The 72,089-nt window shown below is 44.4% G+C and overlaps 2 protein-coding genes across 2 annotated transcripts in view; both read right to left on the bottom strand.

The window, feature by feature from the left end:
* LOC140736060 (urokinase plasminogen activator surface receptor-like) overlaps positions 1–18,435 on the bottom strand; it is a 21,367-nt gene extending 2,932 nt beyond the window's left edge. The window contains exons 1-7 of the mRNA XM_073061821.1: positions 18,340–18,435; positions 11,593–11,712; positions 11,092–11,229; positions 10,846–10,989; positions 4,443–4,583; positions 4,218–4,313; positions 2,532–2,669 (exon numbers count right to left, since the gene is read on the bottom strand). Of these exons, the coding sequence (XP_072917922.1) occupies positions 2,532–2,669; positions 4,218–4,313; positions 4,443–4,583; positions 10,846–10,989; positions 11,092–11,229; positions 11,593–11,712; positions 18,340–18,388 (826 nt within the window). The 5' untranslated portion in view covers positions 18,389–18,435. The remainder of the gene's footprint in view (positions 1–2,531; positions 2,670–4,217; positions 4,314–4,442; positions 4,584–10,845; positions 10,990–11,091; positions 11,230–11,592; positions 11,713–18,339) is intronic.
* Positions 18,436–49,471: 31,036 nt separating this feature from the next.
* LOC140735998 (phospholipase A2 inhibitor gamma subunit B-like) lies at positions 49,472–58,194 on the bottom strand. The gene is made up of 5 exons (XM_073061702.1): positions 58,099–58,194; positions 56,649–56,768; positions 54,925–55,062; positions 53,230–53,373; positions 49,472–50,468 (listed from the first exon to the last, which is right to left on the bottom strand). The coding sequence occupies exons 1-5, from the start codon at positions 58,145–58,147 to the stop codon at positions 50,212–50,214; spliced, it is 708 nt and encodes a 235-aa protein (XP_072917803.1). The 5' UTR covers positions 58,148–58,194; the 3' UTR covers positions 49,472–50,211.
* Between the last annotated feature and the right edge of the window lie 13,895 nt (positions 58,195–72,089).

Genomic DNA, 72,089 nt, shown 5'->3' with positions numbered 1-72,089 from the left:
AAATAATGATTTTTGAATCTGGTCCTGGCACGGATGCTACGTGGCCTCCTCCCTTAACCCCTGACTTTCACCACACCTTCCCAGTTGCACCCCAACCTACTTCCACTGGTCCTACTGTTTTCAGTTGCCCTATCCCTACCACTTTCTACATCCACACCCCTTCTGTCCTTCCCATTCTTCCCTTCACCAATACCTCACCTCCACTATCCCCCTCACCACTCTTCCACTCTACTCTCCATCTGCTGCCCTCCACAGTCTCCCCTATAACCCCTCTCAATCTTCCTTCCTCCACTCACTCCCCTTCCACTTCTCACTCCCTGAAATACCTACTCTGCAATCAATCTCTCCCCCTTCTCTCTCTTACTCTATCCTCCCTTCATCACCTTCACATTTTCTCCAAACCTCCTCTCTTCACTCTTCCTGTCCACATTTTTTCTCAGCTGTCTCAGACCCTTCCACATTGCCCCCATCCCCTCAGACGCTTCCACAACCTTCTGAAACAACTCAATCTTCTCCACACTCACCTCAATCTGCTCCACACCACTCTCCTATACTACAACACCCCTCCACAACCTCTCTCCAGATCCCTCCCTCCTTTGTTAAACTCCACCTTGGAAGGAGGGAATTGTCCCATCAAGCAAGACTACAGTGGTTGGCTCTGAACCATGGGTTTCAAAAAAAAAATGAGGCATGACTTTACTGAAACATCTCCACTCTGAAGGACAAGAACCATTAGAATGGAAAATAGCTTCTTCCGAATGCCTACAGGGAATTCACACAGATAAATGAACTCCCTGCCACCCAGTACGAATCTCTCATATGGTTTCCTCATATATGAAGCACCAGTACTGATATTCTTTTTGCATTTTAAATTGTATCCTATATGCACCTTACTATTTTTTTATTTATTTCTGGTAATGTTACTATGTATTTTATGAGAGTTATTTATACTGTGGTCTTTGGTCAGGGGAATATTATTTCATTTGGTGGTGTACATGTGAATGACAACAAACAGAACCTGAACTTGAACTTGAAGTGAAGGAATTAAAGAGGAGGGAGATAAGTGCTCAAATGATCAGAGGATTGTGGGCAATTGGTAACAAGAATAGAAGGGGATCAGGTCTGGGGCAGATGGCACTGAATGGTGGGACAGGATAAAATCGAGAATGGCTGAATGCTAATCCTCTTTTTCTTATGAATGATCAGCTGCTCCTCTCTGTCAATTGCAGCCTCCAACTCTCCCAAACTAACTGAAGATGAACTGATTCTCTTCCATGCCAAGAGTTTAACTTTTGTTTCAGTCAGGATGGTGGAAATCTGCAGATTTTCTACTACTACTGCTGGAGGTTCGGAACTAATGGCAAACTCTCAGAACTGAAATGCTCCCAGTCCCTCTCCTGACGCACACCACTCAACCCACTGAGGTCCTCCAGCAAACTGTCTGTTCCTCCAGGCAGATAAGCGATTCAGCACAGTGCCGATAAAATGAAAATCCATAAGATACAGGAGAAGAATTAGTCCATTCAACCCATTGCATATCGTCCACCGTTCCATCATGGCTGATTTATTAACCCCCTCCACCCCTTTCTCCTTCATTCTCATTTTGACACCCTTACTTAATGAAGAACTTATCAGTCATTGCATTATATATCCCCAGTATAACTTGGCCTCCTGAAACCAAGTCTAGCAATTCACCACCATCTAATTAAAGTAATTTGTCCTCATATCTGTTCTAGTGAGATGTCCTTCTATTCTGAGGTTGTGCCCTCCGGGCATAGACTCCCTCACTATAGGAAATATCCATTTCAGGTCCAATCTCCCCAGGCCTCTCTGCACAGTATAACTCAACTTGGGGACATTTTTTCAGGAGGGAATGTTCTGTAATCCTGAGGCAGCCTGCACGCTCTCACATACACTGCACAAACTTTGATAAATTTTTAATATTTTTCACTAATTTGTCTCCCACTCTCTGGAGAAATTCTGTTCCCTTTACACAGAAAATTGAATGTTAGAGCACAGTACAGAGTTTGTGCCAATCTTTTAACCTATTTCAAGGTCAATCTAATCCTTCCCTCCTGCATATCCCTTCATTTTTCTTTCATTTATGTGTCCCTTTTAGAATCGTAAATGACACTAATAACCTCTACCACCTCCCCAGCCGCATGTTCCAACTATTTACCACTGTCTGTGTAAAATATCCTACCCCTAAACATCTCTACACTTCTCCAACCCCTCTGTATCTGACATTTCCACCCAGGGGAAAAAGTCTCTGTTTCTCCACTCTATCAGTAACTCTTATCATCTCATACACCTCCATCAAGTCACCTTACCCCTTCCTTCATTCCAAAGAGAAAAGTCTTAGTTTGCTTAACCTTGCCTGAAAAGACATGCACCCTGTCTAACACCTCCACATCCTTCCTATGATGAGATACCAAACACAATATTCCAAGTGTGGTCTAACCAGAATGACGACACACTGACGGCTGCAGGATGGGCTGTTTGGAGCTAGATTTCCTTGCATCCAACTGTACCTGGGATGCTCTGGTTGTTACACAGCTTTGTCTGGCAGCAGGTCTCGGAGATGTAGAGTGAGAAAGTTCCAGTGCTGAATGAAAGGCCTTCCTTGCATGATCCACATCCACGGATCTCCAGCTTCTGGGATCTCCCACCTACAGAAGTGCACATGGCAGTTTGATATGGGCTGAACCAGCTGACCTCCTATTGTACTATCCAAAAACATTACCCACCAGGTCTCCCTCCACTCAACACCACCCCAATTGCTCATAATCTAGTGATCCCACTTGCCTTGACTGTGGGTACCCACCAGCACACATCTCAATGGCAATGACTAACTTCTGAGACACGCACACACCATCTGACAGATCCCAACACAAATATATATTCATCCCCTCCATGTCTCGGTGATGCCCTTTTCTCATCCCCGACTCTGCAAATACTTCTGGTGCCTACATTCCTCCCCATTTCTATGACCCTCTTCATTCCCACTCTTCTAACCTCTGTAACCTTTCCTACCCCTACACCCCCTCACCTCTGTGAACCACCCACTAACCCCAAAATCCCTCCTATTTTTTGACCTCCTCCAATCCTGACACCCCAACCATCATTGTGACCCCTCTATCCCAATCACCCCTACCCGTATCTGTGACCCCCTTCAACCCTAAACCCCCTCCACATTTCTGTGACTAACTTCAGCGCCTACACTTGTCCCCATCTCTGTGAACGCCTTCAACCCCTATACACCTCCAGTCCAAACCTTACACTCCTCTTGGTGTTGGTGATACCCCTACAGCGCTCTCTGTCTTTCTGACTTGTTCTGCCCCCAACATCCACCTCAAATTCTGAGACCCCTCTGTCCCTGGCACACTTCCGTTAGCCCCTCTGGGAACACCTCTCCCATCTCTGTTACCCCCTCCTGCCCTTACTCCTTTCATCATCTCTGTGAAATCGGGGGCCAGAATTGCCAGAAGTTTGAGAAATCAATGTTCATTCCATCAGTCTGGAGGCTACCCAGATGGAATACAAGGTGTTGCTCCTATAACCCAAATGTGGTCTCATCATGGCTTTGAGAAATTCATATGCATGCCATCAAGTTGGAGGCTACCCAGATAAAATTAAAGACAATTGCAGGAGCAACATCTTGTACTTTGTCTGGGTAGCCTCCAACCTGATGGCGTGAACATTAATTTTGCGAAATTTCAGTAATTTCTCCCCCCTTCACCATTCCCATTTCCCTCTCTTACCTTACTTCCTTGCATACCCATCATCTCCCTGTGGTGCTCCTCCCATTCCTTGCCTTCCTTGGTTTTCTACCCTCTCCTATCAGATTCCTCCTTTTCCTTGTCTTTCACCAATTAACTTCCCAGCTCCTTACTTCATCCTATCTTCTCTTCGAGATTCACCTATCACCTACCACCTTGTACTTCTATTTCTCCCCTGCCATTTGTTCTGTCCTCTCGTCTGTTTCTCCAATCCTGATGGAAGATCTCGGCCCAAAACATTGACTGTTCACTCTTTTCCATAGATTCTGCCTGATCTACTGATTTCCTCCAGCATTTTGTGTGTGTTGCTCTTTAGGTATTCCCCTCCCACTTGAACCTGAGGGAGATGGGTTCCAAATTTTCACCACTTTCACTCCCCAATAACCCCCCGCCTATCTCAGAAAGGGATTTCGCTGGTCCCACACCACTGGAACTCACCATCAGAAATGGAGACTTGGAGAGTCTTGCAGGCATGCAAGATGCAACGTATAATGATGGGTTGCAATCCTTCAAGCTGGGAGTGGCACTTCAGACCTGGGTGGATGAGAAGGAACTTTTAGACTCAAGTATCAGCAGTGGGTGCTGGATCCAAGGACCCCACCTCCTCCAACCTCCCCCACCACCCTCACCAACCCAGCCACCACCACACCCACTGCTTCATACCTGGCAGATTGCTGTGGTGGTTACAGAGTGGTCCCTTGCAGCAGCTGGTGTCTGAGGTGGTCTGTACTCCATACCTGGAAGACCGTGGCATCCAGCAAATCCGCTGCGATGCACAGCCCTTGGCGACGACCATTGAATCAGCTGTGGAGAAAAGAAGGGTGTTGGTGGTGGGAAGAGGGAGCACAGTGGCATTATATCACATCAGGTCTCTCGGACATCCAACTTCTCTCCATAGAAACTGTCCATACGACCCACCCATTCTGTGCTGACCTTGATGTGAAACTCATCCTATCTTCCTGCATGTCGTGTCCATTCATCCATACTTGTTCAGCTAAGTTTCTCAGAATTAGTCCCATCCCTACATGTGGTAAGTGTGCTTCAATTCCTGCCTGCTCCAATAACCTAAAGCCTGCTAAACTTGGGGATGTCAACAAAGACTGCTGCAAGTTTCTACAGATGTATGACAGAGCATTTCGACTGGTTGCATCATCTGATATGGAGGTTCCAAATCACAAGATTAAAAGACACTACAAAGGACTGTAGACTCAGCCAGCTCCAGCATAGGAACAACCTACCTCACCATCAAGAACATTTTCAAAAGGTTGTCCCTCAAAAAGACAGCGTCTGTCACTAAGGATCATCACCATATGGGACATACCTCTTTCTCATTACAATTGGGAAGGAGGTACAGGATACAAGATAGAACAGGATACAAGATTCAGTTTATTGTCATTTAGAAACCACAAATGCAATGCAGTTAAAAAATGAGACAACGTTCCTTCAGAATGATATCACAAAAGCACACGATAAAGCAGACTACACCAGAAAATCCACATAACATTTGGTAATCCCCAAATCCAGAGTCTGGAGAAGCTGCTGCGTATTAATATTGCACTACCGTCTTAGCGTGTTCACCAGAAAGGAGCTCCAAAGCCACCAGACAAAACAAGACTACCCAGACACACCAAGTCAGGGGACCAACTCTACCACTCAACAAACCAAAAACTAAAGCTACAAGACCAACATAAAACCACATAGTTACAAATAGTTATAGTTAACATATAGTTACAACAGTGAGGACAATACCATAATTGATCAAAAAAAAAGACCATGGGCACAGTAAAGTTAGTCCAAAGATGTTAAAAGACTATAAGTTCAAAAGAAACCACCACACAGTTTCCATAAGTCCTCAGGGTCCCGATAGACTCGTCATCTCACGCAGGTGGCAGAAAGGAATATCCCCACTATGGACTTCCACGGCTCAGCCCTGCAGAAGCAGCACGCAGTGAAAGTACCCCGACCGCAGTGGACTCCGAGTCCGTCGAACCTCCGAATCTCCGATCATCCCCTCTGGCACAGCCTCTCTGAGCACTATCCTCTGCCGAGCACACTATGGCACCCCCGCCAATGGGCACCGGCAAGTAATACCCTCAGTGATTCAGGAATACCTTCTTCCTCTCTGTCATCAGACTTCCAAATGGTCCATGACCCCATCATTGTGGATAGAGTGAAGGAACTGCAAGGGTATAAAGACACTCACGGGAGTTGTATACATACCTCCAAACAGTAATGAAGATGTAGTCTACAAATTACAACAGGAGATAGAAAATGCATGTCAAAAGGGCAATGTTACAATATTCAGGTAGATTTGGAAAATTGGTTGCTAATGGATTCTAAAAGGGGGAATTTTGAGAATGCCTGCAAGATGACTTAACTATCCTGGATTAGTCAATTAACCAGAATTGATTAGAGAGCTTTAGGTAAAAGAACACTTGGGTGAAAGTGATCATGATATGATTGGATTCATCGTGATATTTGAGAAGGAGAAGCTAAAGTCGGTATTACAGTGGAGTAAAAGGAATTGAAGGCATAAGAAAGGAGTTGGCTGGAATTGACTGCAAAAGGACACTAGCAGGAATGATGGCAGAACAGCAATGGCTGAATTTCAGGAAGCAATTCAGAAGGCGTGGGATATATACATCCAAAAGAGCAAGAAATGTTCTAAAGGCAAGTTAACACAACACTGGCTAACAAGAGAAGTCAAAGCCCAAAAGAATGTATATGAAAGAGAATAAAATATTGGGAAGTTAGAGGATTGGGAAGCTTTTAAAACCTACAGAAAGGAACTAAAACAAGTCATTGAGGTAAAGATGGAAAATGAAAATAAGCCAGCCAAAGATATGAAAGAGGATACGAAAAGTTTCTTCGGATATGTATAGTGTAAAAGAGAGGTGAGAGTGGATATCAGACCACTGGAAAACTAAGCTGGAGAGGTAGTAATGGGGACAAGGAAATGGCAGATGAACTGAATAAGTATTTTGCATCAGTCTTCACTGTGGCAGATGTTAAGGTTTGGTGGGATTTCCAGGTGTGTTAAATTACCAGTACTAACGAGTACTAGAGAGAAGATTCTGGTGAAACTTATCTGAAGTTTGTTAAGTTACCTGGACCAGATGGTGTACACACCAGCATTTTGAAAGGGGTAGCTAAAGAGATTGTGAAGGCATTAGTAATGATCTCTCAAAAAATCACTAGATTCTGGAGTGGTTCTGGAAGACTGGAAAATTGCGAACATTAAATCACTCTTCAAGAAGGGAGAGAGGCAGAAGAAAGGAAAATATAGGCCAGTTAATCTGACCTCAGTGATTGGGAAGATTTTGGAGTCAATTATTAAGTACAATGTCTCTGGGCACTTGGAGAAACATGATAAAATAGGCCATAGTCAGGTGGTTTCCTCAAGGGAAAATCTTTCCTGCCAAAACTGTTGGAATTTTTGAAGAAATGACAAGCAGGAAATACAAAACAGAATGGGTTAATGTTGTGTACTTGGATTTTCAGAAGGCCTTTCTCAAAGTGACACACATGAGGCTGCTTAACAAGCCACAAGCTCCTGGTATTACAGGAATGGTTCCAGAATGGGTAGAGCAGTGGCGGATAAGCAGGAGGCAAAGAGTACGAATAAAGAGCACATTTTCTGGTTGGCTGCCCATGATTAGTGGTGTTCCAAATGGGTCAGTGTTAGAACTGAATGTTTTCGTGTTATATGTCAGTGATTTAGATGTGAAATTAATGGCTTTGTTGCAAAACTTCCAGATGATATGAAGATAAGTGGAGAGGCAAGTCATTTTTAGGAAGTAGAGAGGCTTAAGAAGGAATAGGACAGAATAAGGAAATGAGCAAGGAGGTGACAGGTGGAATACAGTGTTGAGAAATATCTGGTCATGCACTGTGGTAGAAGAAATGAAAGGTTTGGGTATTTTCAAAATGGAAAGAAAATTCAAAAATCTGAGGTGCAAAGGAGCTTGGGAGACCTTGTGTAAGACTCCCTAAAGATTAACTTGTAGGATGTGCCTGTGGTGAGGAAGGCAAATCCGATGTTAACATTCATTTCAAGATGACTAGAATATAAAAACAAGGATTTAAAGTTGAGACTTGGAGTATTGTGAGCAGTTTTGGGCATGTTATCCTAGGAGTGATCTGTTGAGACTGGAAAGGACTCAATGGAGCTTCGCAAAAATTATTCCAGTATTGAATGGCTTGTCATATAAGAAATGTTTGATGGCTCTGGGTCTATATTCACTACAATTCAGCAGAATGAGTTGCAACCTGATTGAAACCTATTGAATGGCAAAATGTCTTGATAGAGTGGATGTGGAGAGAATGTTTCGGTGTGGTGGGAGAGTTTAAGACCAGACGGCACAGCATCAGAATAGAGGGGCATCCTTTTAGAACTGAAATAGGGAGAAATTTCTTTAGCCAGAGTGTGGTGAATCTGTGGAATTCGCTACCACAGGCAGCTGTGGCGACGAAGTCTTTATATATAGTTAAGGCAGAGTGAGATTAGTTCTTGATTGGTCAAGGCATGAAGGGTTATTGAGAGAAGGCTGGTAATTGAGGCTGAGGAAAATTGGAACAGTCATGATGAAATGGTGGAGCAAATTCAATGGGCCAAATTGTCTAATTTTCCTCCTATATCACATGGTCTTATGGTTTTCTCAATATTCTTCTTTTACATTGTCTATCTGCCTGTCCATCTATTTTATTGTGACATATATGAATTTTTATGCCTTCCTACTCTACTGCTGCCACACAACAATATAGTTTATGACAGGTCAATAAGAATGAAGCTGATTGTGATTCTGTCTAAATGCAACATACTTAATGCTGCATCCCTGCACGTGGTCTATAGCCCTCCATTCTATGCTCACCCATGTTCCCTTCTCAGAGGTGCTTATACACCTCTACTGCCTCCCTCTCCACCCCAAGTAGTGCACTCCAGGCACCCACCACCCCTTGTTTTAATCAGCTTACCTCACATCTTTTGAAATGTCTCCCTCTGATTTTAAGCTTATGACCTCTAATATTTGACATTTCCAACTTAGGAGTAAAAAAGACTCCAAATGACTAACAAAACAGTATTGCACCGAACAGACCATTCAGCCCACAATTTAATGCTGAACTTAATGGCACTTTATATTTAATGTCCTCCTCCTGTGTATCCTGCATATCCCAACCCATTCCACCCCCAATTCCTTCTTATTTAAAAGCCTTTAACAGTCTAATTAAAAGCCTTTGAAACTGCACCAAAACACTTGATTCCCTAATAACCCACTTGAGACTCCCACCACTTGTCACTCACATTACCTTTAACAAACCCCCCTCACTCTTACCTCAAAAGCATGTCCTCTGGTGTTTGACTTTTCAAACCTAGGGGAAAATTATTTTGCCTGTCTGCTCTCTCTATGTTTCTCCTAACCTTATAAACCTATCAGGTCTCCCTTCAGTGCCTACCAAACAAACCAAGTTTTTTTCCCCCTAATCTATAGCATGTGCCCTCTAATCCAACCAGCATCTTAATGAACTCTTTCTGCACCCTCACGAAAGCCTCCACAGTCCTCCTGTGATGTTATGGCCAAAACTCTAAGTTCAGCCTGACCAAGGGGTTAATACTGCTGCAACATAATTTTCTGTAAAAGGAGAATTACATTTTCTAGAAGAGATATTCCTACTTAGTAAGTGCAGATAGAAAAGTGGTTTCTGAAATGGATTGTTATAGGTGCTGCTCCTAGTTGGATGTTAAGTATCTGGTCAGTCCATACCTCTTAAGTACATATATACAACCAAATGAAACAACGTTCCGCTTGACCAGGGTATATTCACATAACATATCACACACACACAGCATAAAAAAATAAAATATCACCCCAAACAAGTTCTTAAAATACAATTCGAAATTCACATAGTGCGCGACACAAGGAAACAGTAGGGAGGTCGCCTCCTCCCCAGCGCCCACCCCACTCCTCACCCTCTGCTTGCTTAAGAATTGTACAAGCTCCGGGGACAAATTGGCACCCGATAAGAGTGGGAAACGTGTTTGACACCAAAACATGCTGTCTGCATTTATACATAGAGCCGAGGCCGCATGGACATAGAGATAGAGATATAATGAGAAGTACAAGGGAAGGTGTTAGTGTACAAAAGGAGCAGAGAGGACTTTGGCTTTACGCTGGAGTCGCGACCGGATCTAACTGGCAGACTAATGGAGCAAAGGATAGAGAAAGCACGCGTGTGTGTGTTAGCGGTGGGAGGGTGGCGGGCGCGGAAAGGAGTCCGTTGGAAAGAAAAAGAACAACAGATAGATTTTTACTGCTTGGTAAGTATTCATAAACGTTACAGATTCTCCAGATGCTGGAAATCCAGAGCAATACACACAAAATGCTGCGGGAATTCGGCAACTCAGGGATCATCTATGGAGGAGAATAAACTGTCGACGTTTCGGGCAGAAACCCTTCATCGGGACACTTTATTTTGTCAGTAATACTTATATTCTATGATTTTACGGTTCTTGTTTGTTTCCTTTGTTGTCTATATGTATAAAGTTGAAATGAAAATACATAACAGAAAGGTTTACAGCTAAATTTTAACTATTTGGTTAGTTAATTCCTTCTCATTGTCCTAACAAACTGGTGCCTTTGCCGCTTATAGCGGTCGTTTAGCGCCTTCATTGGTTGCGAAGTACCTCGTGCTGAATTAGGAAGAACAAGGGAGTGGATGCTAAAATAATTTGGTTACACTTCCCGACTTCGATTCTCGGACCCCTTTATCGCAGCTTTATCTGTACCCCTTTGATTGTGATACATAACCCTGAACTATTTCTCTTCTTGCCGCTTGTGTAGCGTCACCCCTCCACAATCTCAACCCGCCCCAGGGGAAAACCAGCCCAGCTTGCCGGATCGCTCCCCGTCTCGGAATCCCTCCAACCGCGGCGACGTTCCGGGAAATCTCTGCAACACAAGCACAACGCATGGGGGCGGGAGTGGGGGAGATGGTAAACCCCAACAGCAAATTGATTGCGTCCTGTCGCCGTTAAACAGAAATAGATCTGAACGTGAGGAGGACTTACTGCTAATGACGGTACTATCATCGTGGAAGCAGTAATACTCATTCCCGACACACTGCAGGACTCTAGTATTCTGGATGCAGGTCTCTGCCGAGCTGTTAAAGCAGCTGTAACACTTGAATCCATTGGGCGTCATGTCCTCCGTCACTGGAAAGCGGACACAGACACGTTAGTGTCCAGGCGAGAGCAGTTGGGGTGAAGGTGGAGGGGAGGGATTCGCTATTTCCCTGCCCCATGATCCGACCTTACCGTGAGTGTCCCAGTTGTTGCAGAGGTGCGAGGCGCAGCAGCTGCTGTTCACGACCTGGCGCATGAAGCCGGCGTTGAAGGACGTGGGGTCTCCGCAGACGCCGCAACTCCTCACAAGCGTACGGGCTCTCTTCTCGCCTGGGGAGAGGACAACCGAAGTGGGTGAGGAGTGTCAACAGCGTTAGTGAAGGCAACAGCCCACTCCCGTAACCTTCCCCTCCCCATTAGCCCAAACTCGTGTTTTCCTCACTTCCCCTCGCCATGTGACGCTCTATTCCTCTTCCCTGCCTGTTCCTTCTCATATCCCTTCCCTCTAGGTCTGGGACGCAGCAGCTCTGTACACTGCACCGCGAAGCTGCTTGCGACAATTCTTTCTATCTGCCCAACTATTTATCCATTAAGTTACCTGTCCATTTGTCAGCTGTCTGGTGGATAGAACCTACAAACTGGGGAGCTTTCTCTAGATTTCCACCGGCTACAGCACCCAGATGAGAACCTCACCAACAGTGTGTGCGATCAAGGTTGTGGTGCACGACTGGTCCTTCAGGGCGTCACAGACCGATCCATCCCGGGTACAGTCTCCGTCGGAATCCATGCATTTGAAACACTTCAGGCTCCGTCCTGTTAGAGATAAGCGGATAGGGATCACTGGAAACCTAAGGACTGGGAACCAGACCCCATGGATCTCTGATGTATTCCCAAACTGTGAACTGCCGAAAGGGATAGCCAATCCCACAATAGACAATAGGTGCAGGAGTAGGCCATTTGGCCCTTCGAGCCAGCACCGCCATTCAATGTGATTGTGGCTGATCACCCATAATCAGTACCCCATTCCTGCCCTCTCCCCATATCCCTTGACTCCGCTATTTTTAAGAGCTCTATCTAACTCTTTCTTGAAAGCATCCAGAGAAGGCCTCCACTGCCTTCTGAGGTGGAGCATTCCATAGATCCACAACTCTCTGGGTGAAAAAGTTTTTCCTGAACTCCGTTCTAAATGGCCTACCCCTTATTCTTAAACTGTGGCCTCTGGTTCTGGACTCCCCCAACATCGGGAACATGTTTCCTGCTTCAAGTGTGTCCAATCCCTTAATAATCTTACATGTTTCAATCAGATCCCCTCTCATCCTTCTAAATTCCAGTGTATACAAGCCCAGTCGCTCCAATCTTTCAACATATGACAGTCCCGCCATCCCGGGAATCAACCTCGTGAACCTACGCTGCACTCCCTCAATAGCAAGAATGTCCTTCCTTTAATTTGGGGACCAAAGCTGCACACAATACTCCAGGTGTGGTCTCACCAGGGCCCTGTACAACTGCAGAAGGACCTCTTTGCTCCTAGTCTCAACTCCCCTTGTTATGAAGGCCAACAAGGAAGGACACGGCTGCAAACAACAGGTGATACTGCTCCATGTCTCGGATTGGTGTAGCAACAAAGACAGGCTATTCGGCCCAGCTGGTGAATACTAAATATGATCCTGCTCCAGCTTTAACCAATTATTCCCTTGCTTGTTACCCGCACACATCTACAATAAGATATCGGAGGAGAATTGGGCCACTTAGCCAATTGAGTTTCCCCACCATTGAATCATTGTTGATTTTCTCAAATCCACTTTCCCACCTTCTCCGCAAAATCCTTTGCTCCCTGAAATCTTTCCCTCCTTGCCAATCATTCTCTGCCTTAAATATGCTCAATAATGGTCCCCGCTGATCTCTGTGGCAATGAATTCTGGACATACAATTCTCCAGCTGATTAAAATACTCTTCCTCTCTGTTCTAAAGGGACGTCCCTTTTTTATGAGGTTGTGCCCTCAGATACGAGTCTCTCCACTGCTGGAAGCATGCTTTCCACGTCCACTCTATCCAGTCTGTTCTGGTTTCCATTCGGGAAGAAAGGATGTCTGCTGACATCCACACCGCCAACCCCCCTCCACCATCACAACTATCTTGCATTCCCTGGTGACTCTCACACTAATGACTTCCAGTTCTGCTCTCTCTATGGAAACTAGAAACTTCACCTCTGCATTCTCGCTATCCACACTTTCCCTTGTCTTAAAGACCTCTGCAAAATACAAAATCACAAGTGGATGCACTGGGTTGTATACTCAGCCAGCTCTATCAGAGGTATCATCCTCCCTTCTTCAAAACATGATGCTCAAGAAGATGGCATCCATCAGTAAGGACCCTCACCGTCTGTGATATGCTGCCTTTTCGTTACTTCCTTCAGAGAAGGGGTATGGATGTCAGATGACCCACATTCAATGTTTTAGAAACAGCTTCTGCACCTCTGCCATCTGATTTCTGAATGGCTCATGAAAACATAAACATTATGGTTTTATTCCTCTTTTGCATCTTCTCCTCTTTTATTAATGTAACATTTTTTTTTTGTTTTGCAGAGATACCTGCCAGTTAGAATTAAAGGTAAAGATAACAGGATTGGGGAACCTTGGATTTCAAGAAATGTTGAGGGTCTGGTTAAGAAAAACAAAAGAAGATGCATAAGTAGATAAGATCTAATAAAGTACTTGTAGAGCATAAGAGATGCAAGAGAATATTTAACAAAAATAATTAGGAGGGCTCAAAGAATGCATGAAGTTGCCTGAGCAGTCAAGGTGAAGGAGAACAATAAGGGATTCAAATGATATATTAAGAGCAAATAGATTGCAAGGGACAAAATTGCTCCTCTGGGAGATCAGAATGGTAGTCTATTTGTGGAGCCAAAAGAGATGGGAAAGATCTTAAATGGATTTTTCGTATCTGTATTTATGCAGAAGATGGACATAGGGTATATAGAAGTGAGGCAAAACAACATCAATTTCATGGACCCTATACAGATTAGAGAAGGAGGTGTTTGCTTCTTCAGGAAAATCAGGTGGATAAATCCTCAGGGCCTGTTAAGGTGTTCCCTCAAACCCAGTGGGAGGATAGTGTAGAAACTGCTACAGCCCTAGGAGCAATATTTAAATCATCCTTAGCGACCGATAAAGTATCGGACAGTTAGAGGATAATGTTGTTCCATTGTTTAAGATAGGCTCTAAAAAATAAACTAGGAAATTGTAGGCCAGTGTCAGACATCAGTAGTGGAAAAGCTATTGGAAGGTATTCTAAGGGACTAGATGGATGCATATTTGGATACACATGGATTGATTAGACCACAAGATATAAGATATAGGAGCCAAATTAGTCTATTTGGTGCATCTAGTCCACTCCACTGTTTCATCATGGCTGATCTATTTTTCCTCAGTTGCAGTTTCCTGCCTTCTCCCCATACCACTTAATTCCTGGAGAAATGAAGAATCTATCAAAATCTGCCTTAAATATATGTAAACACTTGGCTGCCACAGCTGTTCTGTAGCAACAAATTCCACAGATTCATCATCCTCTGGCTAAAGATATGTTTCCTCATTTCCATTCTAAAAGGATGCCCCTCTATTCTGAGGCTGTGTCCTCCAGTCGTAGTCTCTCCCATCATTGGAAACATCCTCTCCACATCCACTCTATCAAGGCCTTTCCACATTTGATGCATTTTAATGAGGTCACCCCTCTTTGTCCTGAATTCCAGTGAGTACAGACCCAGGGCCATCAAATGTGACAAACCATTCATGAACCTGCTTTGAACCCTGTCCAGTGCCAATACATCCTTTCTAAGATAAGAGGCCAGAACTGCTTACAATACTCCAAGTTGACCTCACCAGTGTTTCATAATGCCTCAACATTACCTGCTTCTTTTTTATATTCTCATTCTCTTGAAATGAATGCTAACATCATATTTGCCTTGATCACCACAGACTCAACCTGCACAAGAACTTCCAATTCCCTTTTGCCTCAGATTCTTGCATTTTCTCTCCACTTAGAAAATAGAACTTTGACCAAAGTGCATCATCATGCACATTCTGACACAATATTCCATCTGTCTCTCTTTTGCCAATTCTCCTAATCTGTCTAAGGACTTCTGTAATCTCTACTTCTTCAAAACTAACCGCCCCTCCACTTACCTTCATACTGTCCACAAACTTTGCAACAAAGTCAACAATTCTGTCATCAAAGTCACTGACATACGATGTAAGAAGAAGCGGTTCCAACACAGACCCCTGTAGGATACCACTAGTCACCAGCAGCCAGCCAGAAAAGTCTCCCTTTATTTGCACTCTTTGTCTCCTGCCAATAAACCACCGCTTTATCCATGCTACTATCTTTCTTGCAATTCTGTACTATGGGCTCTTAAATTGTTAAGGTGCCACACATGAGGCTGTTTGTCAAAGGCCTTCTGAAATCCAAGAACACAACATCAACCAATTCTACTTTGTCTGTCCTGCTTATTATTTTTTCAAAAAATTCCAACTAATTATGGTCAGTTAGCATGGCTTTGTGAATGATAGGTCATGTCTAACCAATTTAAGGTAGTGACCAGGAAAGGTTGTGGATGTTGTCTATATTAACTTTAGACCATTGCTGCAGGTGGCTGTGGAGGCCAAGTCATTGTGTATATTTAAGGCAGGAAGTTGATAGATTCTTGATTAAACAGGGCATGAATAGATACTGTGAGAAGGCGAGAGATTGGGGTTAAGAGGGAACTGGATTAGACATGATGAGATGGGAGAGCAGACTTGATGGGCCTAATTTTGTTCACATCTCATAATCTTATGCCAAGGAGAGAGTAGGTCCTGCAGAGTGAGCAGCCTGCAAAACCTCTATGCTCCACTTCTATAAGTTTGCATCAAGCCCTCCACCCCCATTACTGGCACTGCTCTTTAGCTCCTTGTACCTGGCTTTCTTATGCTGGAAAGTCTCCTCAATCTAGTCTTCCCAAGGCACTGTCAGTTCTATCATAACCACCTACTTTATGGTTTATGACAGAAGGAACAGAAAGTCAGGGAACTTTAACTGGTTGCCCAAAATGACTTTCAGTTGCCAGTCAGACTCCATTGTCAGCACGCTTGCTGGTGATTTGGGCTGAGGCTGTGGTTCCTTTCCAGCTTTGACTAAAGATATGTGTTTTCTGGGTTGGCAGAAAACTATTGTAAAGAGGCCAGTATATATTTTCAGCCACTGTCTTCAGCACCTGGTCATCGTGGCAGCAGCAGCAACGGGGTTCTCCCAAGGACTTTGGGCAGCTGCAGAGGTTGTGCTCCATGGTCCCTCTGACAAGGCAGAAAGGACATCATGGTGTCTTGCTTTTGCCTCAAGCTGGAGTAAGCAGGACATAACACGCAATTTGGATCATGAATTTTATACAAGAGAATTCTGCCTGTCAGATGTTGAACCAGGACATATCCTGCTCAGCGCTCCCTCCCACCTTATAAAAGCACCCTGCTGCCCCATTTCTACCACTCTGGCAGTATACATTTCCTGACTTGTACACACTGGTGAGTCAGACTTCTAAATCCTTGAGAGACTTCTGGACGGCAGCTGCATCTCTTAGGTTGTAGTCATAGACCATCCAAAGGCTCTTGACTGTTTTTTCAGAGATGGTTGGGACAGCACTAACATCCAAGGAGAAACAGAATGCGTCTGTGTGTCTGCCTTCCATTAACACCAGAGAGCTGGATTTCTCAGCCTCTCCTGGCCCTGGAGGATTCATCTACTCACTGGGACTGCTGTAGTTGTCGATGTGAGGTCATCCATGAAGCTCTGATTGAGGGAAGCTGCATGCCTGTGTCACTGCACTTCGGCTGTCTTAAGCAGCATGTTCATAATCAGGGTGAAGAAAAACATTGAAGGTGTACATTTGGTTACAATACCCTTCTTAAACCAGTGCCAGCTTGATGAGTTCCAGTAGCAGTCCAGGATGAGGTCGTTTGTCTTCCTTGGAATATGACAGAATACTTCAACAAATCTCTACAGATATGCTGACTGACTGCAGTCTCATACAGCGATTCAAATACACAGGAATATAACAAGTTCCAGACAGTAGTTAACTCAGCTCAATACATCATGGGCACATCCCTGCCCATTCCTCAAGAAGGCAGCATCCATCATCAAAGATCACCACCACTGGGGTCATACCACATTCTCACAGTTCCCCTCAGGCAGGAGGTACAGAAGCCTGAGGTCCCACTTCATCAGGTTTTGGAATAACTATTTCCCTTCAATCATTCAGTTTTTGAACTAACTAGTATAACCCTAATCATACCTCAGTATAATAACACTGTGACCATTTTGTACTACAACTCATTTATTGTTGTGCTAATTCCGTGTTCATTTTTGTTTAACTGTGTATAATTATGATTTGCTTGTGTTTCTACATTTCTGCTGTATTTAAGTTGTTCATTGTGTGTCTGACAATAAACCCAACTTTGACTGTTGACAGCTTTGTGACAGTTGATTCTCTCATGGTCATCAGGGGATTAAAAGTGAGAGCGGAGTTTAGGATAACGTCCCTCCCCCAGTGCGCTGATCTGTTAGCTGGGTTACCTGTTTCAGTTTCCAAACGACCTGACCCATAGACAGAGGAAAGAACAGGAATCTCTGCCGCTGGGTCTTCCTGACTCCCGTTAACGCCCTGGGGGACACCACTCTGCAGAAACTCAACCAGACCTGCCGCACAAACACCGTGGCTGCAGGAGCGGGTCAGATGCTGGGGATCCTGCGGAGAGTAACACCCCAAGGTCTTTCCTCTCCTGTCTACAGGTCAGGAGTGTGCTGGGACACTCCACACTACTGGGTGAGTGCAGCTCCAACTCTGGAGTAACTCCACACCGTCCGGTAACTACCCGACTCACACCCTATTGGCACACAGTGGTTGCATCCACGGGTCACACACCGCGGTTACTTGCCAGGGCTACTCCGACAAACCCTACTGAAACCATGCATCTCCCCCCCCCCCCCCAGGGAGTGGAGGACAGCGGGTTCGGGGGGTGGGGCGGGGGACTGTGGTAACACCACAACCCGCAGGTTCTCGCCTCCACCATCCCTTTTTGAAATCCTTTCAGCCGTTCCTTCACCACCGCCTGGTCTAATACTGGGACACGCTTTCCTGGGAGCGCGGCAGATCGAGGAGGCAGCTTCTCAGGGGGCTTCTCATATTGTATGTACTGCTATGTAATGCTGCCGCCAAACAAACATATACATCGGTGATAATAAACCTGAGATAGGTTCTGATTCTGATTCATTCTCCCAATAATCATTTCTGAAAACTTCTACCAGCTCTCAGCGTTAAAAACAGCGTCAGTAGTCCCCAACACCAGCTGACAACATCAATGACACTGCCCGTCAGAATGGCCGGGAGAACCAGTTTGACCCAAAGCTCACCTTTGATAATCAGCGCACAGAGTACGAAGATCCCAGCCAGCCTCTTCATCCTTCCTGACGGAGAGTTATACACCTTCCCCGAGCCTCCTGCAGATTGCGTCTGCTGTTTGTGAGCATTGTACCAAGCGCTACACCCAGACCTAGGGGCGGTTGGATGCGTTCCCACTGAGAAATTACTGACAGCACACTCTGATCAGAGTTAACTCCACCCCGGCCATCGGTTCACACGCAAAGGACACCCTCCGTTGACGCGCATTGTGTAACAAGTTGCAAACGGTGGAGAGTATCTCAGTGGCGGAGGGGGGAGGGGTGGTGGAAGGGCAAAAAGAGAGGGACGGGGGGAGGGGATGGAGGGAGTGGGGTTGTAGGGGGCAGGAAGGGAGAAGGGTTTGGGGAGGGAGAGGGAGAGAGGATGGGAGATGGGGAGTGGGAGGAAGGAAGAGGGAGGGGCAGGGAGCAGAGTGTTAAGGGAAGGGAGGGAGGGGGAATTGCACTTTGGAAGGACAAACCAGTGAGCAGGCTTACACGGTGAGCAGTATGGTACTAAGGAAAGCAGTAGAACAAAGGGATTTTGGTATACAGTTCCATAATTTATTGAAAGTAGTATCATGAATAAATAGGGTCATCATGAAATTTTTTGGCACATTGACCTTCTTAGATTAAAGTACTGACTACTGAAGCTGGGATGATATGTTGAAGTTGTACAAGACTTTGAAGCCTAATTTGGAATAGTGTGTGCAGTTTTGGTCACATCCCTACAGGAAAGATGCAAATGAGACTGAAAAAGTACAGTGAAATTTTACAAGGATGTTGCCAGGACTGAAGGACCTGAGTTGTAAACAAGGATTGAATAGGTTAGAATTTTATTCCCTAGAAAAAAAAGGAGTGGAGATTTGATAGCGGTATACTAAATTATGAAGTGTACAGTTCGGATAAATACATAGAACCTTTTACCACCTGACTTCAGATTTTCCCACATGCCTTCTGGCAAACATTAAGATTTCATGTGAGTTTTTTTCAACATTAGATTTCTCTTTTCCACTCTCCTGTAAAGCACAGTCTCTCCTATCTCAGCCACTGAAATTTGTAACTCCTCCAGAGTTGACATAGGTCACTTGGTAGGCCTCCTTCACTAGTTCTCTTCTTGCACGGCCACTCAGTCTTTGAGGATGGCCTGCTCTAGGCAGATTTATAACTGTGCCATATTCTTTCCATTTCTTGATGATTTACTTAACTGTACACCAAGGGATATTCAGTTACTTGGAAATTTTCTTGGATCCATGTCATGACTTGTACTTTTCAATTACCTTTTCACTGAGTTGCTTGGAGTGTTTTTTTTTGTTTTCATGGTGTAGTTTTTGACAGGATGCTGACTCAACAGCAGCTGGACCTTAAAGATTCAGGTGTATTTTTACTACAATCATTTGAAACACCTTGAATGCACACAAATGATCTCCATTTAACTAATGATATGACTTGTAAAACCAAATGGTTGCACCAGTGATGATTTGATGTGTCATATTAAAGGGGGTGCAAGCTTATATAATCAACTATTTTGTGTTTTATATTTGTAAATATTTTAGATCACTTTGTAGAGATCTATTTTCACTTTGACATGATAGCATGTTTTCCTGTTGATCAGTGTCAAAAAAGCCAAAGTAATCCACAGTGATTCAACAGTGAGAAGCAATAAAACATGAAAACTTCCAAGGGAGTGAATACTTCTTATAGGCACTGCATCTGTAGAATCCCTTGGTATTCTCCATCACCTTGTCTGCTAGAGCAACTTCATGCCTTCGTTTAGTCATCCTGATTTCTTTCTTAAGTGTTATCTTACATTTCTTTCACTCCTCAAGTATCTAATTTTGTTCCTACCTGCTTATACCTACTCTGCATCTTTTTTTCTTAAACATGGCCTGAATATTTGTTGAGAACAAAGCTTCTGTAAACCTGTTATTCTTGTCTTTTATTAGTCAATGTAAGTTAGTAAATCAGGTAAATTAGTTCACTGTCTCATGTACCCTGAGGTACAGTGAGGGGTTTTCTTTTGCATACCATTCCCTTTAGATCACCTGATTACATCAGTACTTTGAGGTACTACAGGGAAAAGGAATAACATAGTATAGAATAAAATGTTACAGCTACACAGAGTATAGTATAGGTAAAAATGAGCAAAATCACAATGAGGTACATTGTAAGGTCAAGAATCCATCTTATTGTAGGAGGGGAATATTCAATTGTATTTTAACAGTGGAGTAGAATCTGTTCTTGAGACTTTTGTATCATCTGCCCAAAAGGATGGGGGGAGAGTATGAGGTGTATCGGCTGCTTTGCTAAGGCAGTGAGAAAGGTGGACAGGTACCATGGAGAGGAACACACAAAAAAATGCTACCTGGCCTGCTGCGTTCCACCAGCATTTTGTGTGTGTTGCTTGAATTTCCAGCATCTGCAGATTTCCTCATGATTACCGTGGAGAGGAGATTGGTTTCTGTGATGAACTGAGCTTATTTTTCTGGTCACGGGCAGAGCAGTAGCCGTAACATGCCATAAGACATAGGAGCAGGATTGGGCTATGTGGCCCATTGAGTCTACTCCATCATTCTAATCTGGCTGATTTATTATTCCTCAAATAAATCAAATGATTTCATCAGTTTGTTCCTGTGAATATAAAGAGATTGCTGTTTCAGATCATGCTCCTGTATTTCTATCTTTAAATCTCCCTGGTCTTCCACAAACAAACAGATTTTGGCCCTTTAATACAACTTTGTTATCTGATAAGAATTTTTAAAATTTCTAGAGAGGCATATTACGTTGGTATTTTGTTTTTTGAAGAGAATAAAAAGGAAGAGACTTCTAATCTTATTGTATGGGACACTTTCAAGGCCCATATTAGAGGACAAGTTATTTATTATACCACGAGTGTTAAGAATAAAGCTAATAAAGAAAGAATTGAATTAGCCAATCAATTGAAACAATTAGATCAAAAATATGCTATAGCTCCAGATCCTGTTTTATATAAATTACGTGTAGAAGTTAATACTAAATATGATCTTCTGTTAACATATCCAATTGAAACTCAATTTTACATTCACAGAAATAAATCAGGCCAAGTATTGGCCAACCAATTAAAAACTTCTGTAGTTAAATGACAAATTAAAGAAATTTGCAAACCTAATTGTGATAGGACAACCGATCACTCTGAAATAAGTGATATGTTTAGAGAATTCTATTCTAAAGTTTATAGTTCTGATTCCCCTAAAGATAATACTGTAATGAATAATTTTCTAGATTAATTAAATATCCCTGCACTTTCTGCAGATAATTGTAAACAGATGTATCAACCCATTTCTGATAAGGAAATTGTCAAGGCTATACGTTCATTACACTTGGGGAAGGCTCCGGGTCCAGATGGATTTTCTGGGGATTTTTTAAGGCTTTTTCTTCATTAATTATACCACAGTTACACTTAGTCTTTTTGGATTCTTTCAAGTTGGGTAGCTTGCATCAATCTTTCCATGAAGCCTCTAATTCGCTTATCCTAAAGAAGAACAAACTGCTCTTCATATAGGCCAATTTCATTACTCAATGTTGATACTAAAATCCTTCCTAAAGTTCTGGCTCGTAGGATTGAAAATATTTTACCTTCTATTATTTCTGATGATCAGACTGTATTTATTAAAAACCAACATTCCCATTTTAATATACACCGTGTATTAAATGTTATTTACTCTCCTTCCCAGGAGATATCAGAATGTGTGATATCCTTAAATGCTGATAAGGCCTTTGATTGGGTTGAATGGAATGATTTATTTAAAACCTTGGAAAATTTTAATTTTGGACCAGATTTTATTCAATGGATTAAATTACTTTATCTATCTCCTTCTGCTCGGGTTCTTAGTAATTTACAAAATTCCAAACCATTCAAACTTCATCACAGAATTAGACAAGGTTGTCCATTGAGCCCTTTGGTCTTTGATCTAGATTTAGAACCTCTTGCCATTGCTTTTCGAGAATCTAATGATATCTGTTGTATTTTAACAGGAGGCATTACTCACAAAATCTCACTTTTTATCTCTGATATTAAGACGTCGTTGCCTTGCATACTTTCTTTTCTCTCCCTTTTTAGTCAGTTTTCAGGATTTAAATTGAACCTACATAAGAGTGAATTATTTCCTTTAAATAATTTAGTGTCAATTAATACTAATCTCCCTTTTAAAGTTGTAAGGAATCAATTTACTTATTTGGGTGTAACAGTCACTAAGAATTACAAACACCTGCTTAAGAAGCCTTTCTTACTTTATTGAATCATGTAAAAAGGATATTATTAAATTGGTCACCTCTTTCAATATCGTTGATTGGATGAATTAATTCTATTAAAATGAATATTCTGCCTAAATTTCTTTTTCAGGATTTACCCGTTTTTATTCCTAAATCCTTTTTTGACTCTCTTGATTCTAATTTATCTTCCTATATATGGAAAAATAAACGTCCTCATTTAACTAAAGTCCACTGTCAAAAATCTAAAAAGTCTGGAGGTTTAGCCTTACCTAATTTTAGGTTTTATTACTGGGCAGTTAATATACAATATCTTATGATTTGGCTATATTATATTAATCATGTAGACTATCCGGCATGGGTCTCTATAGAAGCTAACTCTGTTAATAATTTTTCTATTATTTCTCTTCTTGGATGCTCATTTCCTTTATATGTAAGTAAACTAACTGATAATTTAATAGTTCAACATACCCTGAGGATCTGAATACAATTTCAAAAAAACTTTGGTATATTGAGATTTTCCCTTTCAAGTCCCATTTATTCTAATTTTTTAAAATGCTCCATTACTGATTTAGTTTTTAAAGAATGGCACAGGTCAAAAGGAGAGCGAGTGTGAGAAAATGGAGGAGAGGGAGACTGACTGATAGAAAGAGAAGGTGAAAAATAAAAGGAGATGGAAAATTGAAATACTACAGCATAATACAGGCCTTTCAGCCCACAATGCTGTGCCGAAATTACTGTAGAAATTATCAAGGATTACCGGTAACCCTCTATTTTTCTAAGCTCCATGTACCTGTCCAGGAATCTCTTAAAAGACCAGATCATATCCAACTCCACCACCATCAAAGTTAGCCTATTCCACACATTCACCACTCTCAATGTAAAAGAAACTTACCCCTGACATCTCCTCTGTAGCTACTTCCAAGCAGATTAAAACTGTGCCCTCTTGTGTTAGCCATTTCAGCCCTGGGATAAAAACCTCTGAATATCCACACGATATCATCATCAGCTTCTGCACCTCTATCAAGTCACCTCTCATCTTCCATCACTCCAAGGAGAAAAGGCCAATTTCACTCAACCTATTCTCATAAGGCATGCTCCCCAATCCAAGCAACATCCTTGTAAATCTCCTCTGCACCCTTTCTATAGTTTCCACATCTTTCCTGCAGTGAGGTGACTAAAACTGAGCACAGTATTACAAGTAGGGTCGTACTAGGGTCCTACATAGATGTAATATTACCTTTTGGTTCTTAAACTCAATCCTATGGTTGATGAAGGTCAATGCACTATATGCCTTCTTAATCACAGTCAACCTACGCAGTAGCTTTCAGAGATTCTATGTACTTGGAACCCATGATCCCTCTGTCCTCCACTGCCAAGTATCTTGCCATTAATACTATACTTTGCCATCATGTTTGTCCCACAAAAATGAACCACTTCACACATCTGGGTTGAACTCCACCTGCCACTTCTCAGCCCGGTTTTGCATCCTATCAATGCCCCACTGAAACCTCTGACAACTCTCCACACTATCCACAACATCCACATCCTTTGTGTCATCAGCAAATTTACTAACCCATCCGTCCTCTTCCTCATCCAGGTCACTTATAAAAATCACGAAGAGAAGGGGTCCCAGAACAGATCTCTGAGGCACACCACTGGTCATCAACCTCCATTCAGAATATGACCCATCTACAACCACTCTTTGCCTTCTTGTGGGCAAGCCATTCTGGATCCACCAAAACAAGGTGTCCTTGGACCCCATGCCTCCTTGCTTTCTCAATAAGCCTTGCATGGGGTACCTTATTGAATGCCTTGCTGAAATCCATGTGCACTATGTCTACTGCTCTACCTTCATCAGCGTGTTTAGTCACAGCCTCAAAAAATTCAATTCAGGCTCGTAAGGCACAACCTGCCTTTGACAAAGCCATTCTAATTATTCCTAATTTCTAACCATATTAGCCTCTCCAAATATTCATAAATCCTGCCTCTCAGGATCTTTTCCATTAACTTACGAACCACTGAAGTAAGACTCACAAGAGTATAATTCCCTGGACTATCACTACTCCCTTTCTTGAATAAGGGAACAACATCTACAACCCTCCAATCCTCCAGAACCTCCCCCATCCCCACTGATGATGCAAAGATAATAGCAGAGGCTCAGCAATCTCTTCCCTCAGCTCCCAGAATTGCCTAGGGTACATCTCATCCAGTCCCGAAGACTTATCCAACTTGATGCTTTCCAAGAGCTCCAGCACATCTTAATGTCTATATGCTCAAGCTTTTCAATCAGCTGTAAGTCATCCCTACAATTGCCAAGATGCTTTTCCATAGCAAATACTGAAGCAAAGTATTCATTAAGTACCTCCGCTATCTCCTCCAGTTCCATGCACTTTTCCACTGTCATAATTGATTGGTCCTATTCTCTCACCACTTATCCTCTTGCTCTTCACATACTTGTAGAATGCCTTGGGGTTTTCCTTAATCCTGCTCACCAAGGCCTTCTCATGGCCCCTTCTGGCTCTACTAATTTCATTCTTAAGCACCTTCCTGCTAGCCTTATAATCTTCTAGATCTCTAACATTACCTAGCTTTTTGAACCTTTCATAAGCTTTTCTTTACTTCTTTACTAGATTTTCAACAGCCTTTGTACACCACATCCCTGTACCCTACTATCCTTTCCCTCTCTCATTGGAATGTACCTCTGCAGAATGCCATGCAAATACCCACTGAACATTTGCCACATTTCTGTGTACATTTCCCTGAGCATGTCTGTTCCCAATTTATGCTTCTAAGTCCCTGCCTGATAGCTTCCTATTTCACCCTACTCCAATTAAACACTTTCCTAACTTATCTGTTCTTATCCCTCTCCAAAGTTATTGTAAAGGAGATAGAAATGTGATCACTGTCTCCATAATGCTCTCCCTCTGAGAGACCTGATACTTGACCAGGTTCATTTCCCAATGCCAAATCAAGAACAGCCTCTCCTCTTGTAGGATTTTCTAAATATTGTGTCAGGAAACCTTCCTGAACTCACCTAACAAACTCTCCCCCAAACCCTTGCTCTCGGGAGATGCCAATCAATATTTGGGAAATTAAAATCTCTCACCATGACAACCCTGCTGTTATTGCACCTTACCAGAATCTGCTCCTTGATATTCCTGTTACTATTGGGTGGTCTATAAAAAAATGCACAGTGGAGTTATTGACCCTTTTCTGTTCTTAACTTCCACCCACAGAGACTCAGTAGACAATCCCTCCATGACTTCCTCCTTTTCTGCAGCAGTGACGCTCTCACTGATCAGCAGTGCCACACCCCCACCTCTTTTACCTCCCTCCCTGTCCTTTCTGAAACATCTAAAGCCTGGCACTCTAAGTAACCATTCCTGCCCCTGAACCATTCAATTCTCTGTAATGGCCACAACATCATAGCTCCAAGTATTAATGCAGAGTGCATTAGTACTTGGGGATGCAGAGAGCAGAGGGTTGGGAGACAGGCAGGAAAATAAAAAAGACAAGACTTGTTATTGCACGTCAATGGTCTGTTTTGCAAAGCACATAGTTCCTTGGTTATCTAGCCTGCTCCCACAACACCTCCAGATTAGTCAAGAACACACAGCAGTGTCTACGCTTTGAGGAGATTAAGGTGTGCAAGGCTCCCTGCCTTCTTCTCCCTGATTTGTGACATGCACCAAGAGTGTTGTATCCAAAGGGCCTGAAGCATTATTGAGGATCCTTACCAACATCCTGCAGTCTCCTGGACTCTCTACTATGGGGAGGGAGTTACAGGAGCATCAAGACTAGGACTGCCTGCCTGGGTAACAAGACCCTACCACCTCTGAAGTCTCATCAGTAGGACATCAAGCTGTTTACTGTTTACCTGTGCTATGCACTACATGAACTTCAAATTGTACTTTATTAACTTATTTGTGGTAATGGTCTGTTTAATGTGCTGTTTGTGATATAAGTTTTGTGGGTACACTGCAGTCTGGAGGATCAATATTTTGTTTAGTTGTATATATGTACATTTAGATGACAAAAAGCTCAAACAAAATTGAAGAAAGAGACCATTAAACACTGAAATAGTGTTCTATAGTGCCAGTGGTTTAGTCAGTGAAGAGGCGTCTGTCGATTGAGCATGCATCTGTGTCATGGATGGTGCCAATCCTCTCGAGAATTGTTGAAGCTGGAGTCACCTAAGCAAATAGGAGTGTCCCATCAAAATATTTGACTTGTTCCTTATTAAAGGGTAACTGTATTATCATAATATGCACTGAGGCAGTGAAAAACATTGTTTGCATGCCATCACAAACAGATCATGCCTTATTTAAATATATCAAGGTAGTAAACTTGGAAAATAAATGCAGAATATGGTGTTACAGTTACAGGTACAGGTTAACAACAAAGTACAAGGTGAGATGGATTTCCTGTGTACCACAATGAGGTAGATTGGGAGAGCAAGAATTTATCATTAGCATGCAAGAGATGCATCCAATAGTCAGCCAACCGGTAAGGAGAAGCTGTCCTTGAGCCTTGTTGTATGTATTTTAAGGCTTTTGCATATTCTACCCAATGTGAGAGGGGAAAGGAGAGGATGCCTGGGATACGTCTTTGATTATGCTGGCTGCTTTACTGAGGCAGTGAGAAATGTTCATGGAGTCTATGGAGGGGAGGTTGGTTTCTGTGATGTGCTGAACTGTGTCCACAACTCTGCAAATTCTTGCAGTCACAGGCAGAGCAGTTGCTGTACCAAGCCTTGATGCATCTAGGTATTTTGCATTCTATGTTGCATCATCAAAAATTATTGAGAGTCAAAGGGGACATGTGTGATTTCATCAGCCTTCTGTGGAACTAGGTGGTCTGGTCAGCTTACGTGGCTGAGGGTTCTATGTGGCTGCACCAGGACCAATGTTTGTCAGTACTCTCAACCTCATCATCGCTACAAACAGAGATATATACTCCACTCTCCATCCTGATGTCAATGATGAGCTCATTTGTTTTGTTGACATTGAGGGAAATTTTATTCTCATGACACCGCACCACTAAGCTCTCTATCTCCTTCCTATACTCTGACTTATTGTTTCATGAGCTACGGTCCGCTGCAATGGTATCATCTGCAAATTTGTAGATGGAGTTAGTGCAGAATCCAGCCACACAGCCATGAGTGTTCAGGGAACAGTTTCGGGGGCTGAGGTCAGAGACTCGTCACGCACCAGTGGGAGAATATTTATAGTGAAGGTGTTGCTGCCAACCCTTACTAACTGAGGACAGAACACACAAAATTCCGGAGGAATTCAGTAAGTCAGGCAGCATCAATGGATTGAAATTCATTGGCATGATGAGGCCAAACTCAGGTTGGAGGAGCAACATATCATAGCCTGCAACCTAATGGCATGAACATTATTTTCTCCAAGTTTTGGAAATTTCTTTGCTACCCACTTCTCTCTTTCTCCATTGTCTATTCTGGATCCCCTCTCACCCACTTCTTTTCTCCTCACTTTCCTATCACCTCCCTTTGAATCCCTTACACTTTTCCTTCCTTCCATATTCTTCTCTCCTCTCCTGTCAGATTCCTTCCTCTACAGCCCTTTACCTTTTCCACATATTCTCTCTCAACTTTCTTCGTCATACCTCTCCTCCACCCATACACCTTTCCCCAGTCCTCATCTCCTTTCGTCTGCCAACATACTACACCCCCTCTCCCAACATCTCATTTCAGAATCTTCCCCCTTCCTTTCCAGTCCTGTTGACGAGACCTGACCCAAAACATGGACTGGGTTTTCCTCTCCATAGAAGCTGAGTGAACTGTTGTGTTCCTTGAGCAAATTGTGTACGCTGCTCAAGATTTCAGCACCTGCAGAATCTCATGTGTTCATAACTTTCTGATTATGGCCTGTTGGTCAGGAAGTTGAAGATCCAGTTGCAGATGGAACTGTTGAAGGCCAGATCCGGAAGCCGTAGCGAGTTAGGAGTTGAGAGATTCCGGATAGCAGGAATCCCCCAGGATATCACCCATGGGTAAGTCAGTGATGATGACCAGGACCTCTTTATTAGGGTGCTAATTGGGCACAGGATCCTGATGTTGTTACACATATCCTTCCTGTGAGCTTGGAGCAGTTTAAGGAAGCAGTCATGCTGGTATCTCTCCAAGGCTCTGGGAAACCTGCTGTAAACAGGGGCAGATTGACAATCAGTATGTCAGATGCAGAGAAGGCAGAACAGTCATAGAGAGAAACAGTAAATGAGAAATGAGAAAAAAATATTCCACCATTGAGTTAACGTCAAACATTTTCTGTTGATAGACAACAGCTACATAGTGGTGCAGCATGAAGAGCCCCAAAGACGCAGGTTCAGTTCTGTATCTGTGTGTATAAATGGGGTTTGCGGTATCTGTACATCTGTCTACGAAGAATTTCCATGTTCTCCCCATGACACTGAGGGTTTCCCCCGTAGGGCTCTGGTTCTCTCCCACACTCCAGGCTGGGAAGGAGAACAGGCTTCAGTGAATCCTGTGGGGAGAATAGACTGGGATTTGTGTGAATGTTTGGTTGAAGGCTGGCAGGGTATGTGTGGGATGAAGGGCCTGTTGCTATCAGAGGATGAGCTTCTCACTTTGGTAATGGAAGGTGGTAATCAGCAGTGAGCCGGGCAAGTCAATAATAGGCTGAGTAAGTTTATTTTCAAATTCTTTGTGGGTGTGAGGTTCTCACAGTGAACAGGGCTACCACAAGAGCAGAAGACCTGGGAGCTGATTTAGGAGCAACAAGACCCATACTCAGAATTTTCAGGACAGCTTCTTGTCTTCTGCCTTCAGATTTCTGGAACAGTCCATGGACCGATGAATGCTGCTATGTTATTCCTTTTTGCTCTATTTATTTACTGTATTTTCTAATTGTACCTAGTAGTGCCAAAAAAATCAACAAATTTTCTTAGCACATATAAGCATATCTAGACCATTGACCATTGAGTCTGCTGTGGCATTCAGTCATGGCTAATTTATTTTCCCTCTAAACCCCATTCTCCTGCTTGCTCATCATAACCTTTGACACCCTTACTAATGAAGAAGATATCAATCTCTGTTTTAAATATGCTCAATGACTCAGCCTCCACAGCTGTGTGTTGCCATGAATTCTACACTGCTTCCCCCATCACCCCCCATCTGCATGAAGAAATTCCATCTCCTCATCTCTGTTCTGAAGTGATATCTTTATATTCTGACATTGTGACCTCTGGTCCTAGCCTGCCTCTTCACATCTACTCCATCTCAGGTTGGGTGAGACTTGAACTAGAGATCATGGGTTTCGGGTGAAAGGTGAAATATATAAGAGGAATCTGAGGGCAAACAATAGAGTGTGGTGTGCGCGTGAAAGTGGTGGATACAAGTTCGGCTGTAACATTTAACAGAACTTTTAACAGGTACATGGATGGGAGAAGATTGTTGGGATATGGCCCATGTGTAGTTAGATGGGACTAGGTCGTCTCCAATGAGATGGGCCAAAGGGTTCTGTAGTGTTCTGAGATTTCAAGGACTCTATTTAAGGTCAATGCATACCCCTAGATACAGTGGATGAACCACAGTTTTTTTACCTAGTGAATGCGGTGTTTAAAACCAGAGGACATAGGTTAGAGGAGTGTGTCACCAGAGAAAGTGGTTGAGGCAGGTACATTAACAAGATTTAAAAGATACTTGGACAGGTATATGGCTAGGAAAGATTTAAAGGGATGTAAGCAGGTGAATGGAATTAGCTTAGATGGGCATTATAGTCAATATGGATGAGTTGCCCCAAAGGGCCTGTCTCCAATACCTGCGACTGGGATAGATGTCTGGGGTGTCTGCAAAATTCTACATAACAAGACAACATTGCCCCTCCGCAGGCCTCTTTGAATAGTTCACACTTCAGGAGATGGAGAGGTTGTTCCACATGTGGGACCTATAGTAATGTGGAGCATATTAATGGACACTGGATACCCCCCGCCCCCCCCCCCCAGTTTCCTTATAAGATGGTCATATTATTTTTGTTTTTTGCTTTGGTTTGTTATTTTGTTGATTCACAATTTGATTAATGTTCAGTTACACTAACAATGGTAATATTCTAGTAGATTAATTGATGGTTACGAGGATCAAAGCTTATACAGGCACTTGGGGGCAGCTGAGGGGTCCTGGGGGATGGCAGTGTGCATGTGTAGAGTAGTCGGGAACGACCCCGCAGCATGTATGGTAAGCCGATGCGCTTGTGTTCCGGTATTTCCAGAAAGGTAAATAAAGACGTCATTTTAAACTTCTGCATGCCTGGAAGTCCCTTTTGTGTCCAAGTGTGCAACAAACATTGGAGGCGCCGCTGAGATAATTAACGTTGCGCTTAGTGTGGCAACAACGAGGACACGGATCACCTTTGATTGACAGCGGGAGCGCGTAGCTTCGGGGCGCGGCTATACCACACACAATGGATTTGGAGGAGTTGGCAGAGGCCTTGTCTCAGAGAATATGGCTTTTGCAACTGGATCAGCTCAAAGAGGTGTGTGTGGAAGCTAAGATCCGGTATGAAAATGTTACCACAAGGCAAACGTTAATTAGACTAATTACTGAATCTATGGACAATGTAATAAATGATGAAGGGGAGGAGGTTGTGAAGTATTATCTAAGGACAATGTTGGAATCAGTTGAGCAAATGAGAGGAAATACCGGAAACACTGGTAATGGGGAAAAAAAGCAGACAACACAGCACAAACCAGCCAGAGAACAGCTGAAGAAATGAGCTTGGCAGAAAAATACTTACAGCTCCAGCTAAACAGTCAAGCTCTGCAGGATGAGGTTAGGAGGCTGAATGAAAGAGTGAACAGTGCATCTTCAAGCCAAGCTTCAGCTCCTCAAAATGTGTTGCCTACAGCTGTAAACCGGCTCCCGGAAGAGACAATAAGGAGAGAATTCAAGATCTGGGGTCAGATCGTGGAAAAGGGACAGAAGGACAAACTCTCATACACAACCTGATGCATCAGATTGACAGAGGCCTGAGTAGGGGACACAGTGAGGCTGAGGTCATGGGAGCAGTGATCAAGTCAATCAGTCCAGGTTTGAGTATTCGTGATATGCTCGAGATAAAAAGTGACCTTAGCCTTCCTCGACTGAAGACAATATTAAAGGGATATTTCAACGAGGACAGCTCCATAGATTTATATCACAGACTGGTAAACATAACACAAGACAGTTGTGAGTCTCCCCAAAATTTCCTCTTTAGAGCAATTGAGTTAAAAGAGAGGCTGTTACTTGCTTCAAAAGAAGTAGGGTCAGAAAAACAGTACAGTCCCGAGCTCATCCAGAAGAGATTCTTGAGGTCATTTAGTACTGGGCTGTCAAGTGACCATATCAAGTTTCAGCTTAAGCCTTATCTCGACGATCAGAGAGTGACAGATGAAATACTCATCGACAGGATGAATGAAGCAGCCTGTGTTGAATCAGAAAGACAGTCCAAGCAAAGAAAGAACACAAGCAGCAGAGTCCTAAAAGTAAATGAGTTACAGACAGAAATGCAGAGCAGTCAGCAGAGCTAGGGTGCAGCCGAAGCCAGAGTGAAGGTTCTAGAGCAGTCAGATGAAGTTGTGAAGCCTAAGAGCCGTAAAACACGTGTTGTGGCTAGTTCAAGAGACACAGAGCTTCATGAAGCAGTCAGGCTGCTGAGAGAAGAAATGGCTGAAATAAGGAAAAGCATAGCTAACCCGCAAGGACCCACCGGCTAAGTAAGAATGAGTGTTAGGAGAGGATGTAAAGCATGTCAGGAGCAGGGAACAGGTGACCAGTGTGAACAGTGTTTCAGGTGCGGGCGGACAGGGCAGCTCTCGAGGCTGTAGAGGACAAAGAAGGCTGGCAGGCAAATCTGACGGCAATGTGACAATCCGGCCTGTCACAATCCCAGAATCATCAGCTCCAAGCCCAGCTGGACCAGATGACAAGGTGCATGAGCTTCTGTGCGAGAGAATCAGGCAGCTGGAGGCGGAGTTAGAGAAAATTGGGAAGGCTGAACAACAGATGGTGGGTGCTACCTATGCCAGTCATCTTTCTTTATGTCATCAAGCCAAGCTGACAGCTCTCATTGGGAAGAAGTGCACGGTGGATTGTTTCTTTGAGGGAGTACAACACAAGCACTATGGGATACCGGCTCACAGGTCACTATTATCAATGAAAAGTGGAGAGAGTCCTGTTTTCCACACATCGGGGTACGGAACTTGGATGAGCTCCTGGGTGAGAATGAGAAACTTGTGGGCAAAGCAGCCACAACATTACTCTCACCCCTCGTACAGTGCTGGGACAGCTACAACAATTTAAGGCTATTTACCCAGTGGATGTAAGGCCAGTCAATGCCAGTGTAAACACAGTGAAAACAGCCCACATTAGTGAAAACACTGCCAGCACAGCCAGCGGTCCTGAGAATCACAAAGAGAAACACAAACAGCTGGACACATGCAAACATGAGACATGGGACCCTGTTGATCACCTGGCTCCAGACCAGCAGGAACAGGTGAGACAGATGCTGCGAGAAGAGTGTGCTGCATTTTCAAGAGATGAGAGTGACGTGGGATGCATTCCATCTCTGCAGCTAAAAATCAGACAGAGCGACACAATTCCTGTACAGTGCACCTACACTTCTGTACCTAAACCACTCCTCAAGGAGCTGAAGGAGTATGTGGAGGACCTACTGAATAGAGGATGGATTCAAAAATCCCGGTCCCCATACTCATCACCAATAGTCTGCGTTCGTAAGAAGGATGGGAGTTTACATCTATGCGTGGATTCCCGTGAGCTGAACCGAAAATCCATCCCTCACCATCACCGCATCCCTCGAGTGCAAGATATGTTGAACAGCCTGAGTGGGAGTGTATGGTTCTTGGTACTGGATCAGGGCAAGGCGTACCATCAGGGTCTCCTTGAGAGTAGTAGACCACTTACAGCCTTTATAACACCTTGAGGCTTATGCAAGTGGGTAAGGATCCCCTTCAGCCTGTCCTCGGCCCCAGCAGATTTCCAGCGCAGTATGGAGGAGTGCTTCGTGGGTTTGAGGGATGAAACATGTCAGCCATATTTGGATGACAATCTTGTCCACAGCCAGTCTTTTGAAGACCATCTGCGGGATATGAGAGAGGTGTTACGTCGCTATCAAGCACATGGGGTAAAACTGACAGCTAAAAAGTGTGAAGTGTTTAAAGACAAAGTGAAATTCCTGGGAAAGATTGTATCCAAAGATGGCTATTGCATGGATCCTGCTGAGATAGTACCAGTACAAGCACTCAAAGACTGCAAACCTGAGATTGTGGGAGACCTGAGGAAAACACTGGGGTTTCTCTCGTACTACTGCCCATATATCCCAAACTTCTGACGCATTGCCAAGCCGCTGTACAGTCTGCTATCCACCGAGAAGACCCCAGGAAGTAAGATCCAAGGATCAAGTGTAAGTAGGAGTAGGGGGAAACGCAAGGAGTCAGACCAGCTACCCTCAAGCCAACCGATCACTTGGACCGAAAAACACCAGGAAGTGCTCTGCCAGCTGTTAGAGTACTTGCTGCGCCCACCACTCCCAGGTTACCCCGACTTCGAGAAGCTGTTTGTGTTGCATTGTGATGCCTCTCAGGAGGGGCTGGGTGCAGTACGGTACCAGAGACAACAAGGCAACCTGGTCATCATAGGTTATGGGTCGAGAATACTAACTGCACCAGAAATAAATTACCACCTCCATTCTGGAAAGTTAGAGTTTTTAGCAATGAACTGGGACATTTGTGAAAGATTTCATGGATATATTATGCACTCTGAATCACTGTCTACACCAATAATAATCCCTTAACCTATATTTTGACCACAGCGAAGCTGAACGCCACAATACACCAGTGGATTCTGGAGTTAGCCAACTTTAATTTCTCAATCAAGTATCGGCCTGGGAAAGTTAATGGAGATGCAGGTGGCTTGTCACAGATGATACAGAGCAGTACATCCGCATATGCTCACAGGAAATGGAGCCAGTGACAATAACAAATGTCACACAGGTACTCCAACTGGAATCACATGAACATGAGCCCTGGTTGTGTCCAGCCACCATCACTGCAGCAGGCACTGATGTAGAGCAGGAAAGACTAACTTCCACAGTGGCAGAAATCTCCACCGAGAACCTAAAGAAAGCACAAAAGGATGATCCAGTCATTGGCAAGGTGCGAGAGTATGTCATGACGGGACAGTGGCCTCATCAACGGGGAAGAGACCGGCGTGATGGTGAGGGAGAGAAACAAGTTGTATCTCAATAAAGACGGCATTCTGTACAGAAAGTTAGTGGCTCGAGGTCAACTAGTGTTATCTAAAACATTCCATCAGCTGATATGCAAGGAGCTGCATGAGGAGATGGGATGCCTCGGATTGGAGCGGACACTCAGCCTGATCGATTCTATTGGCCTCATATGCAAAGAGATGCGGACCATTATGTGACCAAGGTGTGTAGCTGCCTGAAGCGGAAGCGTCCGAACAAGCCAACTAGAGCACCACTGGTTAATGTAGTAACCACATATCCTTTTGAGATGGTTTCAATAGATTACCTGCATCTAGAAAGCTGTAAAGAAGTTTATGAATATATCCTGGTTGTCTTCGATCACTTTACATGCTTTGCCCAGGTATACACACGTACCAACAAGTCAGCAAGAACTGCTGCTGAAAACTTCTTTGGAGACTTTGTGCTCAAATTTGGATTTCCGGCCAAGTTGCATCATGATCAGGGCAAGGAGTTTGAGAATGTCATATAATTTTTGTTGCTTTGGTTTGTTATTTTGTTTATTCACAAACTGATTAATGTTCAGTTGCACTAGCAACGGTAATATTTTAGTAGGTTCATTGATGGTTACGACGAGCAATGCTTATACAGGCACTTGGGGGCAACTGAGGGGTCCTGGGGGATGGCAGTGTGCATGTGTAGAGTAGTCGGGAACGACCCCGCAGCATGTATGGTAAGCCGATGTGCTTGTGTTCTGATATTTCCAGAAAGGTAAATAAATACGTTATTTTAAACTTCTGCATGCCTGGAAGTTCCTTTTGTGTTCAAGTGTGCAACACACAGACATGGGCAGGTGAGGAGGAGAGAACAGTAGAGAGAGAGAGACTGAACATTCCCATTCTGATATGTCTGTCTATGACTTCCTCTATTACCAGGAAGAAGTAAATTCCTGCCAATCTCAGGATGGAAGAGTAACACCTCATATTCCTTCTGGGTAGCCACTAACATGATGGCATGAATCTAATCTATTTTTAATATCACTGGTATATGCTGTGAAATATTTTCTTTGTGGCAGTAGTATATTGCAATTCATGATAAAAGCTATAAATTGTGATGTTATATATATATATATATATATATATAATTTGAAAAGTAGTTCAAAAAGAAAGCAAAAACAAAAGATAAAGTAGTGGGGTTGTGGACATGGGTTCATTGTCCATTCAGAAATATGATGACAGAGGGGAAGAATCTGTTCCTGAAATGTTGAGTGTGTGTATATGTGTGTTTGGGCTCCTGTACTCCTTCCTTGATGACAGCAATGAGAAGAGAGCATACTTTGGGTGACAGGAGTACTTAATGATAGATGCCACATTTTTGATTTCTCCAAATTCAGGTAATTACCTCACTCAACACCCTTCACTTTTTTTTTCCATTCTCCTTTCTGGTTAACCTCTTCCTCGCCTGTCTATCAACTCCCTCTGGTGCCACTCTCCATTTTTGTCATGGTCTGCTGTCCTCTCCTACTATATTCATTCTTCTTCAGTCCTTGAAATCTCCCACCTATTACCTTGAATCTTCTTACCTCATGCAACACACACAAACAACTGAACAGGTCAGGCACCATCTATGGAAAAGAGTAAACAGTTGACATTTTTGGCCGGAACCCTTCTTCAGGACTGAGAAGAAAGGGTGAATATGCCAAAATAAAAGGGGGTGGGGGGGAATGAAGCTTTATGGTAGGTGATAGGTGAAGCCAGGTTGGTGGGAAAGTTCAAGGACTGGAGAAGAAAGAATCAGATAGGAGAGGAGAGTTCATATTAGCATCAATAATGTACATAGGAAAGGTGAAGAGGTCCTGAAGAAAGATTTTACAAAGCTAGGTAGAAAGTTGAAATATAGGACCTCCAGGATAGTAATCTCCCAATTGTTGCCTGTGCCATGCACCATTGGGGGTAAGAATAGGATGATTTGGAAGATGAATGTGTGGCTGAGAAACTGGTGTGGGGTCAGGGGTTCCGATACTTGGATCATTGGGATCACCTCTGGGGAAGGTACAATCTGTAAAAAAGAGATGGGCTACCAATATCTTTGTGGGCAGGTTTGCTAGAGCTGGTCAGGAGGGCTTGACCTGATTTGGCAGGGGGTGGAAAGTGAAGTGATAGTGCTGAGGATGAAGTAGCTGGTTTACAACAGATGTAGTGTGCAGTGGGACTGCTAGCAGGGAGAGGCTGATGATAGGGCAAATTTTCAGTCAAAAGGATGAGTTGCAATTTAAAAGGCAGACAAAAACATACAAGGTGAATACAGGACTGAAGGTGTTATATTTGAATGTGTGTGGTATACTGAATAAGGTTGATGAGCTTGTAGCACAGTTACAGATTGGCATGCATGATGTTATGGGCATCACTAAATTGTGGCAGAAAGAAGATTATAGCTGGGACCTTAATATTGAAAGATACGCATTGTTTCAAATGGACAAGTAGGTTGCCAGAGGGTCTCAGCCTGAAATGTCGACTGTTCCATCTTTTCCATCAGTGCTGTCTGACCTGCAGAGTTCCTTCAGCATCTTGTATGTATTGCTTTGGATTTCCAGCATCTGCAGATTTTCACATGGTTGTTGATTAGAGAGCTTAAGGTAAAGGAAACCTTAGAAACAAGTGATGATAATAAGATAGAATTCACATTACAATTTGAGAAGAAGAAAAATTCAGATATATCAGTATTACAGTGGAGTAAAGGATATTATAGAGGCATGAGAGAGGACCTGGTCAAATTGAGATTGGAAAAGAACACTGGTAGGGATGACAGCAGAGCAGCAATGGCTGGAATTTCTGGGAGCAATTTGGAAAGTGCAGGATATATACATCCCACAGAGGAAGAAGTATTCTAAATACAGGATGACACAACCATAACTGACAAGAGTTGTCAAAGCCATCATAAAACCCAAAGAAAGGGCACATAATAGAGCAAAAAAATCACTGAGAAGATGGAGAATTGGGAATCTTTTAAAAACTGACAGAAAGCAAATAAGGAAGTCATAAAGAAGGAAAAGATGAATATGAAGGTAAACTGCTCAATAATATTAAAGAGGATACCAAAAGTTTCTTCAGATACATAAAGTGTAAAAGAGAGGTGAGAGTAGATATTGCAACATTGGAAATATGTTGGAGAGGTAGCAATGGGAGACAAGTAAATGGTGGATCAACTGAATAGTTATTCTTTTCTATCAGTCTTCACTGTGGTAGACATTAGTTTGAAAGTGTCAGGGCAGAAATGTGTGAAGTTGCCATCATTAAGGTGAAGATTCTTGATAAACTGAAAGGTTTGAAGGTAAATAATTCACCTGGACCAAATGGTATACACCACAGGCTTCTGAAAGGGGTGACTGTAGAGATTGTAGAGGCTTTAGTAATGAACTTTCAAGTATCAATTAATTCTGGCATGGCTGTAGAGGTATAGAAAATTTCAAATGTCACTCTACAAGAAATTGGAGACAGGAGAATAAAAATTATAGGCCAATTAGTCTGACCACAGTGGTTGGAATTGATTGTTAAGGATCTGCTTTTGGGGTACTTGGAGGCACATGATAAAATATGCCATAGACAGCATGGTTTCCTTATGGGAACATCTTGCCTGACAAATCCTTGAAGAAATACCAAGCAGGATAGACTACAGCTGGATGTTGTGTACTTCGATTTTCAGAAGGCCTTTGACAAGGTGTCACAAATGAGGCTGCTTAACAAGTTAAGAGGCCATGGTATGACAGGAAAGAAACTAGCATGGTAAAACATGCTCTGGCGGGGTCTGCAAGACATTACTTACTACAATGTGAAGCCCAATGGCATGAAAGGCAGAGATGCTTCGCTACCAGTTGAACTCAACACCCTGTATGCACGCTTTGAAAGGGGGAACACAGCTTCAGCTGTGAAGCTCCTTGCTGCATCTGATGACCCTGTTATCTCCATCTCAGAGGCCAATGTTAGGCTGTCTTTAACGAGAGTGAACCCTCGCGAGGCAGAAAGTCCTAATGGAGTACCTGGTATGGCTCTGAAAACCCTGTGCCCACCAACTAGGGGGAGTATTCAAGGACATTTTCAACCTCTCACTGCTATGGGCAGAAGTTCCCACTTGCTTCAAAAAGGCAACAATTATACCAGTGCCTAAGAAGAATAATGTGGGCTGCTTTAATGACTATCGCCTTGTAGAAAACACATCAACAGTGATGAAATGTTTTGAGAGGTTGGTCATGAGTAGACTAAACTCCTGTCTCAGCAAGGACCTGAACTCATTGAACTTTGCCCATTGCTAAAATAGGTCAATGGCACATGCAATCTCAATGGCTCTGCTCAAAGCTTTAGAGCAGCTGGACTATACAAACACCTATGTCAGGATGCTGTTCATCGACTATAGCTCATCATTTAACACCATCATTCCCACAATCCTGATTCAGAAGTTGCAGAAACTGAGTCTCTGTATCTCCCTCTGCATTTGGATCCTTGACTTCCTAACTTGAAGAACACAATCTGTGTAGATTGCTGATAACATAGCCACCTCACTGACGATCAACACTGGCGCACCTCAGGGATTTCTGCATAGCCCACTGCTCTGATCTGTGTGGCTAGGCATAGCTCAAATACCATCTATAAATTTGCTGACAATTCAACCATTGTTGGTAGAATCGCAGGTGGTGACAAGAGGGCATACAGGAGTGAGATATGCCAACTAGAGGAGAGATGCTGTGGCAACAACCTGGCAGTCAACGTCAGTAAGATGAATGAGCTGATTGTGGAATTCAGGAAGGGTAAGATGAAGGATCACATACCAATCCTCATAGAGAGATCAGAAGTGGAGAGAGTGAGCAGCTTCAAGTTCCTGGGTGTCAAGATCTCTGAGGATCTAACCTGGTCCCTACATATCAATGTAGTTATAAAGATGGAAAGACAGCGGCTATACTTCACTAGGAGTTTGAAGAGATTTGGCATGTCAACAAATACACTCAAAAACTTCTACATATGTACCATGGAGAGCATTCTGACAGACTGTATCACTGCCTGGTATGGGGGCTAATGCACAAGACTGAAAGAAACTGCAGAGGGCCATACATCTAGTCACCTCCATCTTGGTACTAACCTACAAAGAACACAGGACATCTTCATGGAGCGCTGTCTCAGAAAGGCTGTGTCCATTATTAACTACCTCCAGCATCCTGGGAATGCCCTTTTCTCACTGGTACCATCAGACAGGAGGTACAGAAGCCTGAAGACACACACTCAGTGATTCAGGAACAGCTTCTTCCCCTCTGCCATCCAATTCATAAATGGATGTTGAACCTTTGGACACTACTTCACTCTTTTTAATATACAGTATTTCTGTTTTATGTATTGAATTGAACTGGTGCGGCTAAGTTAACAAATTTCACGTCACATGCCAGTAATAATAAACCTGATTCTGATTCTGACATTGGCTGATTGGCAGGAGGCAAAGGGTGGGAATAAAGGGAACCTTTTCTGGTTGGCTGTTGATGCCTAGTGATGGTGCATGGGCTATGGAAGGACTTAGACAGAATAAGAGAATGGGCAAAGAAGTGGCATATGAAATACCATGTTGGGAAGTGTATGGACATGCATTTTGTTTTGATAACATCATTCATTTCAGGAGGTCTAGTATATAAAAGCAAGAATGTAATATTGAGGCATTATAAAGCACTGGTGATGCCTCACTTGGAGTGTTGTGAGCAGCTTTGAGCCCTATATCTAAGAAAGGATGTGCATACATTGAAGAAGGTTCAAATGAGGTTCACAAAAATGATTCCAAGATTGAAAAGCTTGCCATATGAGGAGTGTTTGATGGCTCTGGGCCTGTACTCACTGAAATTCAGAAGAATGTGGGGTGACCTCATTGATACCTATCGAATGTTGAAAGGCCTTGATAGAATGAATGTGGAAATGATGTTTACTATGGTGGGGGTGTCTATGAACAGAAGACACAGCCTCAGGATAGATTAGTGTCCTTTTATAAAGGAGATGAGAAGGAATTTCTTTAGCCAATGAGTGGTGAATCTGTAGAATTCATTGCCACAGGGGACTGTGGAGACCAAATCTTAATGTATATTTAAGGCAAAAGTTGATAGATTCCTTTATTCAGGACATGAAAGGATATGGGGAGAAGGCAGAAGATAGGAGCTGAGGTAAATGGGTCAGCCATCATGAACTGGCAGACTCCATGGGCCAAATAGTCTAACTCTGCTGCTCTATCTTATAGTCTTATAGATTGTGGACAACAGGAGAAAGGGAAGGAGGAAGGGACCCAGGGGAAAGTAATAGGCAGGTGAGAAGCAATCTGAGTCCATAGTGGAGAATGGAGGAAAGGTGGAATTATTTTCACTGAAAGGAGAAATTGATAACCATGCCATCATTTTGGAGGGTTCCCTGATCAATATAAAACATTGCTCCTTAACTGAGAGGGTAGCCTCATCCCCTTTCCCCTATTCACACACATTACCTCTCACCTGGTCATAAATATCACCTGCCATCCTGTACTCTTCCTCCTTCATGTTCCTTCCTAATCTGGCTTCTGTCGTCTTCCCTTGCAGTCCTGATGAAGAGCCTGGGCCTGAAACATTGACTGTGTGAAACATTGGCTGTGTTTCTCAAGCTTTCCAGCATCTGCAGAATCTCTTGTTTTTTTTATGCCTACATGTGTGTGTATGTCCCTAGGAACAGTCCACAGATCAGAGTCATCGGCATCAAATTGCTGAGACTTACTCCAAACCCGAGCACCTGGTGCCCTGGGGCTTGCTATCACTTTGTTAGCAAAGTGAGGACTGCAAATAAATCTGGCGACATTTGTAAGAGTTTCAACTCAAATGCCAGACCTGCCAAACAGATTTTTCCACATTCCATTGACATTGGTAAGTGGGTAAATGACGTCTCTGTCATGTGATTGCCATGGGAGGGAAGGAAGTACCAAGGGGAAGGGTGGGGGAAAAAAAGCTGGGAGAGAGAGTAGAAAGAACACCACCCAGACAAATCGGTTCAAAGTGCAAGTCAAAATAAATTTATTATCTAAGTATGTACACGCCACAATATACTACCACGAGATTTAATTTTCTTGCTGGCATTTAAAGAAATACAATAGCACTTTTTCAGAATCTGAATCAAAATCAGGGTTAATACCATTGGCACATGTCATAAAATTTGTTGTTTTGCAGTAGCAATACATTGCAGTACATAAGGAAAATTATAAATTACAATAAGTATACAAAATAAATAAATAAAAATTAAATAAGTAGTACAGAAAGAAGAGGGAAAATACTGAGGAAGTGCTCAGGGTACCCAGTCCATTCAGAAATCTGTTGGCGGAGGCAAAAGTTATTCCTCGAATGTTGAACGTCTGTCTTCAGGCTCCTAGTATCTCCTTGATGGTAGAAATGAGAAGAGGGCATGTCCTGAGTGATGGGACTCCTGAATGATGGATGCTGCCTTTTTGAGGCCATCACCTTTTGAAGCTGTTCTGGGCACTGAGGAGGCTAATGCCATGATGGGGATGGCTGACTTTATAACTTCCTACATCTTTTTCTAATTCTGTGCAAAAAAAAACAGGAATAAAGACTGACATGTACAAGAAACACAATTTGTGCAAATTAAAAATAAATGAATGAATGAACAATATAGATAGTACTGAGAACATAAAGTTGTAGATTCCCTGAAAGTGAGTCTGTAGGTTGTGGATTCAATTCAGAATTTTACTGATTGAAGTATCCAATGCTGATACTGAACCCTGATGTTTGCAGTGTAATAATTGTTCCTGAGCCTGGTGGTGTGGACCTAAAGCTCCTGTAACTCCTTCCTAATGGCAGATGACAAGAGAGTATGCTCTGTATGGTGGGTGTCCTTGATAATTAATGTTCACCCATGTTAACGCTCCTTGTAAATGTGATCAGTGGTGGTGAGGATTCTGTCTGTGATGGACTGGCCTCTATCCACAACTTTGTATCACCCTCTCCATTCCTGGGCTTTGGTGTTTCCATACGTCATGATGTCACCCAGTGACGATACTTTCCACCATGCAGCTACCAAAGTTTTAGGTGACACATTGAATCTATACAAACTTCTAAGAAAGTAGATGCTGTAGTGCCTTCTGTATAATGACACTTACTGTAAGTGCTGGGTCCGGACAGATCACGTTTAATAGAATGACGGTTCAGGATTTTTTATGAATGTACAAACTCCTGGTGGCACGAACATGAAATTCTCCAGCTCTGGGTCACTTTCTCCCTCTGTCCCCTTCTCTCTCTCTCTCTCCCTGATCTGCCCAGTAACTCGTACCCAGACCCCATTGCCTTGTCTCGTTCCTTTTCTCCAAACACTTCACCTGCCCATTGCCTGTCCCATCAGGCAGAAGATACAAAAGCCTGAAAGTTCAGACCACCAGGAAGAACTGTTATCACTGTTATCAGACTCTTCAATGGACCTATTGTATGAGATGCTGGACTGTTGACTTTACAATCTGCTATGTGATAGTCTTGCCCTTTATTATTTACCAGGACTGCACTTCTTCCGCAGCGATTAGAATTTTTAGTTTTAGATTTAGATTTATTTATCAGATGTACGTACACTATATGAAAAGATACAAGGCAATGTGTTGTTTGCGTTAATAACCACCACACCCAAGAATGTGCTGAGGGCTGGCTACAACTATAAAAACACATTCTGATGTCAATGTAGCACACCCACCATGATCGGCAGAACAACCGAAATGTCCTCCAGGACATCTTCAAAAGGCGATACCTCAGAAAGGCGGCATCCATCATTGAGTATCCCCATCACCCTGGAAATGCCTTCATCTCATCGCTACCATCAACGAGGTGGTACGGGAGTCTGAAGACACAGACTCAATATCTTAGGAACAGCTTCTTCCCCTCTGCCATCAGATTTCAGAATGGATAATGAATCAGTGAATATTTCTGCAGTGTTTTCCCTCTCTTTTTGCACTACTTGCTTAATTTATAATATTTATATATATGTATATTTTATTTTTAATTATAGTCTTTATGACTATGTATTGCAATGTACTGCTGCTGTGAGACAACCTAGACTCTCACACTCACAGACATGGGGGCCTCCATTCTCCAGTCTCTGGTCCGACATACCCTTTACCTCCGGACTCACTGAGCTCTGGATTTCAACCGCCTTCTTTGCCCTCTGGACAGATGAGTATCGGCTGCCATATTGACTGCTGGACTTGCTGGTTGCAGGTTTGATCTTTGGCCCTGAACCTAGGACTTGAAGGTTTTTGGTTTAACCTTTAGACCTGGACTCCAGGAATCACTCATCACAGGTTTGACCTTTGAGTCTTCTCAGACCTGAGATCTACAATTATTGACCTTCAGCCATGGAGTGTCTTGTTATTGTTTTGCCTTGCTCTACCTCAATGCACTGTGCAATGAACAATGAACATGCTCTCTGCTTACTGCTACCAGCATGCAGGCGGTACAGAGCCTGAGACCACACACCACCAGGTTCTGTAACAGTTTTTACTCTACAACCATCAGGCTCCTGAAGCAGCATGGATGACTTCACTCATCACTGTTCTCAATATTATATTCATCTGCACAAGATGTCTCCACTTACACATTGGTTGTTTGTCCATCTTTTCATATGCATCATATGCATTTTTCTTCAAAAAAAAATCAAGGTACCATATGATAACATATAGATACTTTGAACTTTAAAATTCAAGGGGTCTCAGCCCAAAACATCGACTGTTTGTTCCCTCCTCCACCATATAGATGTTGCCTGATTTGCTGTATTCCTCCAGCATTGTGTGTGTTGAGAGGGAAAGGCAGAATGGGTGCAACAGTAGGTCCGAGAGAGATGGTGAGAGTGATCAGAATAGAGCGCTAGAAGCAGAGTGACGGATGAAGGCAGGGTGAGAGAAAAACATAGGTCTGGACAGCATGGAGGGAGATAAGAAGGGATCAAGGAGGGGCAAGGGAGAGTGAGTGAGAAAGAGTAAATGATAAAGGAAGAAAACCAAGGAGAGGGGAGCTGAAGAGAAAGGGAGAGAGAAAGGGAGTCAGAGAGAAAAAGTGGAAAGGGGGCTAAAGAGAAACATAGAGTGTGGCAGAGAAAGGGTGTAGCTTAGAGATGGTCTGAGAGAGAGAGGGTTCAGAGTAGAGAAGAGTAGATAATCAGAAATAGAGGGCAAAAAGAGGCAGATGGAAGAGAGAGGAACAGAAAGTAGGGCACCAAAAAATGGGATACAGGACAGTGAGAGAAGAGGGGTAGAGAGGTGGAGAGTAATGAGTAGATCAGAAATGGAGAGGAAGAGAGTGAGATAGATAGATAGATAGATACTTTATTCATCCCCATGGGGAAATTCAACATTTTTTCCAATGTCCCATACACTTATTGTAGTAAAACTAATTACATACAATACTTAACTCAATAAAAATATGATATGCATCTAAAATCACTCTCTCAAAAAGCATTAATAATAGCTTTTAAAAAGTTCTTACGTAGTTTACTTAAATACATTGAGTCCTAACCCCGGCACTTTAACATATCTTACTCCTGGCGGTGGAATTGTAAAGCCGAATGGCATTGGGGAGTATTGATCTCTTCATCCTGTCTGAGGAGCATTGCATCGATAGCAACCTGTCTCTGAAACTGCTTTTCTGTCTCTGGATGGTGCTATGTAGAGGATGTTCAGGGTTTTCCATAATTGACCGTAGCCTACTCAGCACCCTTCGCTCTGCTACCGCTGTTATACTCTCCAGTACTTTGCCCACGACAGAGCCCGCCTTCCTTACCAGCTTATTAAGACGTGAGGCGTCCCTCTTCTTAATGCTGCCTCCCCAGCACGCCACCACAAAGAAGAGGGCGCTCTCCACAACTGACCTATAGAACATCTTCAGCATCTCACTACAAACATTGAATGACGCCAACCTTCTAAGGAAGTGCAGTCGACTCTGTGCCTTCCTGCACAAGGCATCTGTGTTGGCAGTCCAGTCTAGCTTCTCGTCTAACTGTACTGATAGAGATGGGGCAACAGTTCAGGTGATAAGAGTAGGGACATCCCACATTGCGGTGTGTAAAGTGGATGGAAGGGTGGGGTGTGGTCACCTGAGCCACCCCTTCACCCCCAGGCCTTTCTCCACTGCCCAACATTTGGTGTTGGGGATCTTGTGAAACTCTAGCCACTTATTGGCTCCCTAGGTTGTGTGGAGGTATTCATACATTAATACTCACTAAACCCTAGAGGAACCATTCCAAAGCCTTAGCTGGTGAGAGAAGCTGCTGGGGAAAGGGTGAGAGAGAGACATACAGACAGACAGAGACAGAGGGGAAGTGAGTGTGAATGGGAGAGAAATCATGAAAACAAACTAGGAAAAGAGAATGAGGGAGCGAATCAGTGAGACAGAGAAAGACAGTGGCAGACAAGGAGAAAGATCTAATAGAAACATGCAGACTCAGAGGTGAAGGAGAGGAAACTCACAAAATGAGAGAGATCAGAGAGAGATGTACAAACACAAATGAAAGAGAGAAGCATACATAGACAGATCAGAGAAAGACAACACAGTCAGCGAGGAACACCCAGACTGAAGAATCCAGAAAAGAGCCGGGCAGGGAATCAAGGAGAAAAGGCAGCAAACAGACAGAAAGGAGGGATAGTTGTTGGTCTGCTCTCCCACTAGTCAGACCACGAATCCCACTATCCAACCAGGGAACAATTTTGTAGACTGCCAAACTGTATATCCAGTTCTCTGAGACAAGGTGTGTGCAGCATACTCTGCCCACATTCACTACACTTCAGCCTCCCCCTGCCCCAGCACCGATGTGATGTATGCTGGCAACATCAGAACCTAAGTGCAGGTAATTCCAAAATAATATCAATGGCTCAACCAAACGACACCTCAAGAAGTAGCGTGCTCAAATTTAGAGACCTGCAATTAGCACTACTCAGGTATCTGCTTAAATAACAAGCAAGAGAAAATATACAGATGCTGGAATTCCAAGAAACACACAAAATGCTGGAGGGACTCAGTTGGCCAGGTAGCATCTATGGGAAAAAGTACAGTTGACATTTCAGGCCAAGGCCCATAAGAACATAAGAAATAGGAGTAAGAGTAGTCCATCTGGGTCATTGAGCCTGCTCCACCGTTCAATAAAATCATGGATAATCTGACCATGGATTTATCTCCAACTACCTGCCTTTTCCCCATAACCCTTAACTCCCCTACTATACAGATATCTATCCAACCTTGTTCTAAATATATTTACTGAGGTAGCTTCCACTTCTTCACTGGACAGAGAATTACACAGAATCACCACTCTTTGGGAATAGAAGTTCCTCCTCACCTCCATCCTAAATATACTTCCCCGAATCTTGAGGACATGTCCCCTTGCTCTAGTCTCACCTACCAGTGGAAGCAACTTTCCTGCCTCTATCATATCTATCCCTTTTATAATCTTATATATTTCTATAAGCTCTCCTCTCATTCTTCTAAATTCCAGTGAGTACAGTCCCAGGTGATTCAATATCTAACCCCTTCATCTCTGGAATCAACCTGGTGTACCTCAACTGCATCACCTCCAAAGCCATTCTATCCTTCCTCAATCTTGCTGCTTAAATTGCTGGCATCCGCAGGTTTCCTCATGTTTGCGTTTTTAACATCCTTCCTTAAATAAGGAGACCAAAACTGCATGCAGTACTCCAGATACAGCCTCACCAGTACTCCATACAGTTGCAGCATAACCTCCCTGCTCTTAGATTCAATCTCTCTAGCAATGAAGGCCAGCATTCCATTTGCCTTCTTGATACCCTGCTGCACCTGCAAGCTGACCTGTCCTGATGAAGGGCCTCAGCCTGAAGTGTCGACTGTTCTCTCTTCAATAGATGCTGCTTGGCCTGCTGAGTTCCTCCAGCATTTTGTGTGATCCATGAAAATAATACAAGTAACGGAGATTCCCAAGCTTATCAAAATAATTTTAACAAGCTTAAACAGAAGCCACCAGGAGAATGGATTACAAAGAGATCCACTCAAGAAAACACACAAGAAACTCTAAATGATTTACAACTGTCATTACACAAAACTAAACAATTCAGATGTGCTGAAAATCTCGAAGCCCAATGATCTCCAGCATAGGCCCAAAGAACATAACCACACCACACCCCTTCCCCTCTATGGTTACAAGCAGCTGCCGATTATTGTATGCATTCTCCAAATCACAGATCCATTCATCCTGTGTATCAAGAGGTCTTCAGGTCTTACCAATGCTTCGGGTGTCTCTGGAGTGAGCTACGTCTCCATGAAATGCAGAACGCAGCAACTCCTCATATCACTCTATACAAATATCTTGCCCCGAGGTCCTCAATCTGCATTTCAGTCTGGCTTAGAGTCCACCTGTCCTCCCTCTCTTCTAACCATGGCCCTTAAATGTTCCATACCCACATGCTTGTGTGTTAATTCTAATGAGTCCTTCAGAAGATTATAAAATCACTAGTTTATTGAGGGAGTTCAAACGTAGGTTGCTTGAAGGGAAAATATATGCTGCAGATTGCAAAATAAGTATACTTAGAAGTTTTTTAAACAGATTGCAGCACCTCGCCATGGTTAATTTTGGACACATATATCTATTTGACATATCTAGGCAATGTACTGGCAGACTACAGGTTTTGGGTCGACTGAAGAGGGTCTTCCACCAAGTTGATGATCTGTCAGCAAGACTTGACGTTCGCCTCCATGTGTCCCTGGGAAAAGCCCGTAGATCCGAGTCCTCTGTCACGCAGCTGCTCGGGATGAACCGTGACACAGATGTCCACTAGCAAATCGTTCAGCTCACCACTTCCACCCACAAGTGTCTCAATGTCACTGTACTGTCCCCTCCCACTCACCACCCATCACTACAGCTGTTATACTGTCTGTAACCCACTCACCGCCTGTCCCTAGAGGTAACTTCCCAGGTCACTGTATCACCTGCTCTGTAATGTCCTGTCCATACAGGGATTTCACTGTGTTACTAACCCATCACCCACTCAACATCTGCCCCTACAGGTGTCTCATTGTGTCACTGTCCTATCACCCACCACTCTCTGTCCATACAGATGTTTCAATGTGTAATTTTGCCATCACCCACTCACCACCTGTCACAAATAGGGTCTCACTGTGTCAGTATCCCATCATCCCACTCAGCCTCTCACAGTCTCAGTGCCCTACCGTGTCACGCTGTTGTCACTCAGCTCAACTCCAATCCCTACAGATGTTTCAATAAGTCACTGTCCCATCACCCCACTGCCCCACTCACATCTGTCACACTATGGGCAGTGTTGAATCCCTGCCTAACCACCAATCCCACCACGCACAGTGCGACTGAGGGTTTGGTAGGGGCTGCCTGAGTAGCCTGGCCAAGTAAGAGGGGACACTACAGCCACTGTGTGCCAGTAGTGAAGAGAGTTTAGTGTGCATGGGTGGAGTGCTGATCGAGGCTATTCTCTGTCCTGGATGGTGTTGAGAGTTGTCCAGACGGTACAAAAGGACATAACTATTCACGTTAATGTGAAGAATTCCGGGGCAAGTAAATCTTGGAAAAAACTGACACATAGAGAACAAATCCAGTCCAAAGTTCACACGTTTATTTTCATAAAGTAAAGCAAATAATCTTTCATGTTCATATCACAGTGAGATGAAAACAGAGAAGTGGAGAGAATGAAAGAGAATATTGGGATGGGACCACGGGGACTGACAATGCTGCAGAGAGAAAGTGGGGCAGTGGGCTTGGTTTGGGGGCTGAAAGACAGCTGGGGAGAGAGAGCAGGGCAGTGGGATTTGATTGAGATTGACAGAGGGAGGGCAATGGGATTAGTTTTAAACATGAGGTCATGGAGAGAGAGTGGGACGGTGGGATGAGTTCAGGATTGACAGGGTGGAATGCAGTGGGATTAGTGTGGGCACTGAAGCAGGTCTGTGGGGAGAAAGTGGGGTAGTGAAATTTGAAGGGGATAGACAGAGGGCAGTGGATTTGTCTGAGTGTATCACCTTCATCAACGCCCTTGTCGCGCCATCAATGGAGTCAAAGATATTTTTAACACTGAGGGCTGTGGGTCGGAAGATGAGGTAAGGAGAGAGGATGAGGTAGGGAAGGAGAGGAGTGAGGGGATATGGAGGGAGGGATGCAGAGAGGATGATTGGGAGAGAGAGAGGAGGAAGAGAGGGGTTGGATTTGAGGCTATGAATCCTGAAGCAACTGCCATTCCCTCCCCCCTCCCCACTAGAGCCCTCTACGTTGCATCAGGCAAGGAGCTCAGCACCTACCCCCTCTCTCCCCTACTTGCTCCCCTGAGATGTCGCATCCTAGAGTTCAAACACCCTCAATATCAGCAGTAGGGCAATTAGTAGGAATCTCTGGGTGCCAAGGGAAGTGGCTGCATTGTTGGTGTCCAGTGCCATTGTGCTGTCCCGTGTCAGGTTCCGAAACTCCAGGTTACACCGGTCACCCTGGCAGCAGTAGAAGCCATTGATGGGCTCCAAGCCAAATACGGATAGTGAGTTATTGTTGTAGCAGACATAGTGGGACGCACAGCCCTTGAAGACGTAAGTAGTGCTGTCCACTGTGGAGAAAGAAGGAGAGGGAACAATGTCAGCAGCAAATTCAAGAGGAAGGCCAACACTCAGCATTATGGAGTCACATCAATGAAACAGTCTTTTTGGCCCAACACACCTGAGTGTTCCCTAGTGAATGAGTCCCATCTGCCTTCAAACCTCTAAATCTTTCCTATCCACGTCAGTATCTATCTGGTTTTTAAACATGGCTAAGGTGCTCGCCTCAACCATGCTTTCCATAAGACATATTGTAGGAGCTGAATTAGTTAATTCGGCTCATCGAGTCCGCTCTTTCATCCTATCATGGCTGACTTTTTATCCTTCTGCAACTTATTCTTCTGCCTTCTGCCCCATAACTAATCATGGATCTATCAACCACTTCTCTAAATATACTCAGTGACCTGGCCTCCACAGTCATCTGTGGCAATGAATTGCACAGATTCCCTAGGCTTAATTCTTCCTCATCTCTGTTCAAAACGACCTTCCCTCGATTCTGAGGCTGTGGTCCCTGGTCCTAGACTCTCCTACTATAGGAAACACCTTCTCCACAGCTATTCTATTTAGGTATTCTAGTAATTAATATCCCTCACTCCCCTGCCTTCTACCTGTAACCTTTGATACCTGGTTAATCAAGAATCTATCAGCTTCCTCCTTAAATAGGAAGATTACAAATAGCAACACTACCTCTGGAGAAGCTGATGCCACTTTTAAATTTCTCACTTCTGTTTTAAAGCTATTGCCTTCTTGTTTACAGCGCCCCTCCCTGGCTTTCACAGTTTCTTCAGCCCTGAAGTTCTAATATAACTCTCAATCTCAGTTTGCAGGGGATAAAGTGCTAGTCTACACAACCTCTCCTTCTATCTCAGGACTCCAAGTTCAAGAAACATCCTGGCAAATCTTTTTCTGCACTCTTCTGCATCTTCATGTTTTCCTATCATAGTGACCAAAACAGTATACAATACTCCAATTGTGGCCTCACCAATATCTTTGGAACTGCAGCATACATTTCTGTCTGATTGACTTCCTATTTTCCTGGCTAATGATGGCTAGTGTACCCATGATCCTCTTCACCACCGTGCCTACCTGTGTTATCATTTCCAGTGAACTTGTACTCCTATTCCATCACACTCACCAGGGCCCCACCATTCACTGTGTGAGTATGACCCTGGTTTGATCACCCAGAATGCAACACCTATACGTAGCTGGTTTGCAAAATCGTTTACCAATCCTTGGCATGCACACCCAGCTGAACAACATCCCACTGTGACTTTTCATATCCTTCTATGCTGTCTACAACTCCAGCTGTTTTACTAACATCTGCTCAGAGGATATGCCTCTGCCCCTCCAGAAAAACTGAGATGGAGAGAAAGGCTTATGACAAGAGAGAAGACGGAATATCTGCACTGGGATCAGTGACCTGAAGACAAACGTGCATTGGTGGCTGAGTAAGTTTTCAGATGTTACAATAATTGGTGGTGTTGTGGACTGTGTAGAAGACTGTCAGAGATAAAGATACGGTTGGAGAAATCACAAACAAGAGAGAATTTGCAGATGCTGGAAATCCAAACAATTCACACAAAATGCTTGAGGAACTCAGCAGGCCAGGCAACATCTATGGAAAAGAGTAAACAGTAGACGCTTCAGGACAAGACTCTTCATCAGGACTGGAGAAGACAGAAGAAAACGCAGAGTAAGAAGGTGGGGGGGGTGGAGGAAATAATTCAAGCTAGTGGGTGATAGGTGAAACCGGGAGAGAGGGAGGGGTGAAGTAAAGAGTTTGGTGACGTCGGTTGGTGAAAGACATAAATGGCTGGAAAAGGGGAAATCTGATAGGAGAGGACAGAAGTCCATGGCAGAAAGGGAAGGGGAGGAGCCCCAGAGGGAGGTGATGGGCAATTACGGAGAGAGAGGGAAATAGGAATAGGGAATGGTGAAGTGGGGGGGGGGGCTAGGCGCAATTACCAACCATTGACTTGTCGGATCAAAACTACTGTGTCGCGCCATTGTCTTTTGGAGCTGCCTGGTAAAGGAATCCATTGAAATAAAACTGGAGGAAAATCACACAGGTTCACTGTCAGTAAGAATTTCATTGTAAACAAGGTGGGAGAGCAGAAACCTGATTGGATGAGGACTAACCAGTCAGGGGGGACAGACTACGGTGCTTATAAATACCACCGGAAGAAATAAGCGCATGCGTCGTCCCTGATGAGGATGGTAGAGTTTGACATGAAAACATCGGTTACAATCGATAGCTGAACCAGACTGGAAGCCCGAGAGGAGTTTATCGTCATATAAGCGGAGAAAGCACTAGATCTGTCTTTACAGTAAGAAGTATATCTATTAAAAATGTTAAAATAAACAAGTAGTGAATAGAAAAAGAAGCTAGGGATGTAGTGTTGATGGGTTCAACATCCATTCAGAAATTTGATGACCGAGGGTAAAAAGTTATTCCTGTATCATTAATTGTGTGCCTTGAGGCTCCTGTAGCTCGTTCACCGCTATGCTACTGTGGGGCCCATATTCCCCACCATAAATGCTCCCTGACTTGCTGAGCTCCTCCAGCAGTTTGTGCGTGTTGCTCTGAAATTCTAGCATCTGCGCAACCTCTTGCGTTTGTATTTCATCCATATCATTTCTACATATCACATACGGATGAGATCCCAGTAAGGATCATTGCGGTACACCACTTGTCACGGCACTCCAGTCAGGACAATTCCCCTCAAGTACCAGAAGTTATCGCGGTTTCACGGAGGAGCAGGCTGAACTTACACCAGTGCAGGTTGCCCGACGTGTGAATACACCGGTCCTGTTGCCCATAGCATTTCACTGCGGCCATAGAGCGGTTACAACCTCTCTCCGTTATTGCGAAGCAGCCCTCACACTCCAGGCCGTTCGGGGCCGTGTCTTCTTTCTCTGCAAACAGGACACACGCGGTCACCAGAGCCCATCCCAACCCCACTGTCCTCTCCCTGAGCTTCAACTCCTGCCCACCAAGCCTGTTAGCACCCCTTCCCCACCACGGCTCCCAGTCTGGTTCAGGGCACTGGTGGAGAGTGGTCACCCAGTGACACTCCAAGGTTCTTCCCCATCTAATGGTAACAGTCTATAGCACACACTCAACACCCCTGGGTGGTTTTATTCCATACCCACCACCTTACCTGTCCTTCATCTGCAGGTTAGGAGTCTGATAGGGCACTTCCTTGGGTGAATGCGCCTCTGGGCAGGGCAGCTCTCTTAAAGGCAACCTACCCACCCTCCCTAAACACTCCACCTCCTGCACACCGCGGACCACTCCGGAAACCCTTCTTGAAACCCTCTCGCACCCGAGTAACTATGAAGCACACAGTAACTGTGCGACAGTGAAACAACACCACGCGCAGGTCGCCACCCCCTCCAAGTCCTTCTCCAGAAGGTGGTGGACTCTCGGTCTCTGAGCGTGTGCGACTGAGAACATGTCTGTATTAAATATTCTCAGCGCACGTGAGGGAAGCGGGGAAAAAGCGCTGCGGTGGAAGTGACGGTGAGGAGGGAGCGCACTCTCGTGGGATCTTGCTGTACCAAACAGGGGGTTAGATGATTAGTGGAGAAAATTGATACCAATAATTTCAATTTCTGATTCGTGTTTTGGCAGATGTCGGAGTGAGCAAGTGAGGGCGGAGTAAGGGGGTGTAGAAGAAGGGAGTCGGAGAAGGAGCGAGAGGGAGGGAGACGGAAAGAGGAAGGCACTCTGAGGGAGGGATAGTATGTGGGAAGAGAGAGAGCGCACGGATCACAAAATGTTCTAGGAAGTCAGCAGGCAGTATCTAAGGAGGGAAATATATAGACCAGAGGAAGTTTCGGGCTTCAACCTTCCATCGGGACTGGACAGGAAGGGGAGACGTCCAGGATAAGAAGTCAGAGCGAGGGGGAGGAGTACAAGCTGGCCAGTGATCGGTAAAGCCAGTTCAGGGGAAAGGTGAATGTATAAGGTAAACGGGCTGAAGTAAGAAGCAGGGAGGTGACAGGTGGGAGAGATAAATGGCTGAATGTGAGGAGAGAGCAGGGGAGCCAGAGGAAGGTGATAGGCAAGTGAGAGGTTAGATGTGAGGATAACCTGAATGCCAAAAGATTCTAAGAGAGCGGGAAGGAAGAGAAGTTACTAGAATTTGGAGAAATCTATGTTCGCGCCATCAGCTACCTAGACGGAGTATGAGGTTAAGCGCCTCTAACCTGAGAGTGGAATTACCGGGAGAGTAGAGTGGGTCATGGACCAACATGTGGTAATGGGAATAGCGAGTCAACTTGAAGTGGGTAGCCACCGGGAGATCTTACCTTTTACCGTGACAAGAACGAAGTTGTTGAACAAAGCGACCGCAATCTCTGTCGGGTCTCTTCAATGTACAGGAGGCCGCACAGAGAGCTCCGAATATGGAGAACAGAGTATGTCGCTCCCCTACCACCTGGCCCTCCCCTGCTCCTCCGTACCTGGTTCCACTTGATTGTTGCACAGATCTGAGTTACAGCAGGTAGAGTGTACGAAGGCCGAGTAGGGGCCGCTGTTGAAGGAAATGAGACCCAGGCAGTACCCGCATCCATTTACGATGTACTCGTGGTCGTGGCTTCCTGTGGGTAACCGTCGGCGTTAGACTGGCACGTGGTACATCCCATCCCGTTGCGAGGCTCGTACATTCTCACCCCAAACCCCCTCCTCGTCTCCCCTTCACTGAGTTTCATTTCCCCTTCCTACTCTCCACATTAAGCTTCCCACACATTCCAACATCTCTTCCCCTCTTCACACTCTTCTCCCCATCAATTCATTTCTTCTCCCCCTCCCCTCTGCCCCTCCTCCACTCTCCGCTTACTTCCTACTCCTCCTCTCACCTCCCCCTAATTCCTCCATTTCCTCTCTCTCCTTCCTTTCTTCCGACCCACTCCTTATTCCTTCCTCCCAATCTGCCTTTATTTCCTCCCCTGCACATCCACTACCCCTCCCCACCTCTGCCGCTCACCCTCTTCCACAAACCCTTCCTCTCCACTGCCTCTCCGTGCCCCTCTTCCTCTCCCTTTCCCTCCACACCTTCCTGTCACCCTCCTCTCCCATTCCCGCTCACTGTCCCTTCATGTCCCTCCCTTTTCCCACACTCCCTTTCCGCATTCCCCCTCTTCCTGCTCCGCCTGTCACTTCATTCCCCTTCTTATGACATTCCCTCTCCCTCCAGCGGCCGTGTGGCAGGACACAGCTCAAATGCGGCCGGATATGCACAACGTTGTTGTGTCGGTCTCAGCTGGTGATGAGGAGACAGACAGGAGTGAGAATGATTGGCTGGTTGAGTGGTGTTGCGCTCAACATCCGTTAAGACTAAGAAATTGTTAGCTACAGGAAGGGGACTGCCAGTCCTTATCCAGGGATAGGGTAAGCAGAATCTAGTCCTGGGCGTCAACATCTCTGAGCGATGTATTCATGCAATATCCCGGGCACAAAATATATTGATATGACCACGGAGAAGGTACGCCAGTGGCAATGTTTCCCGAGGAGCTGTGGAGACTTGATATGTCTCCCCCTCCCCTCCCACAAAAAAACTAGTAATTTTCTACTCGTGTACAATAGAGTAGCATTCTGACTGGCGTGGAGGCTCCAACGCGCAGGATCGGAAGTGGATGCATTGGGCTGGACGCTCAGCCAAGCTGCATCACTTTAAAAAGTCGGTGATCCAAGAAAGCGGCATCGGTCATAGAACAGCCTCGCTATCGGGTATCTGTTCTCTTCTCATTACCACCATCAGGGAGGAGGTACAGCTGCCTGAAGACAGACACTCAATGCCTTAAAAACGGCTTTTTCTCCTATGCTTTGAGTTAATTAGATTCCTGTGCGGTCCGTGGAGTAGCGAACACTGTCTACCTCGATATTCGTGTTCGGCGCTATTAATTGATTGAGATTTTTACTACAACCGACAATCATTTTTATGTCTTGCGCTGTACTACTGCCACAAACAACGAATTTTACAACATACTTCCACAATAATAAACCTGACATAATCCCACACTCCTTTCCTCTCCCTTCCCACCCTCTGCCCTTCCCCACCCCATCTTGTCCCTTGCGCCTCGGCCGATTCCTCGCTTGTTTCTCCAGCACCACTCGGCCAGATAGCTCCCTCCGAACGGCCCCGGGACTGCGCAGAAGCCACGTAAAGTCATTTGAGGGAACTTACGGCCTTTCTCGCGGACAGAGTGACTGCTGCAGGTCTGGTGCAGGGTCACATTACAGCCGGTGGCGTTCAGGGTGCAGTTCTGGTTGAAACTGTTGCAGGTGTAACATTGGAGGGAGGTGGCTGCGGAAAGAGAAACTCCGTCAGAAATGTTCCGGGATCATTCACGGCTGCCTAACCGCAACATACCGCCCCACCTCCCTCACTCACCGTCCTCTCTCCTCCCCCTTCCCTCCCCACCCACACTCCTCATTATCTTCTGCACTCTCTCTCCCTGGAGCACCGATATACCTCCGGCGTGTCTTCTTCGTGGTTGTATCCATCTTGCGTACAAACTGCACAATGTTTGTTCAACCGTCTCCGTCTCAGTCGCCCATCCCCTTCCAACCCCTACACCCATCCCTGTCCCTGCTACACACTCCTTCCCGTACAACCCTCTCCGTATCTATAACCCCACCCGTTTCCAACTCCTTCTCTCCCCTACTCTCTCCCCGTTTTCCGTGAGCGTAGCGCATAGCAGCTCTGGGAACCGCGGCTCGCTGTGATCCGGGAGTATCCTTCCCAAATATTACAACATACATCCCCGCCCGGTCCGAAACTACGGAATCTTTGTATTCCCACCAAAAAGCAAATTCCTAGAACGATGAGCAAATCCCGAAACAAACACTGAGACACTCGGGGGATGGGCTTCGTCTGTGGGGACGGGTACATTCGGCGTCTCACCTCCCGGACTCGTTGCTAGAATATCAGACCGAGAGTCTTTGAATTGAGCCACTTATTCGGAGTTACTGGGGCTCCCGATAGCGGTGTGTCTGGGTGTGGAGAAAACCCTTCCTCACTGACGGCCGCACGGGGAACCCACTGGGAGAAACAGAAGGGCAACGCTGGGTTCCCGCTGGTGATGGAGTTGAGTGATCCATTACGGGAGCACGATTTCCAGCGGGACAAATCTCCCCATAACTCCGACAAGAACACAGTTCCCAGCGGGGGATGACTGACCTACCCCACATGAGCACAAATCCCAAAGGGAGAGCCCATTCCACGTTTCAATGTCCAGAAGTCACAGGAACAGAATTAAGAAAGCTGGAAAGCTTGATAACACTTCCCATTGGAATACAATTTCCAGCGAGATTGGTGGGTGGAGGATATTCCCATAACAGTTCCCGTAGTAACATATTCCCAGTGGGACATATGCTACCTCTAACGGGAATTGCTTCCCAGGAACACAATAGCACAATTCCACAGGAGAGAATACCGAACAATAGTTTCCAGGGGAATCTACGCCAGCATTCTCCGTCCAAGACTGCTCCCGGGATAAGCGACCACGGGTCAGAGACCCCACCGTCATCCAACTTCCACACCCCCACACATCCCCGCCCCCGACCTCCAATCCAGTCTCTAGTCCCGGGAAAGCGTTGTGATTGGTGAAAGCGGACGGTTGCATCTAACTTACCCTCAGCGGCCAAACCCAAGAACAGGGCAAGTGTCAGTAAGGTAGCCATCTCTGCGCATCAATCAGTGCTCCTGAAGCGCACGACGGCATTTTAAGGCGTCTTCCAGTGGGAGGAGAAAGTAGCCGAACGAAACCGGAGCCGGGCTGCGGGTGTGTCCACCCACTACCTGACTGAACGCTGAAAAGTCCCCGGGAAATCTGCGAGGAGAAGGAAGCAGGAAGGAGTGGATGGATCTGAGCCGCCACTGATGTTGCGGTGCTCATACCGGTACAACATATGGTTTCCTCTCCCCCATCTCATACACCTGCCGACTCCCATTCATCCCTCTTCCACTTCCTCACCGCCTCCTTCTCCTAACAGTCCTCATCCCCTGCCACACCAAACATACAACTCCTCTCCCTCTTCAGACCCTCGCCCCTTACCCTCCTAAATACCTACTCCACAACCGTCAATTACTTCCCCTCCCCTCTATCTGCCACCCTCATCATCCTCCTTCTTCTCCCCTATTTTCTTCATCATCCCTTCTTTCACTTTCTCTTATCCCCTTTCCCCAATTATTACCCCACATCGCGTTCCCTTGTCCCTCCACTTTCTGTTCCTCTTTTTCTCCCTTGCTCTCGTCTCTCACCCTCTCTCCCCCGCCTCTTATTTTGTCTCTGTCCCACTAACTCCCACTCTCGTTCACTCCCTTTCTCTTCAATCTACCTCATTCCCTCTTCCCCTTCCCCCTTTCTTCTTCTCCTTCCATTTCCTCCACCACCCCCTAAACATTCCCTCTCTCGATTCTCTCCACCACCATCACACCAATGGGTTTGTCAACATATTGGAACCTCCCCAGTGTTGCAACTTAAAAATATTCCCCATCCCCGGGCATGCAGTTGCCAGAGGTTCCCTCAACGCTCACTGCTTGTGGGGTTGGACCACCTCCACGGACACCCCTAGTTATCAGGGTAGCCTGTCCACTTCTAGAGGCAGAGACAAAAGACTGTTCGGACATTTATTACCCTCTTTGATCCCTTCTCAAGTGTAGCTAGAGGTATAGGTGATGCGTTCAGGAAAGAGGCGAGGGAGAACTGCGCTGGGGAAGGGGCCATGAGGAGGGAGAGTCACACTATGGGAGGGGCGGTGAGTTATTCCATCTTTGTCAGATGTGGTGTCGTTCACTCAATGGAACTGCTCTGCTTTCACTGTCTGATGACTCTGTGCCAGGTGGAGTGTTAGAGGAACAAGGCTCCCAGTAGGACACATTTGGGGAGGGGTATGCAATTGTTATTTAACACAGGGGGAGAGCTTCAGGCTGAGGAAGCTTGGGAATCTTCTGCTCCAGAGGGAGGTGGAGGGCAGATCAGTTATGTAGGGGCAATTAAGGAGGCCGGTACGTGTCTGGTTAGGGTGCAATGGGATAGTGGTGATGGGGAATCTGCACAGAGAGAGATGAACTATCAGATAGATCATACTGAACAGTGGGGGTACAGAGAGGGCCAAGTGGTGACTGTGCTTCTGGTGTATTCCTCAAACATAGAACAGTACAGCACAGTACTGGCACTTTGGCCTAATCTTTTAATCTAGTCCAAAATGAAAACAACCTTTCCCTCCCACACAGCCTTCTATTTTTTTCTTTCCATCTGCCGTTCTAAGAGTCTCTAGAATGTCCCTAATGCCTCTTCCTTCACCACAACTTCCGGCAGTACATATCCACATATCCATCACTCTCTTTATATGAAAAAACTACCTCTAGTGTCCTCTCTACCTTCATTCAATAACCTTTAAATCAAATCCCTTTATATTAGCCATTTCCACCCTGTGAAGGACCTCTGGCTGTCCACTGTATTAATGTTTCTAACATCTTATATACCCCTATCCAGTCACCTCATGTTCACTCCAAAGAGAAATACTCTAGCTTACTCAACCTATTTTCTTAAGACATGTTTTCTAATGCTACCAGAATTCTGGTGCATGTATTCTGCTCCATATCTGAAGCTTTTACATCCTTCCTATAACAGGGGACCAGAACTGAACACAACATTCCAAACAGGGTCTAGCCAGAGTGATATTTTCTCCATATCAAACAAAGGATTCAGATCAGCTTGACTAGAGTCTTTTGATTGAATCTTTCTGTGTATGATCAGTAGGTGAGAGAAGATGCCCTTCAGTACATAATAACTTGCAGTGCTAACCTGCCTCCAGAGAGGAGGGCAGATTTTGTATGGGCTGAGCAGTCAGAATGGAAGAGTTTGAAGGGACATGTATGGAGATCACTTCAGTTACAGTCACTCACTACCACCAATCCCTGCATTCAGAAAGTGAGGCCTCTGTGAGACCCGGGTTTGCCAAGAGGTTCCAGGGTGAGTCCATATCCTGCTTCTGGAGAGGCTCTGTGTCCTGTTTCATTCCCCTGTGTCTGTGTAAAAGACTTTCCAATCTAGTGGCTCTTCCCAGGGACATACAATACATTGAGATAGGCATCAGCAATGCGAGGAAAGACCCCTTCACTTGGATCCACCTTTGACCAGTCTCCTGTGCCAGTTCTTCTACTCACCCTATATTCACATCTCATAATCTCAGAAAGCTCTATCAGTGTCCCCTCAGCCTCCATTTCCCCAGAGCAAACAATTCAAGTTTGTTGAGCCTTCTGCTTATTGCTCATGCACTCTAATTCAGGCAGCATCTGGTAAAGTGGCTGAATTGAAGAGGTCTGAGCATGGTCAGTTCGATAAAGGGCCTAATAATGTGCTGATAGATTGTTTAGTTTGTAGAATCTTACTGGAGAGCATTCAAAAATGGCTCCTAACAAACATACAACTACATTTAAAGAGCAGTTGAAATAACTGTGTCAATGGAAGTAGCAGACAGAGATGCAAATGAGTTGCAGTCAAGGATGAAAATGAGCATGAACAAAATTACAACATCTAACCAGAAGTGTGTCTGCCTGAATAAATTGTGTTACTATTGTGGCAGGGGCTCACAGACCAATGCAGGTTCATAGGTGAAATCTGCAGAAAACTCAACAATGTCGGACACATATAAAGAGTATGTCAGGCAGACAAAAATAAAGGGACTGCACAGAGAAAAGAAAAATATAACTTAAACTGCAGTTTAAAAAGACAACTAATTGCATGCTGTTAATGAAAAATCTGTTCAATGGCACCAAACACAGGACTGGAACGTCGCCAGGATTCCGTCTTCAACTCAGGCACCAAGCCAGGACTCTTCTTCGAGGGATAAACATGGACACTGGGCATGTACATCGAGTCAGGACTCTGCCATCAATTCACCTCAGGCAATTTGACCTTGCCTTTGACCAAATAGCATAAATAATGGTTTATCAAAAATGGAAAAGTTTATGAAGAGATTCTCTTTTGTAAAAAAGTTTAAAACAAATATCAATGGAGAATCAACCTACAAAAAGCTCAAAATGTACATTGAGGATAAAAGTACTCTGATTAGGGACATGATGTCTTGTGCAATAGGGGAACACCATACTGGTCGCCATGCCGGTTTAGGGGCATTTATGATAAAAGAAATTCCAAGTCGGTTTGTAAACCATTGTGTATTCATCATCAACATCTCCCAGCCATGAACCTCAGCCAATGACTTTTTTCAAGCATGACTTGTGTAATATCTGCTATCAACAAAATTAAAGCTAATCCATCAAAAAGCAAAATATTTTGCCAGTTATGTGAAGATAATGATGAAGAGCTTGAACACGTGCTTCTTCACACTGAAGCACGTTGGCTGTCAAAAGGTTGCTGCTTAAAATGCTGCTTTGATCTTTTTGATACTGTGCTGAATGCTTGCTCAAAGTCAACAATAGTTTGAGAAACAAGACTGAACTTTTACGTGGAGATATGGCATACCTAGCCAAACTGTCTGACAATATGAACATTCCAAATATGAAACTGTAAGGTGAAAATTTCAATTTAACCCAATCAAAAAGAGCAGTGTCCACTTTTATCAGAAAATTGGAAGTATATAAGCAAAACATTGGGAGAAGAATGTTCTCTCTGTTTCCCCGCATGAAAAGCATGGCAGTCTCTTTCATAGACAGTGATATGCAAGAGTACTGCTTACACCTGTAGCCACTGAAGAAGGATTTTCAGAATCGATTCACAGATTTGAACGATCTGAAAATTCCAGAGTGGATAATTAGCGTGGAAATTCCAGAGTGGAAGAACAAGGATAGAGTTTGCAAGAAGAAATTATCGAAATTCAAAGTGATGAAGTAGTAAAAATGCTTTTCAAAAATGTTGGCTTTGTCGGATGTGGCTACAGTGTTAAACAAAGTTTCCTGATCTTTGGAGAAGAGCCAAACTGCTCTTCATTTCATTTCCATCCTCCTACCTTGTTGGAAGAGGTTTCAATGCAGTGATCCACATACTTCCAAACAAAAGAGAAATCACTTGCACATTCTAAAGCATGGGGACTTGAAGCTTTTGCTGTCACAACTTGAACTAGGGATTTCAGCTCTTGCTAAAAACCATTTATCTCAAGGATCTCATTGATATCAAAGCTGCTGTACAGCACACGGGTACTGTGTAAGCAAGGGTTAAAGACAAAAATTTAAAATTGAATAATTTTTCTTATGCTAGCATATGGTAGACCTGGAGAGGGATGGGCTCCGCCAGGTTTCAGATGCCCAAGATGCCCATGCCATGTGATGAGAAATCACCAAAAAGATCGGAGCAAAAAAGCTTGTCATGATGGCGCCTGATGACTCCACTAGGAATTAAGGGTGCGCTCGCACACGCGCGTGCACACACACACACACACACACACACATGGTAGACACAAAAGACTCTGCAGATGCTGAGGTCAAAGCAACACACACAACACACTGGAGGAACTCAGCAGGTCGGGCAGAATGCTGAGTTCCTCCAGCGTGTTGTGCGTATCACATATGGTAGACATGTTTTTACACTATGGGGGTACTGGAAAGTGTATTGTGCCAAAGAGGGTCATTGACAAACAAAGGTGCTTTAGGCAGGTGTTGGCACGTATGTAAGTGCTTTAGGTTTAGGAAAAAAAGGTTGAGAAACGCTGATTTAGAGATATAGTGTAGAACCAGTCCTTCAGGCCCAACGAGCCACACCACTCAGCAAACCACATATGAAATTCCCAACCTAATCACCGGACGATTTACAATGATAAATTAGAAACATAGGAAACCAACAACACAATACTGGCTCTTCAGCCCACAAAGCTGTGCCAAACATGTCCTTACCTTAGAAATTACCGACGGTTACCCATAGCCCTCTATTTTTCTAAGTCCATGTACCTACCCAGGAGTCTCTTAAAAGACCCTATAGTATTCACGTCCACCACTGTTGCCAGCAGCACATTCCACGCAACTACCACTCTCTGCATAAAAAATTTACCCTGACATCTACTCTGTGCCTACTTCCAAGCACCTTAAAACTGTGCCCTCTCGTGCTAGCCATTTCAGCCCTGGGACAAAGCCTCTGACTATCCACACGATCAATGCCTCTCATCATCTTATACACCTCTATCAGGTGTATCCTTCATTGCACAAAGGAGAAAAGGCCAAGTTCACTCAACCTATTGTCATAAGGCATGCTTCCCAATCCAGGCAACAAATCTCCTTTCCACCCTTTCTATGGTTTCCACATCCTTCCTGAAGTGAGGCGACGAGAACTGAGCACAGTAATCCAAGTGCAGTCTGAACAGGGTGCTATATAGCTGCAACATTACCTCTCAGTTCCTAAACTCAATCCCACGGTTGATGAAAGCCAACACACGTTATGCTTTCTTAAACACAGAGTCAACCTGCGCAACAGCTTTGAGTGTCCTGCGGACTCAGACCCCAAGATCCCTCTGATCCTCCCCGCTGCCAATGGTCTTACCATTAATGCTATCTTCTGCCATCATACTTGACCTACCACAATGAACCACCCCACACTTATCTGGGTTTAACTGCAGCTGCCACTTCCCAGCACAACTTTGCATCATATCAATGTCCCATTGTAACCTCTGACAGCCCACAACACCATCCACAACACACCAAACCTTTGTGTCAGCAGCAAATTTACTAACCCATCTCTCCACTTCCTCATCCAGGTCATTTATAAAAATGGCAAAGAGCTGGGCTCCTGGAACAGATCCCTGAAGCACAACACTGGTCACCGAACTCCATGCAGAATATGATCCGTCTACAACCACTCTTTGCTTTCTGTGGGCAAGCCAGTTCTAGATCCACAAAGCAATGTCCCCTTGGATCCCATGCCTCCTTACTTTCTCAATAAGCCTTGCATGGGGTACCTTATCAAATGACTTGCTGATATCCATATACATAATATCTACTGCACTACCTTTATCAATCTGTTTAGTCACATCCTCAAAAAATTCAATCAAACTCGTAAGGCAGGAACTGCCTTTGACAAAGCCATGCTGACTATTCCTAATCATGTTATGCCTCTCCAAATGTTCATAAATCCTGCCTCTCAGGATCTTCCCCATCAACTTACCAACCACTGAATAAAGACTCACTGGTCTATAATTTCCTGGGCTATTTCTACTCCCTTTCTTGAATAAGGGATCACCATCCGCAACCCTCCAAACCACCTGAACCTCTCCTGTCCCCATTGATGATGCAAAGATCATTGCCAGAGACTCAGCAATCACCTCCCTCGCCTCCCACAGCAGCCTGGGGTACATCTCATTCAGTCCCAGTGACTTATCCAACTTGATGCTTTCCCAAAGCTCCAGCACATCCTCTTTCTTAATATATACCTGCTCAAGCTTATTAGTCCACTGTAAGTCATCCCTACAATCACCAACATCCTTTTCCATAGTGTGTACTGAAGCAAAGTATTCATTAAGTACCTCTGCTATCTCCTCCCGTTCCATACACACTTTTCCACTGTCACACTTGATTGGTCCTATTCTCTCATGTCTTATCCTCTTGCTCTTCACATACCCATAGAATGCCTTGGGGTTTTCCTTAATCCTGTCTGCCAAGGTCTTCTCATAGCCCCTTCAGGCTGTCCTAATTTCAATTTATGATTCCAAGTTCCTGCCTGATAGCCTCATATTTCCCCTTACTCCAATTAAACGTTTTACTAACTTGTCTGTTCCTATCTTTCTCCAATGTTATGGTAAAGGAGATAGAATTGTGATCACTATCTCCAAAATGCTCTCCCATTGAGAGATTGTGATCTGACACCTGACCAGGTTCATTTCCCAATACCAGATCAAGTACAGCCTCTTCTCTTGTAGGCTTATCTACATATTTTGTCAAGAAATCTTCCTGAATACATCTAACAAACTCCACCATATCTAAGCCCCTCGGTCTAGGGAGATGCCAATCGATATTTGGGAAATTAAAATCTCCCATGACGACAACTCTGCTATTATTACACCTTTCCAGAATCTGTCTCCCATTCTGACAATAGACAATAGGTGCAGAAGTAGACCATTTGGCCCTTCGAGCCTGCACCGCCATTTTGAGATCATAGATGATCATCTACTATCAATACCCAGTTCCTGCCTTGTCCCCATATCCCTTGATTCCCCTATCCATAAGGTACCTATCTAGCTCCTTCTTGATGGCATTCAGAAAATTGGCCTCCACTGCCTTCCGAGGCAGTGCATTCCAGACCCCCACAGCTCTCTGGGAGAAGAAGTTTTTCCTTAACTCTGTCCTAAATGACCTACCCCTTATTCTCAAACCATGCCCTCTGGTACTGGACTCTCCCAGCATCTGGAACATATTTCCTGCCTCTATCTTGTCCAATCCCTTAATAATCTTATATGTTGCAATCATATCCCCTCTCAATCTCCTTAATTCCAGCGTGTACAAGCCCAGTCTCTCTAACCACTCTGTGTAAGACAGTCCTGACATCCCAGGAATTCACCTTGTGAATCTACGCTGTACTTCCTCTACAGCCAGGATGTCCTTCCTTAAACCTGGAGACCAAAACTGTACACAATACTCCAGGTGTGGTCTCACCAAGGCCCTGTACAAATGCAAGAGGATTTCCTTGCTCTTGTACTCAATTCCCTTTGTAATAAAGGCCAACATTCCATTAGCCTTCTTCACTGCCTGCTGCACTTGCTCATTCACCTTCAGTGACTGATGAACAAGGACTCCTAGATCTCTTTGTATTTCTCCCTTACCTAACTTTACACCATTCAGGTAATAATCTGCCTTCCTGTTCTTACTCCCAAAGTGGATAACCTCACAGTTATTCACATTAAACGTCATCTGCCAAATATCTGCCCACTCACCCAGCCTATCCAAGTCACCCTGAATTCTCCTAACATCCTCATCACATGTCACACTGCCACCCAGCTTAGTATCATCAGCAAACTTGCTGATGTTATTCTCAATGCCTTCATCTAAATCATTGACGTAAATCATAAATAGCTGTGGTCCCAATACCGAGCCCTGTGGCACCCCACTAGTCACCACCTGCCATTCCGAGAAACACCCATTCACCTCTACCCTTTGCTTTCTATCTGCCAACCAGTTTTCTATCCATGTCAATGTCTTCCCCCGAATGCCATGAGCTCTGATTTTACGCACCAATCTCCTATGTGGGACCTTATCAAATGCCTTCTGAAAATCGAAGTATACTGGATCTCCCTTGTCTAACTTCCTGGTTGCATCCTTGAAAAACTCCAATAGATTACTCAAGCATGATTTACCCTTGGTAAATCCATGCTGGCTCGGCCCAATCCTATCACTGCTATCTAGATATGCCACTATCTCATCTTTAATAATGGTCTCTAGTACATTCTGCTCCTTGATGTCCCTGTTACTATTGGGTAGTCTATAAAAACCACCCAGTAGAGTTATTGACCCCTTGCTGTTCCTAACTTCCACCCACAGAGACTCCGTAGAAAATCCCTCCATGATTTACTCCCTTTCTGCAGCTGTGGAACTTTCTCTGATTAACAGTGCCACACCGTCACCTCTTTTGCCTCCCTCCCTGTCCTTTCTGAAACAGCTGAAGCCTGGTACTCGAAATAACCATTCCTGCCCCTGAGCCAGCTAATTCTCTGTAATGGCCACAACATCATAGCTCCAAGTACTGATCCACGCTCTAAGCTCATCCGCTTCGTTCATAATACTCCTTGCATTAAAATAGACACACCTCAAACCATTGGTCTGAGTGCGTCCCTTCTCTATCACCTGTCTATCCTCTCTCTCACATTGTGTCCAAGCTTTCTCTATTTGTGAGGCAACCGCCTCTTACTCCATCTCTTCAGTTCAGTTCCCTCCCCACAGCAATTCTAGTTTAAACTATCACCAATAGCCTTAGCAAATCTCCCTGCCAGGATATTGGTCCCCCTGGGATTCAAGTGCAACCCGTCCTTTTTGTGCAGGTCACACCTGCCCCAAAACAGGTCCCAATGATCCAGAAATTCAAATCCCTGTCCCCTGCTCCAATCCCTCTGCCACACATTTATCCTCCACCTCAATCTATTGCTATTCTCACTGTCATGTGACACAGGCAAGTAATCCTGATATTACTACATTTGTGGTCCTGCTTCTCAACTTCCTTTCTAACTCCATGTAGTCTACTTTCAGGATCTCTTCCCTTTTCCTACCTATGTTGTTGGTACCAATATGTACAAGGACCTCTTGCTTTTCTCCATCCCACTTCAGGATATTGTGGGCGCAATCAGAAACATCCCAGATCCAAACTACCATCCGTGTTTCCTTCCTGCATCCACAGAAACCCCTGTCTGACCCCCTAATTGTAGAGTCCCCTATCACTACTGCCATACTCTTCCCTTCCCTACCCTTCTGAGCCACAGGTCCAGACTCTGTGCCAGAGGCACGGCCACTGTTACTTCCCCCAGGTAGGCTGTTCCCCCCCCCCCCCCAACACTACTCAAGCAGGAGTACTTATTGTTCCGTACTAACTCATTAACCCACTAACTGGTACATCTTTGGACTGTGGAAGGAAATCCATGCAGTCACTGGGAGAAAGTACAAGCTCCCTATAGACAGTGTTGGAATTGAACTCTAAAGCCCTGACCTTGAACAGAATCATGCTACCATGGCGCTACCATGCCATTCCACACTTTATACCCTGCTATCCTATTTAATTTGATTCTCAAGCAGTGCCACAGAACCAATCTCTCTCCACCCCCCAGTAGAGCACTATTGAATGACAGAGATTCCATTACCTCCATTTCCAATGGGGTACTCCATTGTACTCCAGGTGGGCTATTCTATTCATGTCGGCCCTGACATGTAATTAAATGCAAATTTAGACCTTTAAGTATTGTAAAAAAAAACCTGGGGATTTCCAAGCTGTTGGCAGGGCTTGAGAAGGAAGCAAACATCGGCTCTTGAGAGGAAAAGAATGTCAGTAAGCAAAATTCCTTCCTTGATGTTGCATATTTCTGCAAGATCAAAGACAAAGTAAAATTGACAACCTAAGTACATATATGTCACCACATTCAACCCTGAGATTCTTTTTCTGTGGGCATACTTAGTAAATCCACATAACAGCAACTGTAAACCAGATCAACGGAGAACAATCTTTTGATTCCCTGACCAATCAGGAAACTATCAATTTCTGCCTTAAATATATCCACAGACTTTGCCTCCACAACAGTTTGTGGTAGAGCATTCCACAGATTCACTACTCTCTGGCTAAAAAATTCCTACTTACCTCTGTTTTAAAAGGTTGTCCCTCAATTTTGACACTGTGCCTCTGGTTCTGGATATCCCCACTATAGGGAACATCCTCTCCACATTCACCATATCCAGTCCTTTCAACGTTCAGTAGGTTTCAATGAGATCCCCTCGTGTTCTTCTAAATCCCAGTGAGTACAAGCTCGAAGCTACCAAACGCTTCTCATATGTTAAACCCTTTATTCCCAGAATCATCCTTGTGAACTTCCTCTGGACTCTCACCAATTTCAAAATATTTTTCCTGAGATATGGGGCCCAACACTGTTGACAATACTCCAAGTGCAGCCTGACTAGTGTCTTATAAAGGCTCAACATTCTCTCCTGCAGGAAGTCTTGCATGAGGACTCCTAACACCTCTGATGTTTGAATCTTCTCCCAATTTACAACAATATTATTCCACACTAATGTACCTTTTACAAAAATGCATTATCATACATTTTCCAACACTGCATTCTATCTGTATTCTACATTTTTTGCCCATTCTTCCAATTTATCTAATTCCTGCTGCAATCGTATTGGTTCATCAGTAGTAACTAGCCCTCCACTTTGTATCTTCCGCAAACTTTGCCACAATGTCACCATTTCCATTATCCAAATCATTGACAAAAATGTGAAAAGTAACAGTCCCAATTCTGACCCCCGAGGAACACCAGTAGTCACTGGCAGTAAACCAGAAAAGGCCATCTTTATTCCACTCACTGCCTCCTTCCTGTCAACCATTCTTCTATCCATGCCAGTATTTTTCCTGTAATGAATATCTGTGAATACACCAGCAAATTGGTCAGCACAGGTCTTCAGTACTCGGCCAGGTACTCTGTCCAGATCGAATGCTTTCCTTGGATTCACTCTCTTGAAGCTAGCCCACAGATCGTCTTCAGATACTGAGACCAAAGATTTGTTGGGAGACATGGGAGTGAGCTGTTCTGGTGATCAAAGCAAATATAGAAGGCATTGATCTCATCTGGAATCAAAGATCTACTGTCCTCTATCTATGTCGCAAGATTTAACTTTGTAGGAGGTTATGGCATTCAGACTTTGCCGCAGCTGTCAAGAAATCCGTATTGATTCCAGTCTAGTCCAGAATCTCCACGTAGCCCATGAGATAGCTTTCTGGGAATCATACCTGCACTTCCTGTAGCATTCTTGATCCCCACACTTGAATGCCACTGATCTGGCTCTCAGCTGATTCCAGATTTCATTGTTCATCCAGGGCTTCTGATTGCTGAAAACACTAAAAAAAAGTTGTGGAGACACTTTGATCCACAACTATTTTAATAGCCTATATTATAATAGGTTTGTAATAGCCCTGGTGTTGTCATTCAGGTCCTCAGATGTATTCTTTAACATAGGCACGTTCACAGACTCAATGCAATCCTGTATGCTTCCCTCCTCCTCCTGCGACCACCTCTTAGATGTCGTGAACTCCGGAGACTTGCTTTTTAAGCTCCATCGTATGCTGGTAGCGGAGTACAGCCAGGTGAACCGACTTGCAAAAATGCGGCCTCAGAAATGAATGATAGTCCTTATCGTAGTGTAGCAGTAATCTAGTCTGTTGGGACCTCTGGTGCAACAGGTAACATGCTGGTGATTACTGGGGAGGGTTTTCTGCAAACAAGTTTGATTGAAGTCGCCAATTAAAATTTGAAATGTATCGGGATGGACCGTGTCTTGTTTACAGACAACATTGTGCAGATTCACAAGCGCTTGTTGATTATCTGCCACTGGTGGTATTCAAACTGCAGTCAAGATCATGTTTAAGAACTCCCAAGGCAAATAGATTAGTCTACATTTAATTATTAGTTGTTCTAATTCAGGCGAACAAGAAGTTGACATCCGTGCATCAATGAGAATCGACTAAAAAACATATGCTGCCACCTTTATCCTTACCAGAGTTCGCTGTTTGAGCCATCCTGTATATCGTAAAATATTTTGGTCGTATCCTTATATCGGAAGCCAAGTTTCAGGGGAAAAAAAAACAAATGAGATCAGTCTTATCTGCCTAAGATAGAGCAGCCTTGCCCTGAGGTCGTCAAGCTTATTTTCCGGCGACTCAATAACTCACCAAAAAGATACTATGTAGAGAAGGGCTCGTCCCCCTGAGCTTCAGCCTAGTTTGAATTCCAGCTCTCCTGCCACATTTTCTCTATGGCGTTGACTTAAAGGGGCCGCGCTTAACTGTTCTGCTGTAGTTCATGACTTTTGCTCCGCAGTTAACTATTGAATAGGACATCGGAAGATCATTGATGTAATTTCGTAATCTGTTGTTGAGAGAAAATTTAAATGCTGCAGATTGCAGCAAAAGTAATTCAAAGGGGGGATATTTAAGAGGAAAACAGGTACAATTTTCTGCAGACTGCAGAGAGTCACCGATATACGCCAGCACTATTTTGGGCCATCAGGTGACATTTCAGAAACCTTTGTTTATCTGGACACGGTGCCATAACATTGAGGCAGTATTGGATGAAACTACGTTCTTTGTCCGTGATTCTTCGCTTTTGCTTCTTCCGTGACATTGCTCTGCTGTTTTACTACATTGCTTCCCTCCCCTGAAAGTGGGCTTGATCCAACGGCACTGTGGGTGCAGCGACAGCTTCCGAGCCCCAGGCACCTGGGCTTAATCCCAACCTCTGGCCCTGTCTTTGCAGATGATCGCTTGCCCTTTCTGTGACATTCCAGTGTGATCCCACTTCGCGGGTTGAGTGGGTTAATCAACCCCCACACATAAACACACATGCACCGAGTGTGTGCGGGTGAAGAGGAGAATCTGGCGCCAGGTGGTGGTAAATGTGAAAAGAACAGAATGGGATAGGTGTGAATGTGTCACTGATTGTTAGGGACCTGTAGAGCAAAACAGCAGGGAAACTACTGCTTCAACCCAGTCTGTCCATGCCAAACAAGGCGCTTTCTTAAATTAATCCTATCTGCCCATGTTTGGCCCATAGTCCTCCATATTCCTGTCCAAGTGTTTTGTTATAAGGTGGGCGTTGGGAACGGACTCAAAAGCAAGACAGAGACACTGACGTACTAGGAAATGTGGGACCTGTTGAGGAACTAGGAACTGGGAACTTGGACAAGGACCCCAAGCCAGAGAATGGACAGGGACCCAGAACCTGGGCCTTGACTCAGGCTCAAACTCCAGATCCAGGAGTGGACTGGACCTGGCAAGGCAACAGAACTGGATGTGGGGTCAAGATGCGGAACTCCAGGGCTGGACGAGGACATGAAGCTCAGACTTGGTCTGCATCGAGGGAGAGCAGGAATGCAGAGCCTAGGTCCAGGGAGAGCAGGAACGCAAAGCCTAGGTCGAGGGAGAGCAGGAAC

This window comes from Hemitrygon akajei, chromosome 1 (genome assembly GCF_048418815.1).
Source record: "Hemitrygon akajei chromosome 1, sHemAka1.3, whole genome shotgun sequence".
NCBI lineage: Eukaryota > Metazoa > Chordata > Chondrichthyes > Myliobatiformes > Dasyatidae > Hemitrygon > Hemitrygon akajei.
The sequence above is the reverse complement of the archived record's forward strand: the minus strand, read 5'-3'. Positions and strand labels throughout refer to the sequence as shown.

Bases quoted from the DNA above. Each gene is read 5' to 3' on its own strand.
- LOC140735998 (XM_073061702.1), bottom strand. From the start codon at position 58,147: ATGGCTACCTTACTGACACTTGCCCTGTTCTTGGGTTTGGCCGCTGAG. The intron at 56,769-58,098 runs GTAAGTTAGATG...CTCTTTCCGCAG, and splicing joins CTTGGGTTTGGCCGCTGAGG to CCACCTCCCTCCAATGTTAC. The intron at 55,063-56,648 runs GTAAGTTCCCTC...GGTTACCCACAG, and splicing joins CTCTGTCCGCGAGAAAGGCC to GAAGCCACGACCACGAGTAC.